The sequence below is a fragment of the Manis javanica genome, chromosome 10 (assembly GCF_040802235.1).
Source record: "Manis javanica isolate MJ-LG chromosome 10, MJ_LKY, whole genome shotgun sequence".
In the NCBI taxonomy this organism is placed as follows: Eukaryota; Metazoa; Chordata; class Mammalia; order Pholidota; family Manidae; genus Manis; species Manis javanica.
In genome coordinates this window covers 46,356,745-46,428,833 of record NC_133165.1, presented here as the reverse complement: position 1 = coordinate 46,428,833, position 72,089 = coordinate 46,356,745, and the positions used below count along the sequence as shown (strand labels likewise).

At 39.0% G+C, this 72,089-nt stretch overlaps 1 protein-coding gene across 2 annotated transcripts; it reads right to left on the bottom strand.

Annotated features, from left to right (window-relative positions):
• Positions 1-43,333: 43,333 nt before the first annotated feature.
• On the bottom strand, positions 43,334-64,351 carry LOC108408576 (eukaryotic translation initiation factor 3 subunit C). 2 transcript variants are annotated; one of them, XM_017678699.3, is made up of 20 exons: positions 64,042-64,351; positions 60,342-60,407; positions 60,041-60,230; positions 59,512-59,637; positions 59,272-59,326; positions 59,038-59,147; positions 58,524-58,651; positions 53,505-53,664; positions 53,267-53,370; positions 52,738-52,879; positions 52,446-52,571; positions 52,226-52,319; positions 51,267-51,457; positions 50,810-51,034; positions 46,215-46,578; positions 44,193-44,352; positions 44,035-44,100; positions 43,855-43,942; positions 43,587-43,749; positions 43,334-43,491 (listed from the first exon to the last, which is right to left on the bottom strand). In XM_017678699.3, exons 1-20 carry the CDS (start codon positions 64,140-64,142, stop codon positions 43,409-43,411), a joined length of 2,742 nt encoding a protein of 913 aa, XP_017534188.1. In that variant the 5' UTR covers positions 64,143-64,351; the 3' UTR covers positions 43,334-43,408. The 2 variants fall into 2 exon arrangements, with proteins under 2 accessions (XP_017534188.1, XP_017534189.1); XM_017678700.3 differs by having other exon boundaries at positions 53,267-53,367.
• Positions 64,352-72,089: the final 7,738 nt, after the last annotated feature.

The window sequence follows — 72,089 nt, the reverse complement described above, 5'->3', positions numbered from 1 at the left end:
TAAAACATCACCTGTCAGACCACAACCAAGAAAATCAAGACTTTAAATCAGAAAAGACAATGCCTGGAAGAATCCAATATTGGAATTATCTGATAAGATTCTAAAGCAACTGTGGTAAAAACAATTCCATAAGCACTTACAAATTCTCTTAAAACAAATTATTAATAGGAAATTCCAGCAAAGGAAAAAGTTGTCAATGTCCATATCCTGGCTGTGACATTTTATTATGATATTGCAATGTTGCCTCTGAATAACTGGGTAAAGGGTGCCCAGGACCTCTCTGTAGCATTTCTTACAACTGCTTGTTAATATACAATTATCCCAAAATGAAAGTCTGATTTTTTAAAATACTGGCCAAAGATCTGAAAACACTTCATAGAAAAAAGGATATTCAAATGGCCAATAATCATATAAAAAAACGCTCATCATAATTAGTCATCATGGAAATGCACACTGGAACCACAGTGAGGTATCACAACCCATTCACTTGAACGCTAAAATTAAGACTGACAATGCCACATGTTGGCAAGGGTGCAGAACAACTGAGCTCTCATACTTTGCCAGTGGAAAATCAAAATGATGCTGCCTCTTTGGAAAACAACTGGGCAGTTAAATACCCTTATATGATCTAGTAACTTCATGCCCAGGTATTTATATAAGACTAATGAAAACATACATCCATACAAAGACATGAACATTCATACCATCTTTATTCACAGTAAACAAAAACTGGAAGCAATCTGAGTATAAACAAGGGAATGAATGTAAAATACAGATAGCTAAACAAGAAAGACAACTACTACACAGGATGAATCTCAAAAATATTACTGAGTGAAGGAAGCCAGACAGAGTAACTAATGGACTAGAAGAGGTACATGAAGCTCTACAATGACTAATCTTAACTATAGTGCACGAGCAGATCGGTGAAGCTCTGGGTTGGGTCTGACTGGAGGGGGCTCAAGGGAACTTTTGGGATGATAAAAATGTTCTACTTTGTTGTGCCATTCACAGTGGTGTGCACATTTGTTTAAATTCATCAAATACTCTTAAAATGTATGCATTTTGCTGTAGTTAAAGTATACCTCAATAAAGTTGGTTTCTCAAAGGTACAAAAAAAATAAAAAAGGAAAGAAAAGAAAATGTTCCATGTGCACTTGAGAAGAATGTGTGTGTACCCTGTTGATTTTGGATGGAGTGCTCTGTAGATGTCTGTTAGGTCCATCTGTTCTAATACATTGTTCAGTGCCTCTGTCTCCTTACTTATTTTCTGTCTGGTTGATCTGTCCTTTGGAGTGAGTGATCTGTTGACATCTCCTAAAATGAATGTTCTGCATTCTATTTCCCCCTTTAATTCTTTTAGTATTTGTTTCACATATGTAGGTGATCCTGTGTTGGGTGCATAGATATTCACAATAGTTATATCCTCTTGTTGGACTGACCCCTTTAACATTACATAATGTTCTTCTTTGTCTCTTGTTACTTTCTCTGTTTTGAAGTCTATTTTGTGTGATACAAGTACTGCAACTCCTGCTTTTATCTCCCTTTTAGTTGCATGAAATATATTCTTCCATCCCTTTACTTTCATTCTGTGTATGTCTTTTGGTTTGAAGTGAGTCTCTTGTAGGCAGCATATAGATGGGTCTTGCTATTTTATCCATTCAGTGACTCTGTGTCTTTAGATTGGTGCATTCATACCACCTATATTTAGGGTGATTATCAATAGGTATGTACTTATTGCCATTGCAGGTTTTAGATTCGTGGTTACCAAAGGTTCAAGGGTAATCCCCTTACTATATAAAAATCTAATTTAACTCAGTATGCTGTTACAAACACAACCTAAAGGTTCTTTTTTTTCTCCTCCAATCTTTACATATTAGGTATCATATTCTGTACTCTTTGTGTACCCCTTGATTGACTTTGGTGGTACTTGTTCTGATTTTGCATCTGCTTAGTAATTAATTATTCTACTTTCTTTACTATGGTTTTATTGCCCCAGTGACAGCTACTTAGCCTTAGGAACACTTCCATCTATATCAACCCTCCACAATAGACTGTAGAGATACTTTGTGGGAGGTAGATTCTCTCAGCTTTTGCTTATCTGAAAATTGTTTAATCCCTCCTTCAAATTTCAATGATAATCCTCCTGGTTAGACTATTCATGGTTCAAGGCCCTTCTGCTTCATTGAATTAAACATATCATGCCACTACCTTCTGGCCTGTAAGGTTTCTGTTGAGAAGTCTGATAGCCTGATGGGTTTTCCTTGGTATGCGATCTTTTTTTTTATATCATTAATCTACAATTACATGAGCAACATTATTGTTACTAGACTCCCCCCAAAATCAAGTCCCCACCGCATACTCGACTACAGTCACTGTCCATCAGCAGAGTAAGATGATATAGAATCACTACTTGTCTTCTCTGTGTTGTACATTCTCCCCATGCCCACCCCCACATTATGTCTGCTAATAATAATGCCTCCTTTTCCCCCTTATACTTCCCTTCCCACGCATCCTCCCCAGCCCCTTTTCCTTTGGTAACTGTTAGTCCATTCTTGGGTTCTGTGAGTCTGCTGCTGTTTTGTTCCTTCAGTTTTTTTTCTCTGTTCTTATAAGCCACATATGAGTGAAATCATTTGATACTTGTCTTTCTCCACCTGGCTTATTTCACTGAGCATAATACCCTCTAGCTCCAACCATGTTGTTGCAAATGGGAGGATTTGTTTTCTTCTTATGGCTGAATAATATTCCATTGCATTTAGGTACCACATCTTCTTTATTCTTTCATCTACTGATGGACATTTAGGTTGCTTCCATTTCTTAGCTATTGTAAAGTGTGCTCAATAAACATAGGGGTGCATATGTCTTTTTCAAACTGGGTTGCTGCATTCTTAGGGTAAATTCCTAGGAGTGGAATTCCTGGGTCAAATGGTATTTCTATTTTGAGTTTTTGAGGAACCTCCATACTGCTTTCCACAATGGTTAAACTAATTTACATTCCTACCAGCAGTATAGGAGGGTTCCCCTTTCTCCACATTCTAACCAACATTTGTTGTTGTTTGTCTTTTGAATGGTAGCCATCCTTACTGGTGTGAGGTGATATCTCATTGTGGTTTTAATTTGCATTTCTCTGATGATTAGAGATGTGGAGCATCTTTTCATGTGCCTGCTGTCCATCTGAATTTCTTCTTGGGAGAAGTGTCTGTTCAGACCGTCTGACCATTTTTTAATGGATTACTTGCTTTTTGTTTGTTGAGGTGTGTGAGTTCTTTATGCATTTTGGATGACAACCCCTTATCAGATATTTCCTTTATGAATATATTCTCCCACACTGTAGGATGCATTTTTGTTCTATTGACGGTGTCCTTTGCTGTATAGAAGCTTTTCAGTTTCATATAGTCCCACTTGTTCCTTTTTGCTTTTGTTTCCCTTGCCGGGGGAGATATGTTCATGAAGAAGTTGCTCATGTTTATGTCCAAGAGATTTTGCCTATGTTTTTTTCTATGAGTTTTATACTTCCATGACTTACACTCAGGTCTTTGATCCATTTAGAATTTACTTCTGTGTATGGGGTTAGACAATGATCCTGTTTCATTCTCTTACATGTTCCTGCCCAGTTTTGCCAACACCAGTTGTTGAAGGGGCTGTCATTTCCCCATTGTATATCCATGGCTCCTTTATTGTATATTAATTGACCGCATATGCTTTAGGAATCTCTATTCTGTTCCACTGGTCTGTGGCTCTGTTCTTGTGCCAGTACCAAATTGTCTTGATTACTGTGTCTTTGTACTAGAGCTTGAAGTTGGGAAGCAAGATGCCCCCTGTTTTATTCTTCCTTCTCAGAATTGTTTTGACTATTTGGGGTCTTTGGTGGTTTCATATGAATTTTAGAACTATTTACTCTAGTTCATTGAAGAATGTTGTTGGTATTTTGATAAGGATTGCATTGAATCTGTAGATTGCTTTAGGCAGATGGCCATTTTGACAATATTAATTCTTCTAGCCAAGAGCATGGGATGAATTTCAATTTGTTAGTGTCCACTTTAATTGCTCTTAAGAGTGTCTTGTAGTTTTCAGGGTATAGGTCTTTCACTTCCTTGGTTAGGTTTATTCCTAGGTATTTTATTCTTTTTGATACAATTGTGAATGGGATTGTTCACCTGATTTCTTTCTGCTAGTTCCTTGTTAATGTAGGAAAGCAACGGATTTCTGTGTACTAATTTTATATCCTGCAACATTGCTGAATTCAGATATTAGTTCTAGTAGTTTTGGAATGGAGTCTTTAGGTTTTTTTATGTACAATATCATGTCATCTGCAAATAGTGACAGTTTGACTTCTTCTTTACCAATCTGGATGCCTTGTATTTCTTTGTTTTGTCTGATTTCCATGGCTAGGACCTCCAGTACTATGTTGAATAACAGTGGGGAGAGTGTGCATCCCTGTCTTGTTCTCAATCTTATGTGAAAAGCTTTCAGCTTCTCACTGTTAAATATGATGTTGTCTGTGGGTTTGTCATATATGGCCTTTATTTTGTTGAGGTACTTACCCTCTATACCCATTTTGTTGAGAGTTTTTATCATGAATGGTTGTTGAATTTTGTCGAATGCTTTTTCAGCATCTATGGAGATGATCATGTGGTTTTTGTCCTTCTTTTTGATGTGGTGGATGATGTTGATGGATTTTCAAATGTTATACCATCCTTCCATCCCTGAGATGAATCCCACTTGATCATGGTGTATGATCCTCTTGATGTATTTTTGAGTTCAGTTTGCTAATATTTTGTTGAGTGTTTTTGCATCTATGTTCATCAGGGGTATTGGTCTGTAATTTTCTTTTTTTGTGTGGAGTCTTTGCCTGGTTTTAGTATTAGAGTGATGCTGCCTTCATAGAATGCCCTCCTCTTTAACATTTTGGAAAACTTCAAGGAGAATGGGTATTATGTCTTCTCTATGCCTGATAAAATTCAGTGGTCAATCCATCTGACCCAGGGTTTTGTTCTTGGGTAGTTTTTGATCGCTGATTCAATTTCATTGCTGGTGATTGGTCTGTTTAGATTTTGTGTTTCTTCCTTGGTCGGTCTTGGAAGGTTGTATTTTTCTAGGAAGTCGTCCATTTCTTCTAGGTTATCCAGTTTGTTAGCATATAGGTTTTCATAGTATTTTCTAATAATTCTTTGTATTTCTGTGGTGTCCATCATGATTTTTCTTTTCTCATTTCTGATTCTGTTTATGTGTGTAGATTCTCTTTGTCTCTTAATAAATCTGGCCAGGGGTTTATCTGTTTTCTTTATTCTCTCAAAGAACCAGCTCTTGGTTTCATTGATTTTTTCTATTGTTTTACTCTTCTCAATTTTATTTCTTCTCTGATCTTTATTATGTCCCTCCTTCTTCTGACTTTGGACCTCATTTGTTCTTATTTTTCCAGTTTCCATAATTGTCACTTTATGCCATTCATTTGGGATTGTTCTTCTTTCTTTAAATAGGACTGGATTGCTATGTACTTTCCTCTTAGAACTGTCTTTGCTGTGTCCCACAGAAGTTGGGGATTTGTGCTGTTGTTGTCATTTGTGTCCATATATTGCTTGATCTCTGTTTTAATTTGGCCACTGATCCATTGACTGTTTAGGAGCATGGTGTTAAGCCTCCATGTGTTTGTGAGCCTTTTTGTTTTGTTTGTACAATTTATTTCTAGTTTTATACCTTTGTGGTCTGAAAAGTTGGTTCGTAGAATGTCGATCTTTTTAAATTTACTGAGGCTCTTTTGTTGCCTAGTATGTTGTCTATTCTGGAAAATGTTCCATGTGCACTTGAGAAGAATGTATATCCTGTTGCATTTGGATGTAGAGTTCTATAGATGTCTATAAGGTCTGTTATGTTGTGTTGTTTGGTGCCTCTGTGTCCTTACTTATTTTCTGTCTGGTGGATCTGTCCTTCGGAGTGAGTGGTATATTGAAGTCTCCTAAAATGAATGCATTGCATTCTATTTCCTCCTTTAATTCTTTTATTATTTGCTTCACATATTTCGGTGCTCCTGTGTTGGGTGCATAGAAATGAAATCTTTGTTTCATTTTGGAAGGATAATTTCATTGGAGACAGGATTTTCAGGTTCCCTCTCCTAGGCTTTCAGTGCTTTAAATATTTTACTCCACTCTCCTCTTGCTTGCATGTTTGGGGGGGGGGGGAAGTCTGATGCAATTCTTATCCTTGTTCCTCTATATGTAAGGTGTTTTATCTCCTCTGGCATTTGGAAGATTTTCCCTTTGTCTTTGATTTTCTGCAATTTGAATATGAAATGTACAAGCATAGAATTTTAAAATATTTATCCTAGTTTTTATTCCTGTAGCTTCCTAGATCTGTGGTTTTGTATCTGCCTCTAATTTTTTAAAATTCTCAGTCATTAATCCAATATTTCTTCTGCTCCTTTCTTTCTTCTCCTTCTGATACTCTCATTACATGTTTGTTACAGTTTCTGTGATTGGCCCACCATTCTTGGATACTCTCTTCCTTTTTTTTTTTCATTGTTTTTCTGTCACTTTTCTTTGGAAAGTTTCTATTAACACATCTTCAAGCGCAGTGATTCTTGCCTTGGTTATGTCCAGCTTACTGATGAGCCCATCAAAAGTATTCTTCATTTCTGTTAGTATTTTTTGTTTCTAATATAATTTTGTATTAGAGTTTCAATCTTTCTGCTTATATTACCCATCTATTCTGCTGTTGTCCACTTTTTCCATTGTATCCCTTAGCATATTAATCAGTTATTTTAAGTCCCTAGTCTGAACTGTTCTTGGCTTAGTTTGTCTTTTCAGACTGTTTTTTTCCCTTGCCTGTTAATGTGTATTGTAATTTTCTATAGTAATACAGACATATCTATTGGTTAACAAAACTGAAGTAAATGAGTAGACCTTTACTGTAAGGGATTTTGTTCATATGGTTAGGAGTTATGCTGTATTTACTGCTGCTGCAGCTGTAGGTGTCTGAGGATTGAGATTACCTTTAGTATCCTTGTGTTATCTCTCCTCTTGTGTTTGGGTTTCCCTAGAAACTCCTTTTTTAAAATTGGTTTGCTTTTTTAAATTAAGGTATCACTGATATACAATTTTAGGAAGGTTTCACATGAGCAATATTGTGGTTGCTACATTCATCGTATTATCAAGCCCCCCCCCCAACTCCATTGCAGTCAGTGTAGTAAGATGCTACAGTCACTACTTGTCTTCTCCATGCTATACTGCCTTTCCCTTGCCCCCTGTATGTTATGTGATAATAATAATACTCCTTAATCCCCTTCTTACTCCCTCCCCACCCATCCTCCTCAGTCCCTTTCCCTGTGGTAACCACTAGTCCCTTCTTGGAGTCTGTGAGTATGTTGCTATTTTGTTCCTTCAGTTTTGTTTTGTTGTTATAATCCAGAAATGAGTGAAATCATTGGTACTTGTCTTTCTCTGCTTGGCTTATTTCACTGAGCATAATACCGTCCAGCTCCATCCATGTTGTTGCAAATGGTAGGATGTTTTTTTCTTATGGCTGAATAATATTCCATTGCATATATGTACCACATTTTCTTTATCCATTCATTTATTGATGGATGCTTAGGTTTCTCCTAGAAACTCCTTCTTAAACAGAGTCTGAGCCTTACAGTCCTTTCAGCTGTAATCCTCTGTTATTATATGGGAGGTCTTTTGATGTGGAGGTAAGGCATGGGGAAAAGGGAGCATTTTCTAATCCTATGACTGGTTCTCAGTATTTTAGTGGGTCTGTGGGTTTAGGCTCTGGTAAAGTAGTTTCCATTGAGGGCAAACAGAGAACAGAATGCTTCGGGCATATTTCAAAATGGTTACTTTTTCTCTGCCCCTGCTGGAAGTATGAGGGAATTTTTCTCCAATCTTCACCATGAGAACTTGGTGGGCCCCTGGAACTAAAATGCAGAAAGTATGGGAGCCCCCTACTAAGACGGAGCCTCCAGGAGTTCTTAACTCTCAAGCTAGTCTACACTCAGCTTCTAGCAGTTCATAGATCATAGTTTAAGCTTCCCACAAGATCTTGGTTCCACTTGCTTCTGCACTTGGTAAACTGATTTGTCGGACTTTTCAGAGTATTGGTTTATCCTGTGACCTCTATTTCTTTGACAGCTCTAAGAAGAGTTCTTGATTTTGGTTTGTTCAGCATTTTTTTCATTGTGAAGATGAAAGTGATGACTTCCAAGCTCTTTTTCTTACATGTCAGAGTGGAATATAATCTATTTTTTTATTCTGCTGGGTTCTGTTTGCTAATGTTCTTTAAAGATTTTTGCATCTATATTAATAAGGGATACTGGTCTGCAGTTTTATTTTCTTGTGTATCTTTGTCTAGTTTTGGTATCAGGGTAATACTTGTCCCATAGCATAAGTTAGAAAGTGTTCCCTCTTTCTTTTTAGCCATATTAACCATTTTTAATTGTATAGAACAGTGATATTAAGTACATTCATCTTCTTGTGGAATTGTCATCACCACCCATCTCTAGAACTCTTCATACTGCAAATCTGAAACTCTGTACCCATGTGGGGGAAAGATAAAACCAACTCCAACCCCACCTAGTCTTCCTGTCACATCTAAGAGAGGACAAAATGCTGAGAAGCACTTGTAAATATCACAGCCCATGGGCACAGACCCACTAAAATACTGAGAACTAGTCATAGGATTAGAAAATGCTCCCTGTTCTCTCCTCCCTGCAGCCCCTGGCAATCACCATTCTACTTTCTGTCTCTGAGACAGCAACCATGGGCTTAGACAGAGTAGGGTGAGGGCCTCTGGAAAAAACAAAGCGATGTAATCTATTGTGAGATTTGCTTTAGCCTGCTGGGGGACCAAGCTTCTTTTTCTGACTTTACCCAGGTGCTGCTTTTCTTCCTCCAGCCCTAAACAAATGATTTGTAACCTGGGCAATGTAGCAAGTAAGTCCAAAGCAATGTACTAAAAACAGGAAAGATTTCATCTTAAAAATAAGATTGCATCTTAAAACCTATTAGTTAAAAGTTTCTTAACAAACAGGTAATAACAAAGCAGGCAGTCTTGAGCGATATGTTCCCAGACCAGGAAGCTGCTACCCTGGGAAGAAGAGCATTATATTTCTTGTAAATAACCAGGAAGACTAATAAGAAACTTAATGTTTCTTCAAAGATAAACAATTTGGGACCACTTAGCAGGTGTACATCCCTAGCCCTTTGTCTCTCAACTGCCTATAAAACCCCTAGACAACACACCACCCCCTGGGCACTCTTGACCCCTCATGGCTTGAGCCAGAAGAACTGTCTGTCCTCTCACTTTCTCTCTAAATAAAAGCCTCTGCCTTGCTCTCCTACCATAAGTGTTTGTGAAGTTCATTCTTCAGCTCCACGAACAAGAACCCTGGCATCATCTCTATGATTTTGAGTGTCATAGGTATTTCACATAAGTGGAATAATATATTTGTCTTTTTATGACTTGCTTCTTTCACTTAGCATAATGTCAAGATTCATCCATGTTGAAGAACATATCAGAATTGCATTCATTTTACTAGCTGAATAATATTGTATTGTATGGATATATCAATTTTGTTAATCCACTCATCCACTTATGGACACTTGGGTTGTTTCTACATTTTGACTACTGTGAATAATGTTGCTATGAACATGGATGTAAAAATATCTCTTTGAAATCCTGCTTTCAATTTTTGGAGTATATACCTAGAAATGGACTGGATCATATGTAATTCTGTTTAAATTTTTGAGGAACTGCCATACTGTTTTCCATAGTGGCCGCACCATTTTATATTCCCAGCAGCAATGCATTAGTATTTCAATGTTTCCACATCCTTGCCAACACTTGTATTTTTTTGTATTTTGTTTTGTTTTTGTTTTTAAATAACAGTGACCCTAATTGGTGTGAAGTGGTATCTCACTGCAGTTTTTATTTGCATTTCCTTAATGATTAGTGATGTTGAGCAACTTTTTGCTTATAGACCAAGATTGGCACATCTTTTGCAGAGAAAAGTTTATTCAAGTTCTTTGCCCATTTTTAATTGGGTTGCTTGGTTTTTATTGTTGAGTTTTATGAGTTCCCTATATATTCTGCATATTAATCCCTTATCAAATATATTATTTTCAAATTTTTCTCCTATTCTGTCATTTGCCTTTTCACTTTGTTGATACTGACCTTTGATGCACAAAGTTTTAAAGTTTGGTGAATTCCAGTCTACCTATTTTATCTTTTATTGCCTGTGGTTTGGTGTCATATCTAAGAAAGCATTGCCAAAACCAGTATCATGAATATTTTCCCCTATATTTTCTTCTAAGAGTTTTATAGTTACAGCTTTTACATTTAAGTTCTTTGAATCATTTTGAGTTAACTTTTGTATATAGTGTGAGTTAAGTGTCTAATATATCATTTTGCATGTGCCTATACAGTTTTCCCAGCACAATTTGTTATAAAGATTGCCTTTCCCACATTCAACAGTCTTGAAACACTTGTCAAAATCTCTTGATCTTCTGGGATTTCTATTGTGTGTTTATGCTAATACTACATTTTTTGATTGACATAACTTTATAGGAAGTTTGAAATCAAGAAGTGTACCTGGCTTATTTCACTGAGCATAATACCCTCTAGCTCCATCCATGTTGTTGCAAATGGTAAGATCTGTTTTCTTCTTATGGCTGAATAATACTCCATTGTGTATATGTACCACATATTCTTTATCCATTGATCTACTGATGGACATTGAGGTTGCTACCATTTCTTGGCTATTGTAAATAGTGCTGTGATAAACATAGGGGTGCATATGTCTTTTTCAAACTGGGCTCCTGCATTCTTAGGTTAAATTCCTAGGTGTGGAATTCCTGGGTCAAATTGTATTTCTATTTTGAGTTTTTTGAGGAACCATCATACTGCTTTCCACAATGGTTGAACTAGTTTACATTCACACCAGCAGTGCAGGAAGGTTCCCCTTTCTCCACATCCTTGCATTTCTTGTTCCTAGTCTTTTCTATGTTGGCCATCCTAACTGGCGTAGGTGATATCTCATTGTGGTTTTTATTTGCATTTCCCTGATGATAAGCAATGCAGAGCATCTTTTCATGTGCCTGTTGGCCATCTGAATTTCTTCTTTGGAGAATTGTCTGTTCATATCTTCTGCCCATTTTTTAATTGGATTATTTGCTTTTTGGGTGTTGAGGCATATGAATTCTTTATATATTTTGGGTGTTAAACCCTTGTCAGATGTGTCATTTACAAATATGTTCTCCCATACTGTAGGATGCCTTTTGGTTCTGCTGATAGTGTCCTCTGCTGTACAGAAACTTTTTAGTATGATGTATATCTGATTCTTTAATGCTCAGTGCCCAAAAGAAAAGAGAAAAATGAAAGGGAATAAAAGATACACATCCTTGAAATCACCTGGAAGTTGCTTCAGCCAGAGGGAGAGGGGCTTGTAACAATGGTGTCTATCTGCTGTGTGTGTGCATGTGTGCAACAATGGCTGCTCTGTGTGTGTACCTTTGTGATTAGCGGCAGCAATCAGTGATGAGAACACAGAGATGCACCGTATTTGAAAGACAGGGTCCTTGTTGTCCATCCTGGCTCCTGCAAGCAAATTGCTACAGAAACATGTACATTGCTGCCTGCCATTGAGCTGGGACGTGGGAGTGGATGCATAGCCACTGCTGAGCTAACAGCAGAAACTGACTGAAATTTACCATTCAAACCGTCCCCTGGAAGCTTCAAGGTTTCAATAGACTCCAGAGTTCCAAAATAGTTACATCAAATTCTTCCAGAAAAAATTGCTAAGTGGGGAGATAGATTCCTATTCTGCCATCTTCCCCTCTCTTTTGGAAGACCGTTGTGAAGGATTCATTAATTCTTTAAATGTTTCAAAGAATTCATAGTGAAGTCATTTGCCCTGGTATTTTACTAGTGGGAAGGTTTTTAAATTACTAATTCAGTGTCTTTAGTTGTTATAAATGTATTCAGATATTATATTTCTTCTTGAGTTAGTTTTGATAGTTTGTGTTCTTCTAGAATTTGTCCACTTAATGTGGACCATCCAGTTTGTTGGCATAGAAATGATCATATTCTCTTATAATTGTTTTCTATTCTGTTGGCAGTAATGTCTCTTCTTTTGTTTCTGTTTTTAATTCAAGTCATCTCTTTTTCCTTGGTCAATCCATCTAAAGATTTGCTGATTTTGTGGCTTTTTGAAAGAATCAACACTGTTTCATTGATTTTCTCTAGTGTTTTTCTATTGTTTCATTTATTTCCACTCTATTATTTTCTTCCTCTTGCTAATTTGCTCTTCTTTTTATCGTTTCTTAAGGTGTAAGTTTAGATTATGATTTAAGATCTTTCTTATTCCTTTATATAGGTGCTTATAGCTATAAATTTCCCTCTGAGTATTGCTTTAGATGATTTCCCTGACTTTTGTTTTCTGTAATTTTTTTTCATTCACCTCAAAGTAGTTTTCTCTGTAATTTCTTCGATGCATTGATTATTTAGGAGCATGTTATTTAATTTCCATGTCGTTGTGTATTTCCCAAATGTCCTTCTGTTCTGGATCTCTGATTTATTCAATTATGGGTGAGAACATGCTTTGTGTGATTCTAACCTTTTTAAATTTATGGAGGTTTAGTCATGGCTTAATATGTTTTATCATGGAGAATCTTCTAAGTGTACTTGAGAAGAATGTTTATTCTTTTGTTGGGTGGAGTGTTTTATAGATGTCTGTTAGGTCTAGTTGGTTTATAGTGTTGTCCAAGTCTGGTATTTCCATGTTGATCTTCTGCCTATTGTAGGCAATATTGAATTTGGGGTAGTGAAGTCTCCAACTATTACTGCTGAACTGATTCTCTCTTCAATTCTGTCAGTTTTTGCATCATGCATTTTGGGGCTTTAGCATTAGGTAATTCTATGCTTATGATTTTTACTTTTTCGTAATGGATTGACAATTTTATTATTATAAAATGTCCTTTGTTGTCTCTAGTATCAGTTTTTTTCTTAAGGTCTACTTAGTCTGACATTTATATAGACACTTCAGCTTTGTGTTCCATGGTACATCTCCCATCCTTTTACTTCCAACCTATTTGTGTCTTTGAATCTAAGAATGTCTCTGATAAACAGCATACAGTTGGACCATTAGTATTTTTTTACAACTTCCCAAAGGAATCTGTTTTCAGAGTGTTGAGAATACGAAGTCCTGCTGGTGGGGAAGGCTGAGAAGAGTTGTGAGAGTATAAGAGATTCGTTAAAAAGCAGAAGCTGCTATCATGGCCTTTTGCTGCTTCTGTAGGAAGTGGGCCCTGGGCTGTGCTTTGCGAGGGAGTAGCACCCCCTAGGGAAAAATAAAGGTAGCCTGGAGAATGAAGACAGACCCTAGGTCAAGGATATTAGAGGGAGGACTGAAAGGCAGCAAAATATGCCCTTCTACCCTCAAACTTGAGGATATATAAGGCCTGGTGGTTGGATTTGAGGGCATCCTAGGTTCTGAAGAGGAGACCAAGGTTCACTTTGTGACAACTGTCTGGACTGTCTTGACAATGCCTTCCTCATCTCTCTTCAGATCTGTTCACCAGAAGAAAGGTAGCACTTTCTTCTCCTGGTCTCTTGAGGGTAAGGCCTTTTTCATATGTGTCCATAGGGACCATATGAGGGGCTAGCACAGAAAATGTGTGCTACATACACATTCATTAATGTGCACAATAATATTCACTGACTCTCTCCCCTGTGCTTTCTACAGAGGCCTACATGAAGGCCTTGAGAAATCACACTTGAATGCTTAATTGACATTTAGTAAGTATGATAAGAGCAGAATTCACAGAGCCCCTGAGGCCAAATTAGCCAGTGAATGTTTTGTATGTCTTATAAAATAATGATCAGTAAAGTGTTTTATAAAAAATCCAACATACTAAGATCAGGAAATCTCACAATAAAGTCAAGATTTGTGCATCTCTTCTAAAATCACGTCTGGCAACACTGGGCCCAATGAAGAGCTGCCTCCTGAGATAGGGCAAAAGGTCTCCAGTTTGTCACGTTCTTCACTATTCCCTATTGCCTCTTAGTTGAACCTCTATTGCCCTTCTTCATTGATCTTGTTCTGTTGCATTATTTACTCATGATTGGTCCCTGTAGGCAGAGTGGTGACCTTAGACTAGGACAAAGGAGTGTCTCTTCCTTCACCCTCAATAAGATACTAGCTGGGAAGTAAAACATTAGTCCCAAAGGTGGTTACCCTGGTTTCCAGGAAACAAGGTTTGCTGTTAAAAAGAATGTAGCCAGCTTGGAAATTCCCCTGGAGAAATCCAGTGGTTGCTCCCAGAGGTCAAAAAACACAATCGTGTGCACCAAGCCCTGCCTACTGACCCACCTCACCTGCTGACTGGGTCCCTAGCCCTCTTGACTTAGCAAACCTGGAGGGAGGGGTTTTCTCTCTCTCCTTCAAAGGAGGTCTTCCACACACCCCAGGAAACCTCTGGTAAGCTGGCTCTCATCATCCAGGCCACATTCATCAGAGTTTGTAAAAAAAATCATACCTTACCATGACATAATGAAGTGGGGAGGCTCCTTCTCCAGGTCCCTGGGGAATCCCAGGCAAGTCATTTGACCTATTTGACCTTGTTTTCCCCCCTTGTTAAAAAGGGTTTCAGTGAGGATCAGAAATAATGGATAAAATGAAATAAGGTAGAAACATCCCACATGCCATTAAGAATAAATGAATAAAATTCTGGTTTATACATATAATGGAATATTAATCAGCTGTAAAAAGGAATTAAGTTCCAACCCATGGGATGAACTTCCAAATCATGCTAAGTGAAGGACACCAGAGACAAAAGGATATAAAATATCCAGAATAGATAAATAGATAAAAAGACAGAATACAGATTGGTAGTTACCAGGAATAGGGGATAAAGAAAATTGATAGAAACTGCTTAATGGTAACACGTTTTACTATGGAATGGTGATAATGTTTTAAAAGTAGAGGCAGGTCCTGTGACAAAGAAAAGCGAGTGCTTTTTGAAAGTCTTAAAGGGACTGGGATGCAAGAGCTGGATGGAAACAACACAGGTCACAGTCCAGTAGCTGGAAATTACAGGGAAAACCAGGCACACTAACCACCTGGGTAACAGCTCTGAGACCCCTCATGGAGGTAAACAGCCAAACAGCCCCCCATCCATTACCCGACCGGGGCGAGGTGAAAGCAGAGAAGCAGCCTAAGGCTGGCCACGCCCTCAGAAAGGGAGCTTCCTCCATACCCGCCGGGCAAGACACAAAGACCCAGTCTACACGCAATTACCCAACACAAGCCACTAGGGGACGCAGTTGTCCCAGTAAAGAAAGGCCAGTAGCAAGTGGAAAGATTGGCCCACCCAGCTGACAGTCAAAAGCACCTATCAACATGAAAAGGCAAAAAAATATGACCCAAACAAGACTAACCCAGACAACTTCAATATCTGCTACATCTTCCCCTGAGAAGGAACCAGTGGAGATAGATTTAACCAGTCTTCCTGAAAAAGAATTCAAAACAAAAGTCATAACCATCCTGATGGACTTGCAGAGAAATATGCAAGAACTAAGGAAGGAGAATACAGAAATAAAACAAGCTCTGGAAGGACTTCAAAACAGAATGGACGAGATGCAGGAGACCATTAATGGACTAGCAAACAGAGAACAGGAATGTAGAGAAGCTGATGCAGAGAGAGATAAAAGGATCTACAGGAAAGAAAGAATTCTAAGAGAGCTGAGCGACCAATCGAAATGTAACAATATCCGCATTATAGGGGTACCAGAAGAAGAAGAGAGAGAAAAAGGGATAGAAAGTGTCTTTGAAGAAATAATTGCTGAAAACTTCCCCAAACTAGGGGAGGAAATGGCCTCTCAGACCACAGAGGTACACAGTACTCCCATGACAAGGGATCCAAGGAGGGCAACACCAAGACACATAATAATTAAAATGGCAAAGATAAAAGACAAGGACAAAGTATTAAAGGCAGCCAGAGAGAAAAAAAGGTTACCTACAAAGGAAAACCCATCAGGCTATCAGCAGACTTCTCAAGAGAAACCCTACAGGCCAGAAGAGAATGGCATGATATACTTTATGAAATGAAACAGAAGGGCCTCGAACCAAGAGTAGTGAAGGAGGGATTAAACAATTCCCAGACAAGCAAAAGTTGAGGGAATTTGCCTCCCACAAACCACCTCTAAAGGGCATCTTACAGGGACTGCTCTAGGTGGGAGCACTCCTAAAAAGAGCACAGAATAAAACACCCAACATATAAAGAAGGGAGGAAGAGGAATAATAAGGGAGAGAAATAAAGAATCATCAGACCATGTTTATAACAGCTCAATAAGGGAGTTAAGTTAGATAGTAAGATAGTAAAGAAGCTAACCTTGAACCTTTGGTAACCACAAACTTAAAGCCTGCAATGGCAATAAGTACATACCTTTCAATAATTACCCTAAATGTAAATGGACTGAATGCACCAATCAAAAGACACAGAGTAATAGAATGGATAAAAAAGCAAGATCCATCCATATACTGCCTACAAGAGACTCACCTTAAACCCAAAGACATGCACAGACATAAAGTCAAGGGATGGAAAAAGATATTTAATGCAAACAACAGAGAGAAAAAAGCAGGTGTTGCAATTCTAGTATCAGACAAAACAGACTTCAAAATAAAGAAAGTAACAAAAGATAAAGAAGGACATTATATAATGATAAAGGGCTCAGTCCAACAAGAGGATATAACCATTATAAATATATATGTACCCAATACAGGAGCACCAACATATCTGAAACAAAAATACTTACAGAACTAAAGGAGGAAATAGAATGCAATGCATTCATTCTGGGAGACTTCAACACACCACTCATTCCAAAGAGCAGATCCACCAGACAGAAAATAAGTAAGGACACAGAGGGACTGAACAACACACTAGAACAGATGGACCTAAAAGACATCTACAGAACTCTACATCCAAAAGCAACAGGATACACATTCTTCTCAAGTGCACATAGACCGCATACTAGGCCACAAAAGGAGCCTCAGTAAATTCCAAAAGATTGAAATCCTACCAACCAACTTTTCAGACCACAAAGGCATAAAACTAGAAATAAACTGTACAAAGAAAGCAAAAAGGCTCACAAACACATGGAAGCTTAACAACACACTCCTAAATAATCAATGGATCAATGAACAAATCAAAATGGAGATCCATCAATATATAGAAACAAACGACAACAACAACACTAAGCCCCAACTTCTGTGGGACACAGCAAAAGCAGTCTTAAGAGGAAAGTATATAGCAATCCAGGCATAATGAAAGAAGGAAGAACAATCCCAAATGAATGGTCTAATGTCACAATTACTGAAATTGGAAAAAGAAGAACAAATGAGGCCTAAGGTGAGCAGACAGAGGGACATAATAAAGATCGGAGAAGAAGTAAATAAAATTGAGGAGAATAAAACAATAGCAAAAATCAATGAAACCAAGAGCTGGTTCTTTGAGAAAATAAGAGGAAAAGAGAGTCAACACAAATCAACAGAATCAGAAACGAGAAAGGAAAAATCATGACAGACCCCACAGAAATACAAAGAATTATTAGAGAGTACTATGAAAACCTATATGCTAACAAGCTGGGAAACCTAGGAAAAATGGACAACTTCCTAGAAAAATACAACCTTCCAAGACTGACCCAGAAAGAAACAGAAAATCTAAACAGACCAATTACCAGCAATGAAATTGAAGAAGTAATAAAAAAACTAACAAAGAACAAAACCCCCGGGCCACATGAATTCACCTTGGAATTTTATCAGACATACAGGGAAGACATAATACCCATTCTCCTTAAGGAGGAGGGAATACTCCCAAACTCATTCTATGAAGCCAACATCACCCTAATACCAAAACCAGGCAAAGACCCCACCAAAAAAGAAAACTACAGACCAATATCCCTGATGAATGTAGATGCAAAAATACTCAATAAAATATTAGCAAACAGAATTCAACAGTATATCAAAAGGATCATACACCATGAGCAACTGGGATTCATCCCAGGGATGCAAGGATGGTACAACATTCGAAAATCCATCAACATCATCCACCACATCAACAAAAAGGAAGACAAAAACCACATGATCATCTCCATAGATGCTGAAAAAGCATTTGACAAAATTCAACATCCATTCATGATAAAAACTCTCAGCAAAAAGGGAATAGAGGGCAAGTACCTCAACATAATAAAGGCCATTTATGATAAACCCACAGCCAACATTACACTGAACAGCGAGAAGCTGAAAGCTTTTCCTCTAAGAACGGGAACTAGACAGGGATACCCATTCTCCCCAGTGTTATTCAACATAGTACTGGAGGTCCTAGCCACGGCAATCAGACAAAACAAAGAAATAGAAGGAATCCAGAATGGTAAAGAAGAAGTTAAACTGTCACTATTTGCAGATGACATGATATTGTACATAAAAAACCCTAAAGACTCCACCCCAAAACTACTAGAACTGATAATGGAATACAGCAAAGTTGCAGGATACAAAATTAACACACAGAAATTTGTGGCTTTCCTATACACTAACAATGAACCAACAGAAAGAGAAATCAGGAAAACAACTCCATTCACAATTGCATCAAAAAGAATAAAATACCTAGGAATAGACCTAACGAAAGAAGTGAAAGACACTCTGAAAACTACAAGTCACTCTTAAGAGAAATTAAAGGGGACACTAACAAATGAAACTCATCCCATGCTCGTGGCTAGGAAGAATTAATATCATCAAAATGGCCATCCTGCCCAAAGCAATATACAGATTTGATGCAATCCCTATGAAACTACCAGCAACATTCTTCAATGAACTGGAACAAATAATTCAAAAATTCATATGGAAACACCAAAGACCCCAAATAGCCAAAGCAATACTGAAAAAGAAGAATAAAGTAGGGGGGATCTCACTCCCCAACTTCAAGCTCTACTATAAAGCCATAGTAATCAAGACAATTTGGTACTGGCACAAGAACAGAGCCACAGACCAGTGGAACAGACTAGAGACTCCAGACATTAACCCAGACATATATGGTCAATTAATATTTGATAAAGGAGCCATTGACATACAATGGGGAAATGACAGTCTCTTCAACAGATGGTGCTGGCAAAACTGGACAGCTACATGTAGGGGAATGAAACTGGACAATTGTCTAACCCCATATACAAAAGTAAACTCAAAATGGATCAAAGACCTGAATGTAAGTCATGAAACCATTAAACTCTTGGAAAAAGACATAGGCAAAAACCTCTTAGACTTAAACATGAGTGACCTCTTCTTGAACATATCTCCCCGGGCAAGGAAAACAACAGCAAAAAAGAACAAGTGGGACTATATCAAGCTGAAAAGCTTCTGTATAGCAAAAGACACCATCAATAGAACCAAAAGGGACCCTACAGTGTGGGAGAATATATTTGAAAATGACAGATCCGATAAAGGCTTGACGTCCAAAATATATAAAGAGCTCACATGCTTCAACAAACAAAAAACAAATAACCCAATTAAAAAATGGGCAGAGGAACTGAACAGACAGTTCTCCAAAAAAGAAATTCAGATGGCCAACAGACACATGAAAAGATGCTCCACATCGCTAATTGTCAGAGAAATACAAATTAAAACTACAATGAGGTATCACCTCACACCAGTAAGGATGGCTGCCATCCAAAGGACAAATAACAACAAATGTTGGCGAGGCTGTGGAGAAAGAAGAACCCTCCTACACTGCTGGTGGGAATGTAAATTAGTTCAACCATTGTGGAAAGCAGTATGGAGGTTCATCAAAATGCTCAAAACAGACTTACCATTTGACCCCGAAATTTCACTCTTAGGAATTTACCCTAAGAATGCAGCAATCAAGTTTGAGGAAGACAGATGCACACCTATGTTTATCGCAGCACTATTACAATACCCAAGAATTGGAAGCAACCAAAATGTCTATCAATAAATGAATGGATAAAGAAGATGTGGTACATATACACAATGGAATACTACTCAGCCACAAGAGGGCAAATCCTACCATTTGCAGCAACATGGATGGAGCTGGAGGGTATTATGCTCAGTGAAATAAGCCAAGCAGAGAAAGAGAAATTCCAAATGATTTCACTCATCTTTGGAGTATAAGAACAAAGGAAAAACTGAAGGAACAAAACAGCAGTGGAATCACAGAACCCAAAAATGGACTAACAGGTACGAAAGGGAAAGGGACTGGGGAGGATGGGTGGGTAGGGAGGGATAAGAGGGGGGGAAGAAGAAGGGGGTATTAGGATTAGCATGCATAAAGGGGGGGTGGGAGAAAGAGGAGGGCTGTACAACACAGAGAAGACAAGTAGTGATTCTACAACATTTTGCTATGCTGATGGACAGTGACTGTAAAGGGGTTTATAGGGGGGACCTGGTATAGGGGAGAGCCTAGTAAACATAATATTCTTCATTTAACTGTAGATTAATGATAACATAAAAAAAGAAAGGAGGATTACTCCCTGATAGGATAAAACTACCTGTAAATCACCGATTAATGCATGCTTTAAATATCCTTAATTTTGATCACTTAAAGGGTGTCAGATGATTGGCTGTGGAGGTACATTTTTCTGATAATATTCCTTTCTGTTAAAAAAAAAAAGCAGTTCCTGTGTGGTGACCTCCAATGAGTTCTACACAATGGTATAAAGGGCATATCAAAGTGTGGGCAAAGAGTCTGTTTGTGTTTATACAGAGGATCAAAGCCTAATTTGGCTACCCAGAAAATGAACTAAGATACGATATGAAGAAGAACTTCCAACATCAGCACTCTCTGGAAGACTCATACCAGAAGATGATCATCAAAAAACCTCAACAAAGATCCAGGCGCTGCTACAGCTGTAGCTGCATTCATCCCACCGGTTCCTGGACTTGCCATGGGAATGAAGAAGGAGATATCTAAGCTGGCCTGTGGATACAGTAAAACAACAAATTTGACTGGATCTATACTGTTGGAACTCAACCAAGAATTAGGAGAAGTGCAAGTTGTAGCGCTCCAAAATCTTACAACTACAGACTATCTACTGTTAAAAGAACATATGGGATGTGAACAGTTCCCAGGAATGGGTTGTTTTAATTTGTCTGATTTCTCTCAGACTATTCAAGTACAGTTGGACAATATCCATCATATCACAGATAAATTTTCACAAATGCCTAGGATGCCTAACTGGTTTTCTTCGTTTCACTGGCGATGGCTGGTAATTATAGATCTGCTTTGGTTATGTAACTGTATTCCTATTATGTTAATGTGTGTGTGCAATTTAATTAGTAGCTTAAAACCTATACATGCTTAAGTTACTCTACAAGAAGGTATGTCAAAGAAATAATCAATCTTCCCATGTTTTCTTCTGCCTGCTACTTCTATAGCTTTTCTTCTTCCTTCCTATGTACAACCCTTAAATAGAATTCGTGCCTCATATCGAATTTACCAAGTATCATAATTCCTCCAAGTGGTAAAGATACCTCAAGACAAATGCTGGGCATAGAAGCCACAGGGCATAAATATGCAAAGAAATAAAAAGCTAACTTTTTCAAACAATATTGCTTCTCTCTCACTTACTAACTTTACATTTCCCTGTATGGCCCCAGAAGATGAGTGGTTAGCCAGAGATGGGTAAGATTCCTCAAGGAAGGAACAACCTAAGACAGGCACAGTTGCAGGGGTGGCCATCAGGTGAGAAACTGGGGATCAACAGAGGTGAGGCTTAGAACCTCACTCCCCCTGTTTTGAGAGAAATCTTCTGCATCCGTGGATGTTTTATTGCCCTTGTCTAGCTTGGATTAACACATAGTCTACAGGCACACACCTGATCATCTACATTTGCTCTTACAACACTAAACTATGTTTTGTACCTTTATCTTGCATCTACCTACCACCTCAGCATTTTATTAAAAATAATAATAAAGGGAGAAATGTGGGATCAACATATAAATCAAGTATAAAAATCAAATGAATATTCATATTTGACCTGATTGTTTATAGTTCATAATGCGTGATCAAAACCGAAAGTTTCTGTGGTGACTTCCCTTGTACTGTTCACCATGTAAGAACTTATTCACTATGTAAGAATTTGTTCACCATGTAAGAACTTGTTCGTTATGCTTCAGAAGATTGGAGACTGATGAAAATTAGGCTTGGGGTGGATTAATGATTGTGCATTGAGCATTGACTCCCCTATACAGAATTTTATTGTTGTTAACAACCATTTGATCAATAAATTTGAGAGATGCCCTCTCAAAAAAAATAAAATAAAAGTAGAGGCAGGTGTTGCACAACATTGTGAGTGTACTAAATGCCACTGGATTTTTCATTTTTAAATGGTTATTTCTCTTCAGAAATTTATTTTTAAAGTCCATAATGTATTTAAATTCCTTACTTTTCTCCTAATGTCTTTAAATTAAGGTATCACTGATATACACTCTTATGAAGGTTTCACAAGAAAAACAATGTGGTTATTACATTCACCCTTCTTATCCAGTCCCTCCCATACCCCACTGCACTCACTGTCCATAAGTGTAGCAAGATGCCACAGAGTCCCTATTTGTCTTCTTTGTGCTACGTTGTCTTCCCTGTGACCCTACACACACCATGTTCACCAATCATGATACCTCTCAATCCCCTTCTCCCTCCCCACCCACCCGCCCTCCCCAACTCCTTCCCTTTTGTAACCACTAGTCCCTTCTTGGAGTTGGTGAGGCTAGTATTTTGTTCCTTCACTTTTGCTTCATTGTTATACACCAGAAATGAGGGAAATCATTTGGTATTTCTCTTTCTCTGCCTGATTTATTTCACTGAGCATAGTACCCTATAGCTCCATCCATGTTGTTGCAAATGGTAGGATTTGTTTCTTTTTATGGTTGAATGATACTCCATTGTGTATAGGTACCACCTCTTCATTATCCATTTATCCACTGATGAAGACTTAGGTTGCTTCCATATCTTGGCTATTGTAAATAGTGCTGTGGTAAACATAGTGGTGTATATGCCTTTTTGAATCTGATAAGTTGTTTTCTTTGGGTAAATTCCTAGGAGTGGAATTCCTGTGACAAATGGTATTTCTGTTTTTAGTTTTAGAGGAACCTCCATATTGCTTACCACAATGGGTGAACTAGTTTACATTCCCACCAGCAATGTAGTAGAGTTCCCGTTTCTCTGCATCCTCACCAGCATTTGCTGTTCCTAGTTTTTTCTATGTTGACCATCCTAGCTGGTGTGAGGTGATAACTCATTGTGGTTTTAATTTGCATTTCCCTGATAATTAGCAATGTGGAGCATCTTTCCATGTGCCTGTTGGCCATCTGAATTTCTTATTTGGAGAAGCGTCTGTTCATATCCTCCACCCGTTTTTTAATAGGGTTATTTGCATTTTGGATGTTGAGGCATGAGTTCTTTATATATTTTACATGTTAACCCCTTGTTGGATACGTCTTTTACAAATATATTCTCCCATACTGTGGCATGTCCTTTTGTTCTGCTGATGGTGTCCTTTGATGTACAGAAGCTTTTTAGTATGACGTGGTCCCATTTGTTCATTTTTGCTTTTGTTTCTCTTGCCTGAGGAGATGCATTCAGGAAAAAATTACTCATGCTTATATTCGAGATTTTTGCCTATGTTTTCTTCTAAGAGTTTTATGGCTTCATGAGTTACTTTCAGTTTTTCGATCCATTTTGAGTTTACTTTTGTGCATGAGGTTCGACAATAATCCAGTTGCATTCTCTTACATGTTGCTGTCCAGTTTTGCCAACACCAGTTGTTGAAGAGGCTTTCATTTCCGCCTTGTATATCCATGGCTCCTTTATCAAATGTAAATTGACCATATATGCTTGGGTTTATATTTGGGCTCTCTAGTCTGTTCCATTGGTTAAATGGTCTGTTATTGTGCCAGTACCAAATTGTCTTGATTACCATTCCTTTGCAGTAGAGCTTGAAGTCGGGGAGCGTAATCCCTCCCACTTTATTCTTTTTTTTGTATCATTAATATACACTTAGATGAACAATATTGTGGTTGCTATATTGCCTTCCCCATGCACCCCCCCCTGCATTATGTGTGGTAATAATAATGCCCCTTGTCCCCCTTATCCCTCCTTTTCCACCCTTCCTCCTCAGTCCCTTTCCCTTTGGTAACTGTTAGTCCAATCTTGGGTTCTGAGAGTCTGCTGCTGTTCTGTTCCTCCCATTTTTGCTTTGTTCTTATACTCCACAGATTAGTGAAATAATTTGATACTTGTCTTTCTCCACCTGGCTTATTTCACTGAGCATAATACCCTTGAGCTCCATCCATGTTGTTGCAAATGGTAGGATTTGTTTTCTTCTTATGGCTGAATAATATTCCATTGTGTATATGTACCACATCTTCTTTATCCATTCACCTACTGGGTGGACACTTAGGCTGCTTCCATTTTTTAGCTATTGTAAATAGTGCTGCAATAAACAGGGAAGCATATGTCTTCTTCACACTGGGCTGCTGCATTCGTAGGATAAATTCCTAGGAGTGGATTTCCTGGATTAAATGGTATTTCTATCTTTAGTTTTTTGAGGAACCTCTATACTGCTTTCCACAATGGTTGAACTAATTCACATTCCCACCAGCAGTGTAGGAGGGTTCACCTTTCTCCACATCCTCACCAACATTCGTTGTTGTTTGTCTTTTGGATGGCAGCCATCCTTTCTGGCATGAGGTGATACCTCATTGTGGTTTTAATTTGCATATCTCTCATGATTAGTGATGTGGAGCATCTTTTCATGTGCCTGTTGGCCATTGGAATTTCTTCTTTGGAGAAGTGTCCGTTCAGCTCCTCCACCCATTGTTTAATTTGGTTATTTGCATTTTGTTTGTTGAGCTGCATGAGCTCTTGGTATACTTTGGATGTCAACCCCTTATCAGATATGTCATTTATGAATATATTCTCCCATACTGTAGGATGTCTTTTTGTTCTGCTGATGGTGTCCTTTGCTGTATAGAACCTTTTTAGTTTGATATAGTCCCACTTGTTCATTTTTGCTTTTGTTTCCATTGCCCATGGAGATATGTTCATTAAGAAGTTTTCACATTTATATTCAGGAGAGTTTTGCCTATGTTTTCTTCTAAGAGTTTTATGGTTTCATGACATACATTCAAGTCTTTGATCCATTTCGAGCTTACTTTGTGTATGAAGTTAGACAGTAATCCAGTTTCATTCTCTTACATGTAGCTATACAGTTTTGCCAACACGAGTTGTTGAAGAAGCTGTCATTTCCTGATTGTATATCCATGGCTCCTTTATCATATATTAATTGACCATATATGCTTGGCTTAATATCTGGAGTCTCTATTCTGTTCCACTGGTCTATGGGTGTGTTATTCTGCCAGTACCTAATTGTTTTGATTACTGTGACTTTGTAGTAGAGTTTGAAGTTGGGAAGCAAGATCCCCCCTGCTTTACTCATCCTTCTCAGGATTGCTTTGGCTATTCGGGGTCTTTCGTGGTTCCATACGAATTTTAGAACTATTTGTTCCAGTTCATTGAATAATGCTGTCTGTATTTTGTAAGGACTGCATTGAATCTGTAGATTGCTTTAGGCAGTATGGCCATTTTAACAGTATTAATTCTTCCTAGCTAAGACCATGGGATGAATTTCCATTTATTAGTATCCTCCTTAATTTCTCTTAGGAGTGTCTTGTAGTGTTCAGGGTATAGGTCTTTCACTTCCTTGGTTAGGTTTATTCCTAGGTATTTTATTCTTTTTGATGCTATTGTGAATGGAATTGTTTTCCTGATTTCTCTTTCTGCTAGTTCATCATTAGTGTATAGGAATGCAACAGATTTTTGTGTATTAATTTTGTATCCTGCAACTTTGCTGAATTCCGATATTAGTTCTAGTAGTTTTGGAGTGGATTCTTTAGGGGTTTTTATGTACAATATCATGTCATCTGCAAACAGGGACAGTTTAACTTCTTCCTTTAATATACTTCCCTCTTAGCCAATCTGGACGCCTTTTATTTCTTTGTGTTGTCTGATTGCCATGGTTGGGACCTCCAGAACTATGTTGAATAAAAGTGAGGAGAGTGGACATCATTGTTTCATTTCTGATCTTAAAGGAAAAGCTTTCAGCTTCTTGCTGTTAATTATGATGTTGGCTCTATGTTTGTCATATATGGCCTTTATCATGTTGAGGTATTTGCCCTCTATACCGATTTTATTGAGTTTTTATCATCAATGGATGTTGAATTTTTCAAATGCTTTTTTAGCATCTATGGAGATGATCATGTGGGTTTTGTCCTTTTTGTTGATGTGGTGCATGATGTTGGATTTTCTAATGTTGTACCATCCTTGCATCACTGAGATGAATCCTACTTGACCATGATGATCTTTTTGATGTAGTTTTGAATTCGATTTGCTAATATTTTGTTGAGTATTTTTGCATTTGTGTTCACCAGGGTTATTGGTCTGTAATTTTCCTTTTTTGTGGTGCCTTTGGCTGGTTTTGGTATTAGAGTAATACTGGCTTCATTGAATGAGTTTGGAAGTATTCCCTGCTCTTCTACTTCTTGGAAAACTTCAAGGAGGATGGGTATTAGGTCTTCTTTAAATGTTTGAGAAAATTCTGTAGAGAAACCCTCTGGTCTAGGAGTTTTGTTCTTCGGTAGTTTTTCAAATTACCAATTCAATTTTGTAGCTGGTAATTGGTCTATTCAGATTTTCTGTTTCTTCCTAGGTCTGCCTTGGAAGGTGGAATTTTTCTAGAAAGTTGTCCATTTCCTCTAGGTTATCCAGTTTGTTAGCTTGTGATTTTTCATAGTATTCTCTCATAATTCTTTGTATTTTTGTGGTGTCCATAGTGGTTTTTCCTTCATTTCTGATTCTGTTTATGTGTGTAGACTCTCTTTTTTCCTTGATAAGTCTGGCTATGGGTGTATCTATTTTGTTTATTTTCTTGAAGAATCAGCTCTTGCTTTCATTGCTTCTTTCTATTGTGTTATTCTTCTCCATTTTATTTATTTCTGCTCTAAACTTTATTATGTCCCTCCTTCTACTGACTTTGGGCCTCATTTGTTTTTCTTTTTCTAGTTTTGTTAATTGTGAGTTTAGGCTGTTCATATGGAATTGTTCTTCTTTCCCGCGGTAGGCCTGCATTACAATATACTTCCCTCTTAGCAGTCCATTTGCTGCGTCCCACAGATTTTGTTGTTGAATTATTTTTTTCATTCATCTCCATATATTGCTTGATCTCTGTTTTTATTTGGTCATTGATCCATTGATTATTTAGGAGCATGTTTTTAAGCCTCCATGTGTTTGTGGGCTTTCTCGTTTTCTTTGTGTAATTTATTTCTAGTTTCATACCTTTGTGGTCTGCAAAGCTGGTTGGTATAATTTCTATTTTTTTAAATTTGTGGTGTATTTCCCCCTTTAATTCTGTTCATATTCGTTTCACGTATATATATGTGATCCTGTTGAGTGCATAAATATTTGTTATATCCCCTTGTTGTACTGACCCCTTTATCATTATGTAATGTCCTTCTTTGTCTTTTGTTATTTACTTTGTTTTGAAGTCTATTTTGTGGGATACAAGTACTGCAACTCTTGTTTTTTTCTCCTTTTTATTTGCATGAAATATTTTTTTCCATCCTTTTACTTTGTCTGTGTACATCTGGGTTTGAAGTGAGTCTCTTGTAGGCAGCATATAGACGGGGTCTTATTTTTTTATCCATTCAGTGACTCCATGTCTTTTTATTGGTGCATTCAGAACATTTACATTTAGGGTGATTATCGATTGGTATGTACTTATTGCCATTGTAGCCTTTAGATTTGTGGATACCAAAGGTTCAAGGGTCCCTATGTAACAGTCCAATTAAACTCACTTAGTATGCTATTACAAACACAACCTAAAGGTTTTTTTTTTCCTCCTTATTCTTCCTCCTCCATTCTTTATATATTAGGTATCATATTCTGTACTTTGTGTATACCTTAATTTTGCATCTGCTTAGTAATTAATTGTTCTTTCTTTTGTTGTTTAATTGCCCCCAGTGACAGCTATTCAGCCTTACAAACACTTCCATCAATAGCAGCCCCTCTAAAATACACTGTAGAGATGGTTTGTGGGAAGCAAATTATCTCAGCTTTTGCTTATCTGAAAATTGTTTAATTCCTCCTTCAAATTTAAATGATCTTTTGTGGTATAGTATTCTTGGTTTGAGGCCCTTCTGCTTCATTGCATCAAAGATATCATGCCACTCCCTTCTGGCTTGTAAGGTTTCTGTTAAGAAGTCTGATGATAGCCTGATGGTTTTCCTTTGTATATGATCTTTTTTCTCTCTCTAGCTGCTTTTAAGTCTGTCCTTATCCTTCTTATTTGCCATTTTGTTATGTCTTGGTGTGGTCTTCCTTGGGTCCCTTGCATTGGGAGATCTGTGCACCTCCATGCCCTGAGAGACTATTTCTTTCCCCACATTGGGGGAGTTTTCAGCAATTACCTCCTCAAAGACACTTTCTATCCCTTTTTCTCTGTTCTTCTTCTGGTACATCTATAATGTGAACATTTTTCCGTTTGGATTGGTAACAGCTCTCTCAATATTCTTTCATTCCTAGAGATCCTTTTTTCTCTGTGCCTCAGCTTCTTTGTATTCCTCTTCTCTAATTTCTGTCCCATTTATCGTCTCTTCTACTACATCTAATCTGCTTTTAAATCCCTCAATTGTATGTTTCATTTCAGATATGGAATTTCTTAATGATTGAATCTGTCCTAAATCAGTCCCTGAGTTGTTGAATAATTTTCTGTACCTCCATGAGCATGTTTATGATTTTTATTTTGAACTCTTTCAGGAAGATTGATGAGTTCAGTTTCAGTTGGCCCCTATTCTGGTGTTTTTAGGATTTTGGTTTAAACCAGGTTCCTTTGATGTTTCATTTTTGTATGTGACACCCTCTAGTGCCCAGAAGCTCTAGTCTCGGAGCTGCTCAGTCCCTGGAGTGATGTCAGGAGTCACAGGGGAGCAGCACTGATGCCTGGGGGGTGGAGGAAAGAGCTGTTTCCTGCTTCCCGGCTGCACTGCCTGTCTCCACTGTCAGAACCAGTGGGTCGTGCACACAGGTGTAAGCTTCTGTGCTTCGCATTTGTAGCTGCCATAGGCAGGGTCCCTTCAGTAATGTTTTAAGTAAAAAAATAAGGCAATTTCAACAGGACATATTGGTCACTCAAAGGTTTTTGTTCCCATCCTTTGAAAACTATCCTCTTCAGTTGAGAGATGAGGAAAGTGAGGTCTGAGAAAGGAACTGACTCCCAGAGCAGGTTAATGGTAGAAAGCCTCAAAGTGCAGGCTAGTTCCTGCCCATGATACTGTCTCTGCCTTCTCACTCTTAGGCTGTGAACACCTGGTGGCACAGACCAACCTGGTCATCATTGGGTTATACCACACAACCTCTGGTCCAGGGCCCAGCAGGATTTACAAGTGTTTATGGATGTGTTATGATCACTGTGTAATCACCTCCGTCCCATGAGGGCCTCCATCTTGATAGATGTGATTAAATACAATTGCTAACACCAACCCTTCACTATACCATGGACTGGACTCATGCAAAGCATGCTATTTCATTTATATTACACAGTGACCCCAACAGATAGGACTGCCTCCCTTACACAAGCAGCATCTGAGCTTAGAGAAGGAATTTCCTCCAGGGCAACAGCTTGTAAGGGAAGAAGCTGGAATTTAAACCCAGATATTTTGACTGAAGCCCTGTCCTTTGGCCACTATACCCTCCCACTTTCTGACCAAGAAGATAAGCTAGAATTTAGAAAAACAGCAGTTATGACAAGGGAGGAAAAAAATCAAGTGATTTATATATATAATAACCCCAATATGGTGATAAATTAATATACACAAAACCAGAAAAAAGAAAAGGTACAAAAACCTTAATGTTTATTTCCTCTGGGTAGTGGAATGTTTGTTTAAAAATTACAGGTAACTTTGTCTTTACCCTTAGTTTTTCCAAATTTCCTACAATAAGCGTGTCTCTTTAGTCAGAAAGTTTTTTCTTTGAATTTATCACTTGGGTTGCATCTATGAATTATTGATAGGTCTGCCACACTTCTGGACTGCATGCCCCTTCCTACCACGTTCTGTAACCCCTGAGTCTGGCCTGAACCCAAATGGGGGACTTGACATTTATTAGCCAAACTCTTAGCTTTTAACTGGGAACAGTCTCTCTGCCTGACTTATATATATATATATACTATTTGGGCTTTAGAATAAAACGTTTGAGCTGTATAGCCACCCACTAATACAAACAAGAATACCATTTGTTTTCAGGCACCAGAATTCGTTTCTTAGGCTGATATGTGTCAAGATGAGGGTTACAAAATATTGTCCTGTTTTGTTCCTGGGAAATGCCAGCCTATGTCCAGGAATTGTGGCAGAACCTGCAGGAGAGGTACCTGTAACTTGTAACAGCAAGATTAACATCTTTGGGCTGAGTTTCTTTCCTAGAGGGGAAAAGTCATGGAGTGAGCATTGGTGGGAGTCAGGTTGGGAGGCAAAAGACCTTGGGAAAATAACTTCTTTGGCCTGCATTTTAACTTACTCATCTGGCAAATGTGATAAGCTCACTACAATACCCTATAGTAGTAGCATAGATCTACTATTATATGCATCTTTTATAGTTATTAGCTGGGTGACCTCAAGCGATTAACTTCCTGATGTTCATGACAACATAACACATTCAATGCTTATGCTTTTTATAAGTCATATTATCACATACCTTGTTAAATATGACAGTGTGTCAGTAAAGTATGTAGCCATGGTCCTGAACAAAATGCCCAGAGAGGTTGAAATCTACCCCAGATCACACATGAACAGAAGTGTAAGAGGAACCAAACCAGCATGTCCCATGTCATTTTGTCAGGGTTGCTACCAGCAAAGGAAAAGCAAACAAGGAATGGAGATTATTACATTTGTCATCAATGCTCTTAACCTCTTGAGACTTCTGTAATATCGTAGCTATATGTTTAAGAAAATACTCAACTGTTTTCCAGAGTGGTTGCACTGAGAGTGAGAGTTCCAGTCCCCATGTATCCTCACCACAAACTTATGGTGAAGATTCTAATTTTAGACATTCTAATAGGTGTGTAGTGCTATCTCATGGTTTTAATTTTCACATCTCTAATAAACAGTTGATATCAACCCTCCTTCTAATGTGCTTACTGGCCATTCATATATATTCTTTGAAGTGTCTGTTCAAATCTTTTACTCATTTTAAAATCAGGTTTTCTTATTCAGAGGTCTTTATGTATTCTGGATACAATTCCTTAATCAGATATGTGATTTGCAAATTTTTCCCAATCTGTAGCTTGTCGTTTCTTTTTTTTCTTTGAAACTTGAATGTGTTTTATTTCTTTCTTTCTTTTTATTAAGGTATGATTGGTATACACTCTTATGAAGGTTTCACATGAAAAAACAATGTGGTTACTACATTTACCCATATTATCAAGTGCCCACCCACACCCCAATGCAGTCACTGTCCATCAGGGCAGCAAGTTGCCAGAGATCCACTATGTCCCTTCTATGTGATACACTGTTCTCCCAGTGATCCCCGACACCATGTGTACTAAACATAATACCCCTCAGTCCCCTTCTCCCTCACTCTCCACCCATCCCTCCCCTTTGGTAAACACTAGTTCATTTTAGGAGTCTCTGAGTGCTGCCATTTTGTTCCTTCAGTTTTGCCTTACTGTTATACTCCACAAATGAGGGAAATCATTTGGCATTTGTCTTTCTCTGCCTGGCTTATTTCACTGAGCATAACATCCTCCAGCTCCATCCATGTTGTTGCAAATGGTAGGATTTGTTTCTTTCTAATGGCTGAATAGTATTCTATTGTATATATGTACCACATCTTCTTTATCCATTCACCTACAGATGGACACTCAGGTTGCTTCCATATCTTGGCTATTGTAAAAAGTGCTGTGATAAACATTGGGGTGCATATGTCTTTTTGAATCTGAGAAGTTGTATTCTTTGGCTATATTCCAAGGAGTGGGATTCCAGGGTCAAATGGTATTTCTATTTTTAGTTTTTTGAGGAACCTCCATATTGCTTCCCACAATGGTTGAACTAGTTTACATTTCCACCAGCAGTGTAGAAGGGTTCCCCTTTCTCTGCATCCTTGCCAACATTTGTTCTTAGTCTTTTCAATGCTGGCCATCCTTACTGCTGTTGAGGTGATATCTCATTGTGGTTTTAATTTGCATTTCCCTGATGATTAGTGATGTGGAGCATCTTTTCATGTGTCTGTTTGCCATCTGAATTTCTTCTTTGGAGAACCGTCTCTTCATATCTCTGCCCATTTGTTAATCAAGTTATTTGCTTTTTGGGTGCTGAGGTATGTAAGTTCTTTATATATTTCGGATGTTAACCCCTTGTCGGATATGTCATTTACAAATATATTCTCCCATACTGTAGGATGCCTTTTTGTTTTATTGATGATGTCCTTTGCCGTACAAAAACTTTTTAGTTTGATGTAGTCCCATGAGTTCATTTTTGCTTTTGTTTCCCTTTCTCGGGGAGATGGGTTCAGGAAGAAGTTGCGCATGCTTATATTCAGGAGATATTTACCTATGTTGTCTTCTAAGAGTTTTATGGTTTCATAACTTACATCCAAGTCTTTAATGCATTTCCAGTTTACTTTTGTGTATGGGGTTAAACAATAATCGTTTCATTCTATTGCATGTACCTGTCCAGTTTTGCCAACACCAGCTGTTGAAGAGGCTGTCATTTCCCCATTGTATGTCCATGGCTTCTTTATCACATATTAATTGACCATATATGGTTGGATTTATATCAGGGCTCTCTAGTCTGTTCCATTGGTCTATAGGTCTGTTCTTGTGCCAGTACCAAATTGTTGATTATTGTGGCTTTGTAGTAGAGCTTGAAGTTGGGGAGCATAATTCCCCCTGCTTTATTCTTCCTTCTCAGGATTGCTTTGGCTATTCGAGGTCTTTTATGGTTCCATATGAATTTTAGGACGATTTTCTCTAGTTCATTGAAGAATGCTGTTGGTATTTTGATAGGAATTGCACCGAATCTATAGATTGCTTTAGGCAGGATGGCCATTTTGATAATATTAATTCTTCTTATCGAAGAGCATGGGATGTGTTTCCATTTATTGGTATCTTCTTTAATTGCTCTCATGAGTGTCTTGTAGTTTTCAGGGTATAGGTCTTTCACTTCCTTGGTTAGGTTATTCCTAGGCATTTTATTCGTTTTGATGCTATTGTGAATGGAATTGTTTTCCTTATTTCTCTCTCTGCTAGTTCATTGTTAGTGTACAGGAATGCAACAGATTTCTGTGTATTAATTTTGTATCTGGCAACTTTGCTGAATTCAGATGTTACATCTAGTAGTTTGGGAGTGGATTCTTTAGGGTTTTTTTAGATACAGTATCATGTCATCTGCAAACAGGGACAGTTTAACTTCTCCCTTGCCAATCTGGATACCTTTTATTTCTTTATGTTGTCTGATTGCCGTGGCTAGGACCTCCAGTACTATGTTGAATAGAAGTGGGGAGAGTGGGCATCCTTGTCTTGTTCCTGGTCTTAAAGGAAAAGCTTTCAGCTTCTCACTGTTAAGTATAACGTTGACTGTGGGTTTCTTATATATGGCCTTTATCATGTTGAGGTACTTGCCCTCTATACCCATTTTGTTCAGAGTTTTTATCATGAATGGATGTTGAAATTTGTCAAATGCTTTTTCAGCATCTATGGAGATGATTATGTGGTTTTTGCCCTTCATTTTGTTGATGTGGTGGATGATGTTGATGGATTTTTTAATGTTGTACCACCCTTGCATCCCTGGCATAAATCCAACTTGATCATGGTGTATGATCCTTTTGACGTATTTTTGGATTCAATTTGCTAATATTTTGTTGAGTATTTCTGCATCTATGTTCATCAGGGACATTGGTCTCTAATTTTCTTTTTTTGTGGTGTCTTTGCCTGTTTTTGGTATTAGAGTGATACTGGCCTCATAGATTGAGTTTGGAAGTATTCCCTCCTCTTCTATTTTTTGGAAAACTTCAAGGAGAATGGGTATTAGGTCTTCACTAAATGTTCGATAAAATTCAGTGGTGAAACCATCTGGTCCAGGAGTTTTGTTCTTAGGTAGGGTTTTGATTATCAGTTCAATTTCGTTGCTGGTAATTGGTCTGTTCAGATTTTCTGTTTCTTCCTTGGTCAGTCTTGGAAGGTTGTATTTTCTAGAAAGTTGTCCACTTCTTCTAGGTTATCCAGTTTGTTAGCATATTTTTCATATTATTCTCTAATAATTCTTTGTATTTCTGTGGTGTCCACAGTGATTTTTCCTTTCTGATTTCTGATTCTGTTTATGTGTGTAGACTCTCTTTTTTTCTTGATAAGTCTGGCTAGGGTTTTATCTATTTTGTTTATTTTCTCAAAGAACTAGCTCTTGTTTTCGTTGATTCTATTCTTTTATTCTTCTCAATTTTATTTATTTCTGCTTTAATCTTTATTATATCCCTCCTTCTACTGACTTTGGGCCTCATTTGTTGTTCTTTCTCTAGTTTCATTAATTGTGAGTTTAGACTGCTTATATGGGATTGCTGTTCTTTCTTGAAGTAGGCCTGTATTGCAATATACTTTCCTCTTAGCACAGCCTTGGCTGTGTCCCAGATTTTGCGGTGTTCAATTACTGTTGTCATTTGTCTCCATATATTGCTTGATCTCTGTTTTTATTTGGTCATTGATCCACTGGTTATTTAGGAGCATGTTGTGAAGCCTCCATGTGTTTGTGGGCTTTTTCATTTTCTTTGGGTAATTTATTTCTAGTTTTATAGCTTTGTGATTTGAGAAACTTGTTGGTACAATTTCAATATTCTTGAATTTACCGAGGCTCTTTTTGTGGCCTAGTATATAATGTATTCTTGAAAATGTTCCATGTGCACTTGAGAAGAATGTGTATTCTGTTGCTTTTGGGTGTAGAGTTCTGTAGATGTCTGTTAGGTTCACCTGTTCTATTGTGTTGTTCAGTGCCTCTGTCTCCTTACTTATCTTCTGTCTGGTTGATCTGTCCTTCAGAGTGAGTGGAGTGTTGAAGTCTCCTAGAATGAATGCATTGCATTCTATTTCCCCTTTGAATTCTCTTAGTATTTGTTTCACATATGTGGGTGCTCCTGTGTTGGGTGCATAGATATTTATAATGGTTATATCTCCTCCTGGATTTACCCCTTTATCATTATGTAATGTCCTTCTTTGTCTCGTTACTTTCTGTGTTTTGAAGTCTATTTTGTCTGATATAAGTACTTCAACTCCTGCTTTTTTCTCTCTGTTAGCTGCGTGAAATATCTTTCCCAATCCCTTCACTTTTAGTCTGTGTATGTCTTTGGGTTTAAAGTGGGTCTCTTGTAGGGAGCATATAGATGGGTCTTGCTTTTTCATCCATTCAGTGACTCTATGTCTTTTGATTGGTGCATTCAGTCCATTTACCTTTAAGGTGATTATCAATAGGTGTGTACTTATTGCCATTGCAGGCTTTAGATTCATGGTTACAAAAGGTTCAAGGTTAATTTCCTTACTATCTAAGAGTCTAACTTAATTCACTTAAGATGCTGTCATAAACACAATCTAAAGGTTCTTTTTTCTTTTTCTTCCTCCTCCATTCTTTATATATTAGGTATCATAATCTGTATTCTTTGTCTATCCCTTGAATGACTTTGGGGATAGTTAATTTAATTTTGCATTTGCTTAGTAATCAGCTGTTCTACTTTCTTTACTGTGGTTTTATCACCTCTGCTGACAGCTATTCAACCTTAGGAACACTTCCATCTATAGCAGTCCCTCCAAAATACACTGTGGAGATGGTTTGTGGGAGGTAAATTCTCTCAGCTTTTGCTTATCTGGAAATTGTTTAATCCCTCCTTCAAATTTATATGATAATCTTGCCAGACAAAGTAATCTTGGTTCCAGGCCCTTCTGCTTCATTGCATTAAACACATCATGCCACTCCCTTCTGGCCTGTAAGGTTTCTGCTGAGAAGTCTGATGTTAGCCTGATGGGCTTTCCTTTGTATGTCATCTTATTTCTCTCTCTGGCTGCTTTTAATAGTCTGTCCTTATCCTTGATCTTTGCCAATTTTATTACTATATGTCTTGGTGTTGTCTTCCTTGGGTCCCTTGTTTTGGGAGATTTGTGGATCTCTGCAGCCTGAGAGACTATCTCCTTCCTCAGACTGGGGAAGTTTTCAGCAACTATCTCCTCAAAGACACTTTCTTTCCCTTTTTCTCTCTTCTTCTAGTATCCCTATAATGCAAATATTGTTCCGTTTGGATTGGTCACACAGTTCTCTCAATATTCTTTCATTCTTAGATATCCTTTTTTTCTCTCTGTGCTTCAGCTTCTTTGTATTCCTCTTCTCATTTCTATTTCATTTATCATCTCCTCCACTGTATCCAACCTGCTTTTAATACCCCCCATTGTGCTCTTCAGTGATTGGATCTCCCATCTGAATTCATTCCTGAGTTCTTGGATATCTTTCTGTAGCTTCATTAGCATGTTGATGATTTTTATTTTGAACTCCCTTTCAGGAAGTCGTAAGTTGTATATCATTGAAATCTTTCACCGGATTTATATTAATTTTACTCTGGACTAGGTTCTTTTGGCGTTTCATATTTGTATATGGTGTCCTCTAGTGTCCAGAAGCTCTACTCTGGAGCTGCTCAGCCCCTGAATCAATGTCAGGGGTCGCAGTGGAGTGGTATTGGTGCCTGGGGGGAGGAAAGAGGTGTTCCCTGCTTCCCGGCTGCTGTGCCCGTCTCCACTGCCTTAACCAGTGGGCCAAACACATAGGTATAAGATTTTGTCCCAGAGCAGCCAGATATGGATCCCTGCTTTCCACAAGCAGCTGGAATCAGTCTCTCCAGGAATTCTGCCTGTATTAGCTTTCCAACCCAGTAATGATGCAAGTATCATGAAAGCACCATGAAATGTAGGTTTGTTCTCCCAGAACAGATCTCTGGAGCTAGGTATTCAGCAGTCCCAGGCCTTCCACTCCCTCCCTGCTCCATTTCTCTTCCTCCTGTCAGTGAGCTGAGGTTGGGGAAGGACTTGGGTCCCACCTGGCCACAGCTTTGGTATGTTACCCTGTTCCCTGAGGTCTGCTCTTCTCTCCAGGTGTATACAGTCTGGCGCTGTCGTTTTTCCTGTTGCTCTCTCAGGATTAGTTGTGCCAACTGTATTTTCTAATTATACAGTTTTAGGAGGAAGCCTCTGTCTCTCTTCTCACACTGTCTTTAATCCCTAATCTGTAGCTTGTCTTTCACAATCTCTTAACAGTCACTCTTGCAGAACAGTTCTCAATTTATCCTTTTTTTTTTATGGATCATGCTTTTCATATTGTACCTAATAGATCCTTAACTCATAGTCACAAAGATTTCCTCCAATGTTTTAAGACTTTTACCATTTTAAGTTTTAAATTTAGGTGTTTGAACCATTTTTATTTTGTTGTGGTAAAATACACACCATATGAAAAAATTTTTAAATACACTTTATGTTTTAGGGCAGTTTTAGGTTTATAGCAAAATTATGCAGAAGGTAGTGAGACTTCCCATATCCCCCATCAGAATGGAACATTTGTTACAACTGATGAACCTATTCATTGATACATCATTATTACCTGAAGTCCTTACTTTATTTACATTGTTCACTCTTAGTGTTATACATTCTGTTTGGACAAATGTTTCATGACACGTATCTACCATTATGCTTTACAGAGTAGTTTCACTGCCCTAAAAATCCTGTGCCCCACCTGTTTATCCTTTCCTCCGTCCTAATCCCTACAGCTACTGCTTTTTACTCTCTCCATACTTTTGCCTTTTACACAATGTCCTCTAGTTGGAATCATACAGTATGTAACCGTTTCAGATTGGCTCCTTTCACTTATGAATAATGCAATTAGGTTTCCTCCAGGTCTTTTCATGTTTGATAGCTTTCTTTTTAATGCTGAATAATACTCCACTGTCTGGATGCACAATTTAACTGTTCACCTACGGACATCTTGGTTGTTTCCAAGTTCTGGCAATTATGAATAAAACTGCTATAAACACCATGGGCAGGTTTTTGCATAGGGATGTTTTCAGTTCCTTTGAGTAAATCTCAAGGAGCATGACTGCTGGATGACACAGTAAGAGTATGTTTAATTTCTAAGAAACTGCCAAACTGTCTTCCAAAGTGGCTGTATTATTTTGCATTGCCATCAGCAATGAATAAGATTTCCTGCTCCTCCACATCCTTGCCGGCATTTGGTGCAGTCACTGTTCTGGATTTGGGTCATTTTAATAGGTACATAATCGTAATTTTAAACCATTTTTTAAGCACACAATTCAGTGTCGTTAAGTCCATTCCTAACTTTGTATAACCATCACTACAATTTATAACTTTTTCTTTCATCACCTCAAACAAAACCTCTGTAACCATTAACAATAATTCCATTTCCCCGTTCCAGCCCTTGGTAACCTCTGTTTTCTGCCTCTATGAATTTGCCCATCATGTAAGTGGAATCATTCAAATATTTGTCCTTCGTATCTGGCTTATTTCACTTAATGTTTTCAAGGTTCATTCATATTGTAGCATGCATCAGAACTTTATTCCTTTTTAAGGCTAATATCCCATTTCACATATACACCACTTTATCTAGTTCTGCTGATGAATACTTGGATTGTTTCCATCTTTTGACTTGTGAATAATGTTGCAACGAACACTGGTATATAGATATCAATTGAAAAAGTCCCTTTTTTTTCAATTGTTTTGTATATATACCTAGGTGTAGATTGGAGGAATCCCCAAACTCTTCCACAGCAACCACACTATTTTACATTCCTACTAGCAATGCACAAGGGTTTGAATTTCCCCACACCCTCACCAACACTTTCTATTTGATAGTAGCCATCCTAATGGGTGTCAAGTGCTATCTAATTGTGGTTTTGATTTGCATTTCCCTAATCAATAATGTTGAGCATCTTTTCAAGGGAGTATTGGCCATTTGTAAATCTTCTTTAGAGAAATGTGTTCTCAAGTCCTTTGCCCGTTTTTGAATCAGGTCTTTTTGTTTTAGTTTATACATTCTGGATACTAACTTATCAAATACAATTTACAAGTATTTCCTCCCACTTCATGGGTTGCCTTCTTTCACTCTGTTGATGAATCCTTTGATGCAGACACAACAGATTTTGTTAATCCTGTACCCTGTAAATTTGCTGAAATTCATTTGTTCTAGTAGCTTTCTTGTGGATTCTTTTTGTCTAATTACTTTGGTTCACACTTCTAGTAGTGTTGAACAGCAGTGGTAAAAGTGGGCATCTTTTTCCTGATTTTGGTGGAAAAGCTTGCAGTCTTTCACTACTGAGATATGTTGTTTTTAATAAATGCCCTTTATCATGTTGAGAAAGTTCCCTTCTATTGTTTTAGTGTTTTATCATGAAAGGGCACTGGATTTTGCCAAATGCCTTTTATCCATCCAATGAGCTGATTATATAGGCTTTCCCTTTGTTCTGTCAGTGTGTATATTGCATTGGTTTTCTTACATTGAAGCATGCTTACATTTCTGAGGTAAACCTATTTGGTCATGGTGTATAACCCTTTTAATATGCTTTTAGTTCATATGTTTGCACTTTGTTGAGGATCTGTTAAAAACTTCTTTCTATTCATTTAAAGTATGTTACAATAGCTGCTTTTAGGGTTTAGGTTTTTATATGGGTTGGCTTCTGTCAATGGACTTATCCCTTGAGAAGAGGCCACATGGTAATTCTGGATTGTATCCCAGACATTTTGAGTATTATGTTGTGAGACTATAGATTCTGTTTAAATTCCCTCATGAATATTTTTGTTTCAGTGCAAGAAAGACAGGATTCTTTAAAAGCTTTAGCTGCCTGTTTCACCACTTACAGCAGTAACTCTATGATGGGGCCAACCTTGAGCCAAAACAGGTAGACAAAAAAAAAAATGGTGATTCCTTCTTTAGACCCAGTTTTTTTGGTTTCTCTACCCAGAAGACAAGAGTTTCAGCTGCCAGGGCCAAACAACTGCAGTCTTGCAACTTTTACGTGCCATTGTGGGAAGGCCAGATGGGAGGAAAAAGGGAAAAAAAAGGAAATTATCATGTCCAGCACACAGGGGGCATTTTCCTGGTCCTCTGGCCAGAGCTAAGATGGGTTCTTTTGGGGACTTGCAGCCTGACCTGAGGTAAAAGTCATGAGAAATGAAAAACACTGGGAAACTCAACCCCAGTATGGACTGCTTAAATTTTGACTCCCTAATCTGCCTTTTATTTCTGTATTTGAAGAATCTTCAAGTAACCCTGCATTTTTTTCCAGTTTTTATTTGTAACCAGTGGGAGATAGGCTGTAGTGGGCTTACATCTTGACCAGAACCAGAGGTTGGGATGCAACTTTTGAGAACTCAGGAAATCTGCTTTCACATAATTTCATAAGAGCCAATATAGTTGTTTTCCATCTAAATTTGCTCAAACTGATGCTGGGAGGTTTTGAGAATCATCTGTGAATTGGAGCTTGCTTTACAAAAAAACTTTCTCAACTACATTTGTTCAAATTCATGGTAGGAAGTTAGTTTTGAGAATTTATGAACTTGAACTTAATTTTCACAAAAACAGCTTCACCTTATTTTATCCAGATTTGCCTGATATTATTTTTGAGATGACTTTTTGGAAACTGTTTCTTATCCTCTAGATTTGCTCACCAAACTCCTGCCAGGAAGTTAGTTTTGAAAACTCTTGAATCTGATCTTGTTTTCATTAAGATTTGTTTCAGCTAGATTTGTACAGTTTTCACTCTTTTGAAAAGTTAATTTTGTGAACTATTCAATCTGAGTTCACTTGTAATTAATGGGGTTCAAGCTAGATATTCTCATACTCATGTTGGGAAATTAATTTCAGTATTTGTTTCCAAAACACTACCTTTTTCATCTAAATTTGCTTAAACATGGTTGGAAAGATTCTTTTAAGAATTTGTACGAGTTTGTCTTTACAAAAAATTCTATGTTTCATTAAGGTGTTCAAAATCACAGTTTGAAGTTTCTCTTGAAAATTATTTCTCCACTTGAGGTTGTTTACAAAAGCTAGTTTCCTTTTTTTTAAGCACTTTGCACTTTTTGAGAAAAATTTGTCAATTTGAGCTTTCCACAAAATCTGAAAGGCCTGGTACATTGGGAAAAAGTCATCTTTTGTCTCCCAGAGCTGAAGCAAAACCATTTTCCAACATATTCTAAACCTCTGCCAGTAATGCTGTTACCATTCAACTCAAAGTACCAATCACTTTGTATCTAAGGCAGGGATCGGAACACAATGGACTGTGGATTGTTTTTGTACAGTTAGTTAGCCAAGAATGGAGTTTACTATTTTAAAGAATTGTTAAAGAGAAGGTGTATGTTACAGATGATCCTATGTGGTCACAAAGCTTGAAATATTTACTATCTAGCCCTGGACAGAAAACACTTTGATAATACTGTTCCACAGTTACCATTCATAGACTGGAAAATGAAAGGTACCCCTTGGAATTAGTTAACTCAATGGCTCTGCCTTCTGCAAAATGCTAAAACAGCCAAGTTTAGTAAAAGGCAGCCAGGCACAGAGATGTGTAGGCTCTGAATTCAGCCTTTTTATCACCTCTCCCCCTAGTCTTGCTACCTCTCCGGCTTCACTTTCACCCACCACTCAATCTATACCAGTGTGAGCTCTCCCCTTCTTTTAATAGTGGAATTCCCCATGTTGACATGAACACACAACCATCCAGTTAGAGGCATTTCAGTCTTCCCCACACTATGGTGGGGTAGTAAGAATATGAGACTAAGGAACCTCTACATCTCTCCCTTCTTATGGCACTTGAACAAGGATGTGGGCTGGTGGGCCAGCTTTAACTATTCAGGTAAGAGCAACCACCTAGGGGATGAGGGCACAATAAGACAGTGGGACCCTTGGTCCCTAGATGGTCATGTGGAACAGCTGCTTAACCCCAGCTTGAACCACTCACCTACTTCTGGACTGTCACATGAGAAGCAAGCTATTTTGCTTGAATCACTGTTTCGGGAATCCCTTTGTTCTACCAGCTTAGTCTACAGTCTACCTAACATCCATCCCATTATTAATTTCCAACTACCTCATGTCTTATATCCTCAATGCACCTAAAACTAAAAATTTGTAAAAGCCAACGTCATTATCAGCCCACCCCACATACCTGCTGTTCTTGTATTCCTGAACACAGAACTACTGCAACTTTTCTCTTGGTAACAGCCCTATTATCTACACATCCCCAGAGGAGACTGTACTTGACTCCTACTACTCCTCCCAGGTTCAACTGGTCACAAAAGCCCCACAGCTTGTTATATACTCTCCTCTTTGATCCCTCCCTCACCTCTGATCCTAACCACCCTGGCGTTAGATACTATTTACTTTATGGTTGGCTGTCTTTAATTCCGTATTTTACAATACTGCTCCCTATTTTTCCTAAAACTGGATCCACTCAGGTATTCCATTCCCGAAAAGTCCAAAGCATTTCAAATGTTCATGAGATGGGCCCAGATTAAGTCTCTAGTCTATCTCCTGCACATACTCCACACACACCTAATTATACCAACCACACCACTCTTTCACTACTACTATCATTTGCACTTGCTTTTTTCCCTTTGCTAAAGGAATGTTTCTCAAATGGAGAAGACAATCATTTAAAAAAAATTACAATTTACTGTGTATCAATATTTTGAAGACAATACATGCAAATTATAAAAATCAGGGAAGTGATCATATACTTAGATGCCACACCAATGGCAAGGTTTCTCAGTGATTACTCTTAACTATGGTGCCTATTTCATCATGGACAGATTAACTGTGGATCCACAATGGTCCAACGACCACACTTTACATAGGTCCAGACTAACTGTCCCTTTCCTTTTGTCCCTGTTTGGTGAACTACCACCCATCAATCTGCAAAGTCCAACCATCACTACTGCTTCCATTATGCTTTCCTGATATTTATGCCCCATCACATCACATCCTGCTCAATATATCCATTACCTTTTTTCACACACCTGTTAATGTTTATCATGTAATTACAATTTTCTGTCAAATATCAAAGAGCAACAAGCTCTTTAAAGTCAGGGATATGAAAAAGTCATTGCTGAATCCCGAGCCTTGTGCCTGTCATGGATGGAAGCTCAGAAATGTAAATAGCAAATGTGTCCAATACACCTCTGTGGCAACATGCAGACAAGCAGGAACTGTAAGAACTCTAAACAGACCTTTAATGATTGGGTTGTGGTTTAGGACATGAATGGTCTAAGCCATGAAGAACAGAAGTGATCAGTAGGCCGTCTGAGACTGCTGCTGACGGTACCCACCCCGGCGCATGTAGCCCTCATTTTTGCGGTAGCCATCCTTCTGGTCTGCAGGAGAGATGGAAAGGGGAGCGGGTGAATGCCAGGGAGGAGGCAGCTAAGGTGTGAGGACCCTGGTAAGCAGAGGGAATGGAGCCACTCACCTCGGAAGTAGCCACCATAGGTACCCTGCTTGTGGTCAAATACCCGCTCATTATTTTCCACCAAGCTGCCCAGCTTCTCAGCCAGCTGCAGAGCCAGGTTCTGCTGGGCAGTGGGCTCAGTGCGGTGCATCACCACTGTCTGTGTTGGCTGGTCCAGGGAAGCCTGATGGGAGTGAGGCAGAGGAAGCAAAGAGATATAGATCAGACCTCTCCACACCAAACTCTCCATGACTCCAGCTCTCCAATTTCCGTAGCTGATGGCCCTTACCATCAACTCCTCGTTAATGATCATCTTACTGATGATGGAGTGCACAGTGGGCAGATCCAGCTCAAACATGTCAGACAGCGTCTCCATGCTGGGAAGAAAGAAGGCAGAGAGCAGGGAGTAGTTAGGACCCTCGATCACAAAGCTGGACCCCTGTGCCTCCCTCCACAGGGCCTGTGTGACCTGATGGAGTCGTAGACACTGCTGTAGGTGAAGAGGTAGGTCCGTAGTGATTCTTCCTGGATCTTCCTGTGGGAAGAAAGCAAAAGGGGAGATCTTCAGGGAAGGAGACACCAACCAGTCTTTTCTTCCCCACCTACCATGCCTCCCTCTCTGCTCACCTAACCAGCATGGTTCGGACTTTGTCAGCCTCAGGGAAAAGGTCCCACACTTTGCCATTCATCTTTTCATTAATGATAAAACTGTGGCAGGTCTTCCAATCACCCATCTTCATGGCTTTGGAAGCAGCGACCACATGTTCTCTCATTGACTCAGGGGGACCTGAAAGGTTGGAAATAAGGCAGGGCTTAGGTAAAGTACCTATGGAGCAACTCAGGCCTGGAGTGTAAATAATCACTGAGACTCTCTCAGCATTCCACTAAATAGCCATTTGACTGTACAAGTCACTTAATATCACAGTAAGTTTATTTACACTAGATTAAAATCGGTTCCTGATGTGTTTCTGGGGATTGGTGAACCCCTTGAAAAATGCTGACAAACTGCTATGGGTATCCTGTGTACATTTCCCAGGAAAGGGTCCACTGCTTTCATCAGATTCTTCTAAGATGGCTTGACCTAATAAAAGTCTACCATCTTACCCAGAACAGTGTTTACTGAACTTCACTCCTCCTTTTACCACCCTCATGATTTTTGCCTTACCTATATATCACACTGTTATCGGCTTATTTTTCTTTAGGAAAAGTGGCTCACTCCTTTTTCTAAAAAATTTAGCCTCATTTAAATCATCTCTGTGAAATCACAAGGTGATTATGGACTCAGGCTCCCTAATATCATCTTGAGAGACAAGCCAGAGAAGACATGACAAACAAGAGTAACTGGAATTCAGAGTAGACAATAAAGTACAGATGCTCTAAGACTGGAAGTGGATAGCAAAGAGGGAACATGAGCATGGCAGACCCTAGAACAGGGAGTAAGCTCAAATGCATATACAGATCAGGCCCCAAAAGAAGTGTATGAATAGGGCTGAGTATAAGAAAAAACACACAGCCCTTTTGGATCAGCTTCTATCATTTGTGAAAGAGGTAGAATTAAAAATTCAAAGAACAATTCTCTACGAGCTAAACAGAAGGACAGAACTGAAGACAAAACTGGCTTTTGTCTCCACTGCAGGCAGTGACACAGGGATGTGGAGTCTGTAGTGAACCAGAGAACTCTAACAGATTCTGGAAATACAGATTTTCCACTAGAAATTTTCCAAATGAAACAATGAAAACGAAAGTTATCACTAGATAAGCCAAACAAAATTTGCCTAAGGACAAAAATGTACACACATCCAGGAGAGGACAAATCTGTAAAGGGATGTTGCTATGGACAGTAAGCTTGGCTCAGTCCCCAAGTCCCTCCATGCACTAACCTCACAGGAAAGGCCAATTTAAATTCCTTTCCCAGTGAAATCACAACTCAGCCTCTGGACTGATCAAAGAGATCTTTCAGAAGTGATCAAAGAAGCTAACGTTAGATTCTTGAATGCAAAGGGTCTGACTGGCTGAAATATAATATGCACAAAGGGGGAAAATAGGAAAAATGGTTAGAGAGACACATATCAGTTGTGTTAAACCTGGGTGAGTCACTTAACTTCTGTGTCTCAGCTTCTCAATCAGGAAAAAAGGGGTAATAACAGTACCTGTATCACAGGGTTATTACTAAGGAAGATTATAAAGGAATTATTATTTATAAAATACATAAAATAGTGCCAGGCAGAAAAAAAGTACTGTGTACAAGTTTTTATTAAGTGAAAAATATTGTCAGAGTCAGGTCATACAAAGTTTAACTTAGTGATTAAGGACATTGGACTTAATAGGCAAAGAAGAACTTCAGAAGGTGTATACTGGGAGTATATTAACAAATTTAGTAGAAGGATAATATTGACAAATACAGACTGGAGGAGAGGATGACAGGAAGCAAGGAGCTTAACTTGTGGGCTAAGAATGTATCTTATGGTAAGAGACTACAGAGACTGTTGAGTAAAAAGGGGGCTTGTAGGTTGTACATGGCGATGTCACTAAATCAAATGGGAATCACCTTCTGGGAAAGTATTCCCTTTAGCTTCTCTTAATTCTCTGATTAAAAGTAATCAATGAAAAGCAGGCAAAGATTGCTTCATTACAGAGCCCCTCACTCACCCAGCAAGGGCTGTCGCTCTCCCACCCGTAGCTGGTGATGAAACTGCTTGCTAATCATGCGTCGGCGGGCATCACTCTCATGGGCTGCCATGTAGGGGATCTCCAGGAGCATGGCAGACACCAGATAAACACACTCAAGCAGCTCCAGGTTGATATGCAAGTGGAAGGGCACCTGCCGGCGCCGCTCCACCTTCTCCTGCTCCTGGTTGCGCTCCTGCAGGCTGCGAAGCAGCAGACCCTGGCCCAGAAGCTCCTTGGCCCGACCACTTGACTGGATGTCCAGCAGGGCATTGTGAGCATCCTTTGTCAGGCCTTGCCGGAATGCACAGATGCCCAGCTGCACCATGGTGCGGTTGTACAGGATCTAGAAACAGAGCAATACACTCAGAGGTGACAGGCACAAGGAAAGATGTTCATCCATTTAACAAAACATACACTGAGCACCTACTGTGTGCTGAGCACTACTAGGCTGTGGGCTGGGGCACAGAACAAAACAGACAAATCCCTGCCCTTCCACGGAGCTTAAATTCTAGGGATTGGGGAGCGGAGGACAAAATAACTACAATGTACAGATGGTGACTCATGTTCAGGGAGAAAGAAAAAGCAGAGGAGGGAATGAAGGAGGAAGGGAGTTTGTGCAGTGGTGATGGTAGTGGTAGGAACTCAGAACTAAGGAAAGTCTCATTTTGAAGGGAATATTTAAATAAAGATCTAATAGAAAAAGGGGGAGCAAGCTAAAGGGAAATAAGGGCAGGAACAGAGAGAAACCAGGAAGATGAAGGTGGCTCAGACCAAAGGGTAACACTGGAAGTGATAAGTGGTCAGACACGGGTTTTGAACAGAAATGGCTGGGAATGTATTATGTGAGAGAAAAACAAAAATAAAGAATAACTCCAAGGTTTGTGGCCTAGGCAACTGAAAAGATGGACTTACCACTAATGAAGATAAGGAAGATGTATGTAGTACAGATTTTGCAGGGTAGGGGGAAAGCTAAGTCTTTACAGACTAAAAAAATAGATAGAAATCAGTATTAATCTTGAACATAGATACAAAGAACTTAAAAAAATCTATTAGCAAACAGAATCCAGCAATATGTAGGAGAGAGAATATATCAAGACCAAGTAGGCTATATATCCCAGGAGTGAAAAGCTGGTATAAAAATCTAAATCACAGTTATTCCCCAAATGAACAGAATAAAGGAAAGGAGAACTGCATCATTTCAATACATACACAAAAAGCTTGACAAAATTCAACATCTTAGGATAAAAATTCTTTGCCAACGAAGATCTGAAAAGACTTTCTTTACCTGAGCAAGCATATCTACAAAAATACTACGCTAACATTGTACTAATGGTGAAATGCTGCTTCCCTGCTAAGACTGGGAACAAGACAAGATAGTCTGTTCTCACTGCTTTTATTCACCTCTAAGTATTGGAGAACTGAGTCACTGCAACATGGTTAGAAAGAAAGAAGAAAGAAAATTCTTAAAACTTTGTATAGTTTAAAATTATATATACAGATAACATAATTACTTCACAGTAGAAAATCTTAAGAAATCTATAAAATATTATACCTAATAAGTGAATTTAGCAAAATGGCAGGATACAAGGTCAATATGCAAAAATTATACTTTTATACCAGTAGTTACCAAATGGAAAATGAAAAAAAAAATTATGTTTAAAATAGCATCAAAAAGGAACTTTTTCCTGAATGCATCTCCTCAAGCAAGGGAAACAAAAGCAAAAATGAACCATGGGACTACATCAAACTAAAAAGCTTCTGTACAGCAAAAGACACCATCAACAGAACCAAAAGGCATCCTACAGTAAGGGAGAATATATTTGTAAATGACCTATCTGACAAGGGGTAAACATCCAAAATATATAAAGAACCCACACACCTCAACACCCAAAAAGCAAATAACCCGATTAAAAAATGGGTGGAGGATATGAACACACACTTCTCCAAAGAAGAAATTCAGATGGCCAACAGACACATGAAAAGATGTTCCACATTGCTAATTATCAGGGAAATGAAAATTAAAACCACAATGAGATACCACCTCACACCAGTTAGGATGGTCAGTATCGAAAAGACTAAGAACAACAAATGCTGGCAAGGATGTGGAGAAAGGGGAACCCTCCTACACTGCTGGTGGGAATGTAAACTAGTTCAACCATTACGGAAAGCAATATGGAGGTTCCTCAAAAAACTAAAAATAGAAATACCATTTGACCCAGGAATTCCACTCCTAGGAATTTACCCAAAGAAAGCAAGATCTCAGATTCAAAAAGACATATACACCCCTATGTTTACTGCAGCGCTATTTACAATAGCCAAAATATGGAAGCAACCTAAGTGTCCATCAGCAGATGAATGGATAAAGAAGATGTGGTGTATATACACAATGGAATACCATTCAGCCATTAGAAAGAAACAAATCCTACCATTTGCAACAACATAGATGGAGCTGGAGGATATTATGCTCAGGGAAATAAGCCAGGCAGAAAAAGACAAGTACCAAATGATTTCCCTCATTTGTGGTGTATAACAACAAAGCAAAACTGAAGGAACAAAACAGCAGCAGACTCACAGACTCCAAGAAGCGACTAGTGGTTAACAAAGGGGAGGGTTAGGGAGAAGGGGATTGAGGGGTATTATGATCGGCACACATGGTGTGGGGGGCATCATGGGGAAGACAGCGTAGCACAGAGAGGACAAATAGTGACTCTGTAGCATCTTACTACACTGATGGACAGTAACTGCAATGGGGTATGGGGGGGGAACATGATATGGGTGAATGTGGTAAGTACATTGTTTTTCCATGTGAAACCTTCATAAGAGTGTATATCAATAATACCTTATATAAAAAAATAGCATCAAAAGCTGTATAACATTCAGTAATATTTTGAAAGATGTGTAATACCTCCACAGTGAAAACTATAAACACTGCAGATATAAAGTGAATGAAATGAAGAGATAATGTATAGAATTCAAAGGTTCGGTGCTGCTAGAATGTCAATTCTCCCAAAAGTAATTTATAGATTCAATATAATTGCAGGCATTCTTGTAGAAATTGATAAATTGATTCTAAATTTAATGTAGAAATGCAAAGGTCACAGAATATCTGAAGCACACTTTAAAAAGAGTAAAATTGTAAGACTCATACTACCTCACTTCAAGACTTACTCTAAAGGCACACCAAGACAGTGTGGGACTAACATAAGGGCAGACAAAAAGACAAATGAATGCAACAGAATAGAGAGCCCAGAAATACACTCATACTCACTGGGTCATTGGTTTTATCATGTGGTTTTCCAGAAAGGCACTAAAGCAATTCACTGGGGCAAAGAACATCTTTGACCCTGACTTCACACCATACAAAAATCACAAATCCAAATGCGAAAGCTAAAACCCAAAGAAGTTTCAAAATAGTAAAAATTTAAAAAAGAATTATCTTCATGAACTGGAAACAGGCAAAATTTTCTTTGGCTAGAACCCAGAAATAATCATAAAAGAACTGGTAAAGTGGATTATACCAGAAGACATGGTTAAGAAAATGAACAGAAAAACCACAGACTGAAAGAAACTATTTTGAAAACATTTATAATAAAAAATGAACAATCCCATCTTTTAAAGAAGGGCAAAAGTTGACCAGAGCTTTCATGACAGAAAGGGCCAATGAATGTAAAAGAGTTGTCAATTCCAATAGTTATTAGGGAAATACAAACTAACACCACAGTGAGATACCATCACACAACCACCAATATGGCTAAAATTCAGACTGCCAACACCAAATACTGTCAAGAAACGCAATCATTATTGGTAGGAATGTAGAGTTATAACCATTTTTTAATTTCTTGTAAAACTAGACATACACCCTTATGGTACAATAATTCCACTTTCAAGTATTCACCCAAGAGAAAATACATCCAAAGACTAATGCACAAATGTTCACAGAAGTTTCATTTATATTCCAACCTAAAACTAGAAACAGACCAAGTATCTATTAGAGGAAAACAACACAAGAACTTGTGATAAATTCATATTATGGAATTAAAAAAAATAAGAGTGCTATTGAAAAACCATCACCAGATAGGTTCACCAAATGTCATACACATATTTAATTGTTTTAAATATTTACAGGATCTATACTTTGACAAAACTTGAATGATCCGCCTATATGAAAATGTCCTCATTATACAGCTACACGCAAAATTAGTTTTTCTACTGTTATGTCCCATCACACTGTACTTGGGTCCATGTCTTTCCCATTAGTTTAACAACTTAAGCTTTTTTATCTTTTAAACAAAAAGATCTCCTAATGTTCTGAACTACACACAGAGGAGATATAATAAATATTAGCTGAACCCAAATCTCTTATCCCAGAAAACTCTAATGCAGCTGGAACATACAAATATATTAACATGGAGGATGATCAAAGAATGCTGGCATTTGGGAAGGACCAAGTGCCTTTATCTGCACTAGCCAGACATGAGGCTAATGTGGTTGAGTCACTTTGCCCCAGTAGAGGACAGGGCCTGGCCTGGTCTTCCCTTTGCCACCAAGGCCAGAGCACCTCCTTCCCATCCTACCTGTACTGGTGGGTCCGCATGCTGAATGTTGTCTTGTAGGTGGCTCATGAGCATGAGGTCACGGGCCTGATACCAGCGGGAGTGCAGAGCATGATGGTAGATATGGCAGAGGATGGCACACGTGCGGATACGGTCTGTGCGGTCCTTGGCATAGATGTATTTGCACAGTCTCTCCATCAGCACAGCTGAGTCCTCACCCTCATTTTCTGCCTGGTCTTGCTCAGACTTGGAGTGGGGATTGAGGGGATGTTGGAAGGGGAGACGCAACAAAGACAATGACTCAGGCCTCAGCAACCAAAGGTGAGATTGCATCCAGCCTTATTCTAGTCTCGCCAAGTTTCCCTCCCTGCTCAACCTCAGAGGGTCCCCAGGGAACAGATTTGCCAGTAAGTCCTGACAAACATGTAGGACAGACTGACACATCCCTCTCCTCTCTCACATGGCTGCTACCACTCACCTTTGAGGAGCCCTCAGGGGGAGTTAGCTGCCGCTGATGAGCCTTGTAATCAAATTTGTAGTAGGTATGGAGAATGCGCCTCAAATAGATGCAACAAATCTCTTCTGTGGTGCCCTTCTCCTCCAGGTAGCACTGCACACGCTCAATGATGGCGCAGACCTGAGCCTCATCCTTCAGGTGCTCTACATACTCTGGCAGGGAGAGTGCCTCAGTTCAGCCAGGCATTCCCAATCACCTGTCACCCAGTCAATCCACTATGTTTTCTGCACCCAAAAGTCTACCCACTGTGCCTGAAATCACCATCCTCTCCTGGGACAAGCCAACTTCACTTTCCCTTTCCTCCTGTCAGTCGCTCTTCTGCTAATTCCTCCCCTAATTAACTTCTCACCTCAAATGGCCCTGAACTAATAATGATGCTTTCTTCAACCATTATCTGAAGCAGCCACCCCGCCAGTCACTATCACAGGTCCCTATTTGCATTTAAAATTCACACTACAACAAATACCTCATGTATTATTTGTTGAAGTGACTTTCTCTGACACCTAAATGAAAGCTCCGTGAGCATGAAAGCCTCTGGCTGCCTTGTTCATCACTATAACCTTGACTTGGTGGGCACATACAGTCATTCACACTTTACTGAGTAAATGTCCGTATTTTCACCATCCCAATACCTCTGATCCAAGCTAAACAAGCCGAACGAACAGAGGCCATAGCCCAACAGTTCTCAAAGAGTAGCTCCACCACCTGGGAACATGTCAGAAATGCAAAATTTGGATTTTTTTCACACAGACTTACTGCATCAGAAGCTTATGGGAGTGCAGTCCAGTATCCTAGCAGGCACTCCAAAGTGAATGCTGGGATAAGAAGGGCTGGTTTTCCAACACTCTCATTCAGTACCATCCTTGGTTTTACTCCCTGCACATTTCCTCTCACTGATGCCCACACTTTCTCAGGCTCACCTTGGGAATGAGGATCAGTATTTTGCATTATTTTGGTAAACTCTTCATCCATTCGCTCCACCAGAGTTAGAATACAGCCACGGACACGTAGTGGCTGAAGAGGAGTAAATGAATAAATTAGCACAGATCTCAGTCCCAGACTTCCAACACTTTTGTCTCCACTCAGCCTTCCCAAAGCAGACAACATATATCTCCAATTAGCCTGCCAATTTCTCTTTACCTGGTCAACATTATGCAGGTTCTCACTCTCTTCCAGAATGTTCTCTCCGACAAAGATGTTGGGGTTTGCAAATAGGATGTCCATCAGCTCATTGATGCAGTCCAGACACTTCTGCCACATCTCAGGCTGCCAAGAGAGGAAATGGTCAGTCAGAGGTGTGAAGGTGGAATAAGCATATGCCTTCAACTACCAAGACTGTTTCCACAGCTCCCGAGTTTGAGGACACTAAGCACCTTCCCCTAACCCAGCCATCCCAGCTCAGCCCTGGGATGCTACCCTTCACTGCCCTCACCTTCATATATGTGGCCAGGTTGGGATTGTAGTCATACAAAGAGGTGATGATATTGAACTTGATCTTGACGATAACACCCTCCCCCAGGTTGTTCTCAGAAGCAATCTGAACCAGTAGCTGGAGCAGCTCAATCTGCGCTGCACTGGAGTGGTACAGAACTGGGTAAGTCACTGGAGACAAATTAAAAAGCCTCATCCTATCATAGAGCATACTCTCTTCAGACAGCAATAAATACCCCATCCTCACGACCTGTACATTTACTTCTTTCTCCTTTACAAATTCCAGACAGACACAGCAGTAATGCTAATAACCTATCATCTTAAATCACTGAGTAACTAAAGAAGGTGAGTACTGCCATTTTACAGATGTGAAAATAGTCACAAAAGGTAACTGGTTTAAAGTCAAAGACAGAAAAAATAGCAGAAAATCTGCCCCAAATAGCATTATTTCCCCATGAACCTCCTCCCTGTGCCTTAGAGAAAAAGAGCTTTCACCCTATAATCCTGCATCCTTGGCCCACAAATCTTACCGATCAGTTCCCTTCTTGCCTCGGGCCTGAAGGATCTCATTCAGTTTCTTGATGACAACAGCATGGGTGATCTCAGTTCCCTTGGCAAACATTTTTGGCTTCTCCTAGGCAATACACATCTTATGTGCAGGATGACAGGAACCCATTTTGCCTTAACGTTGCTCCCAACTAAACCACAAAGGCACCTGCACAGTTTCCCAAACTGTTTCCCAATTCACTTTAATCCTAAAATCCTCACCTTAACGAGGGGTACTCCACCCCGGACCCTTTCCCATTCTCCGCCTTCATTGTCCTCCTCTTCCTCATCCAAGCGCTTAGATTTCCTATCATGCTTCTTCTTGGCTTTATCCTCCCGTTTCTTCTCAGCCGCCTTCTTGTCCTCCTCTGTGGTGGGCGCCCTGCCAGGAGACACAGAGGATGAAAGGCCAGCCCCCTTCCATCTCTAATGTTTCTTCTTCCCACGAAATTACTCTTCTCTTCCAGAGTCCTAGGTTTAAGTTATGTACAAGAATGACCAAGAGTTAACCATAACCAAAGCAAAGACAACTAAGTATTTGAATTTGCCAGACTATTAACCAAGATCTGTCCCCACTAAGAAATTCTTATAAAGAGAATGATATGGCCTAGTCTATTAAGGTAGAGGTGCCAACCAGGCCACTGTAGACACAGACACATCCTGTCATGTTGCTCCACAACTAACTCCAAGATTTTCCAGAGACTCCATAAGCAACACTGCTGTTCTTTGATACTACTTGCTCTGTCCAAACTGATCCTCTTACCAGCTACCAACTCATCAGTTTAAAATCAATGTTTTAAACAAAAAATTCTGTTTCAGCCTGCCTATTTTTCTTCCTTTTTCTCTATGATAACTGATTAATCTAAATTCTGAATTAAAAAAAACAATTGCTCAATACATTAAAATGTCCCCACAAAAGAGAAAAAGATCACTGGCTATCTCAAAGTAGTCTTAGGCCACTTGGTGCCTGAAACCATCTTCAGAGCTTAATGCTTATACAATGAAATATAAACCAACTGACAAACTGTTTTAAACTTTGTATTAATACTGATAAAAAAAACCCTTCCAGAGTCAAAAAGATATTTGAATTACCTATAATTATCATTAAGTGCATTTTAAACATTCATGAATAAATTTCATTTTAATAGCTTAAAAGGTTGTTTTAGATATGTTTTAGTAATAGCTTATGAATTTCCAACTGGATTAAAAATCTATCCTTGCCAAAAGATTTATGCTGTAACTCTTAATAAAAGACTATGGGTTTTTCTCCCCATACCACTGCAATACTCTCCAATGATAAAAAAAATCACTTTATAGGTAAAATCCTTTGCAAGTATACAAAATATGTTCATTAAACTCAAACTTCTTGGTCCAAATCATCCCCAAAGCTCAGAGAAAATAAAAGGACCTAATGCTGTTTTAAAATCAATTTTGTTTAAACTTGAAAAGAACTCAACTCTTCCTCTGCCTAAAGTTTTAGTCCCTAGCCATAAGGATACTGTGATTCACACACCTCAGAAACACAATAAACCTCACTCTATGAAATGCTAAGTGAAAGACCTACAACTTGGCTTGACCTCTCCTTTATGATAAAGTATACCTTGGTATATTCACATCTTGTTAGAAATTATCAGGAAACTATTACCTGTCTTCCCAGTTATAGATCCAACAGACGGAAGCTGTTTTCCGAAAAGAACATCACCAGATATATTTCTACTTAAAACAGACAGCTAGGAAACAGAAGATATTAAGAGACACTAACAGAAGTTAGCCGTAAAATTACATTCAAAAGGATCATTCTGTGCCCTCTTAACAACTCTTAACAACTTCTCATCTGGAGCCCCTGCACATACACTCGTAAGACCCTAATAAACTTGAATATTCAGTCTCACCAGATTTATCCTGAGATTCACTTTAAAAAAGGCTGCCAGAAACAAGTAACTCTTAGAAGTAGAGAGCATCTTTGCCAGACTCCACAGCCAATCATATTATCAGATGTAACAATTTCCTCCAAACATCTTCAGATCAAGATTCATAATTAAGACATTTTATTATGCGTCTTCCTCCCTTTTTACTTCTTTTGAGATACTTTTTGCTTTTTTTTTTCACTGCTAATATTTCAACATTTAATATCACCTAAATTTCAAAAAAAATCTTGGCTCTCACTAGAGGATGTGTGGCTGCTGACTGACCTGTGAGTCGGACCTGGGCAATTGGAGGCTCCTTACCTTCTCTTCTCCCTTGTCTTTGGAATGTTAAGTTCTGCCTACCACTCCCACCTTGGGAACCATTTCAAGGACACAGTCTTTAGAGAATAATGTGTTGTTGAGACCATCTGGTCTAAATATGTGATTAAACCCTATTAAGGCCCATATATAAACTTAAGATTCTGGCAGATATAGAGCTCTACGGCCACCCAAGACAAGCAGTATAGGCAAGATCTTATTAAACCTGCCACCTACCAATCTGGAGTGGTCTGCCTCTTTCGTAAGTCTTTCCCTGCCCTGCACAATATAGAGGCCAGTTTCAGATTTTACCCAAGGAATTCCTGAGGTTGTGAAAAGACTCACATTTGATTAAGAGTCGAAGGGGTCCAAGACACTAGATTTCATCAGTTTGTACTTAAGAATTTCTATTCCAAATACAAATTCATTAACATGAATGTGCTATCTATAACTTACCTGTAATGTGACCCATATAACAAGTTGAGTAATTTAAATGTTTTAGCCCCCAACTAACATAAATTCCTTAGCTAAGAATTAACCCTAAATAAAACTGATCTCCAACCCTGGTTAGTGAAGATTAATAAAGATGTGCAATGAGTCACATCTTTTTGTACCTGGACAAATAAACGCTTTGGAAAAGCCAATTAATTAAAGAAAAAGCCACTTAATTAAATAGAAAGCTCACTATACAGTTTCTTAAACACATTCTCCTAAATAGGCTTATCCTTATTAGAAAATTAAATAGAATATAGGCTCTAAATGTTTCTTGTATCTGTGATTGTCCCCATATTTTCTGCCTAAACCCAGTATCTAATATCCAGGTACTTTAATATTGCTAGATAGCCTTATCCGACATCAATAAGACCATTCTTTCATGTGCTTGTTTTAACCAAAATATGAAAACTGTGAAATTCTGTTGAAAACAATGGTATAAACTGGCTTAACATGCAGCTGCTGAAAAAAGATACTGACAGGTATTATAGAGACAGCCTATCATGCTTTTAGAAAATCCATTAACTGAAACCACACAGCTAATTAGTTTACATACAGCAAAAACACATAAAATTCACTATTGCCACACTGTGGTTTCTCCCTTTCTCCTTGTTCCTCTTTCTCCTACACAGATCCTGCTCCTGTCTTGATTAGAAATCAATGTCAAAAACTGGTCTGCCTTGTTTTACAAGTAAAATAATGTCTTTGAATTATTCTTCAACATGACAAGCCACAAACTCTTAATGTCAAACAACCTTTGAGGATCTCAGTTAACCCAACCTCGGACATATGAAATTTTAACTAAATCAAACTTTAGATTTCTTTTTGATTAGGTATATAAAGTAAATTCTCACAGATTAAAAAAACTCATCAAGGGTCATCTCTATTACACTAGCAGCATGTAACTCCCAAATTAGTAGAGAAAATCAAATTAAGAGTCAAAAAAGAATAATCAAGAAATGGAGAAAAAAAGAGAACGATATAATAGAAGATAGGGTTAATCTAAAAACAATTATTCTAAGTAAAAGAAACCAAATCCCTTCCAATCAAATTATACTCAATTCCATTTATATAAAATTCTAGAAAATGCTAACTTATCTAGTGATAAAAAGCAAATCAGTGGTTGCCCAGGGAAAGAACAAAGGTAGGAGGGAAGGTTTACAAAGGGGCATGAAGAAATTTTTAGGGGTAATGATTTTATTTATTTTGATTGTAGTGATGATTTCATGGGTGCAAACATGTCACAACTTATCAGACTGCTAACATTAAATATGTGCAGTTATTATAAGTCTATTATACCTCAATAAAGCTATTAAGAATTTAAAAATAGAATAGAAAGCAAATAATAATATGGTAAGAATGAGTCCAAATACATGTTAACAATTACAAAAAATGTAAATGAGCAAACTTGCATAGATTAAAAAGCAGACATAATGTTCTGGAGGTAGAGGTAATGGTTGCACAATATGAATGTACTAAATGCCACTGGATTGTATAATTCAAAATGATTAAAATGGTAAATTTAGTTATGTGTAGCTCAGTTAAAAAGGAAAAAAAAGCAACAAGATTAAAAAGAAAAAACCTAGCTGTTTATAAGACACACCCCTAAATATAAAAACAGGAAAAGATATATGAGTTTTTTCATAGATAAAACACTTTATCAGATGAAGTAAGCCCCTTATATTCCTACTTTATTAAGGTTTTTTATCATGAAGAAGTATTAAGATCTTTTTCAAATGCTTTTTCTCTGTCTACTCAGATGACTATTAGGTTTTTGTCCTTTTCCTACTGACAGTGCATTCCACTGACTTTTGTATGTTACGCTAACTTGCATTACTGGGATAAATTCCATTTGGTCACGATGTATAATCCTTTCCAAATGCTGCTGGATGGGTTTTTTTTTTGGTATTTTGTTCATGATTTTTCAGTCTAAATTCATAAAAGATAGTGGTCTGTAGTTTTCTTGCGAGGTCCTTAAGTTTTAGTCTCCACTTGTTCTCTCAGACAGAAGCCTTTGTATAATACACATGTACATGCACGCTGCACATGCCGGACCAACACAAGGGACTTCAATTCACAATTATTGAAAGACAAAAACATAAGATACACAAAAGATCTGAACCAAAACTAAGGTTGATGGTTCCACAGGATGTCAACAAACTTAAAAACTGAGTTTCATAGACAAACTTAAGAGATGCTTAATAAAACAAAGTCAAGCAGATCTGCCTTGGTGGAACTTCTCAGACACAGTACTAACATTATGGTTGTAAACCCAGAAGGAGCTGTAATGCTGCAATACGTATTTCGTCTTTGTCCTCACACAACTAAACTGGTGCCAAAGAGAGATTTACACCCACTCCACATACAGTGAGTAATGTCATGGTTAAATATTAAATCCTTGGACTCTGGAGCCTTCAAATTCCATCTTTGGACACATGACCTTTGTGACTTCAGCCAACTCTACAACCTACAAAGACTCCACAAAGAAGCAACAATCTTTAAGCCTTCCCACTACTTTTCTTACTTTTTAAGGAATCTTGAGGCCAGCACGGTCTGTTTCCCTTCTTCCTCTTCTGAGTCTGAATCTGAAGATGTGGAACCAGTGTCCCAGTCTTCATCATCTTCTGAATCTTCTGAGTCCTCATCTTCATCCTTAGAGGAAAAAAGAACACAGCAGGAATAAGATGTGGAGACTAACTGGTTCCCCTGCTGACACATGTTCCAGAGGTTTGCAGGAGCAGAACAGGAGTAGTTACTCATGAATCAGAATATTAAAGAGCTGTCTTGGACCACCAGGACCCAGAAAAAAGTGATGACTTACGCGAGGGACACAGCTCCCTAGGGGCAGAGCTGGGCCTAGAATCTAGTTCTCTAGATTCTAGGTTGTTCAGTGCTCTAATCCAAGAGGATGACTGTTGTCAAACCAGAATCCGCTAAGCCTTTCCTAACTAAAGGTTCTATGAGTCTTTTCTTCTCCCAGGGACCCCAAAATGGTCCATGGCAGGCAAATCACTCCTCAGTCTAACCCTGGCTCTTACCTCCATCTTTTTGAGGAACTTGCGACTCTCCCCAGAAGGAGTTTCTGATTTCTTTTTCAGGAAAGCTGCTGCACTGACGCCATCATCATCCTCATCCTCATCTGAAGAGCCTGGAGGGAAAGACAAGAGAAAAGAGCTAGAACCTTGAGAAGCAAGACTGAAGGGCAACCAGCAAATCAGGAAACCCTAACTCTGGACTTCCTAACTATTTGCAATCAGGGCTTCCTCTCTTACCTTCTGAATCTTCCTCATTCTTTTCAGCATCTTCATCAGCTGACTGTTCCGGGTTCTTGACAAATGGAAATGAGACAATAATTAAGGATGCCTGTCAATCACCACTTCATCTTACCCCTCTACCCGAGTTTTGTGATGATTCCTTCTCTAGTCACACCTTCCATTTGAAAATGCTTCTCTGTCTCAGTCATGGAGGTCATTGTCCCCACACTTCAGAAAGTCTGCCTCTAGCATTCCCACCTGCTTGTAATTTGTAATATGGGATTCAAAATCTCGGTTGTATTTTCGGATCTTCTGGCGCAACGTGCTTAGGGCCTTGGCATTGTTCTTGTTCATCTTCTTCTTCCCTTCCTTATCTTCCCATAGCTAAAGGAAAGAGAGGAGAAAGGGAAAGGGAGAACAGGATGAGATTAAGTCATGTTTCCTAAACTTCAGGCTTCACCACAATTTTTATGAGTCTTGTTATCTGTACACCATCTATACCACTTACTACCTATATCCACCAACTCATCTTTTTAAACATACTTTATGGATCACAGCTAACAGTACAAAACCACAAATAAGAGGTAATATAAAAATAAATATACAATTAAAATTATTGGTCAAAAAAGGTTCTTCTCCCTTGTTTTATCCCCCTTTTCTTATATTCTGGAAAACACAGTATATACAGAAAACAACCCAAAGGAGATGAGATCCCTGAAAGTGGGTTAGGAGCAGGCCCTAGGTCCACAATCCCCTTTGGATCCCCCATCACCCACAGGAATCATACCTCATTAAGATAGTCTTCCAGATCAGCCAGGATGCGAATATAGAACCGAGGAACACCTTCCTTGTCCACGATGCTCTTAGCCTTCCCATATGCTTTTCCTAGGAGCTCAAACTCTTCCAGGCACTTGGTGACATCCCGAATCTTCATGGCATTACGGATAGTCCGGATAAGGTTGGTCAGCTCCTCAAACCTGGTTGGGAACCCAACACCACATTGGACATGCCCACCATCACCAGAAAACCTACCACTGCTTTAGACTTTAGAGACTCCCAATCACCCAGCCTCCCCATGGCCTCCTCACCTCTTGTCCTTGGCACTTCGGACAACTCTCTTGGTATCCTCTTCATCCTCACTCAGCAGCAATGGCCTGTTCAGAAGGAACAAAGACCATTAACCTCCCTTCCTAGTACCAGTCTTTCCAAGTGATCTCTACATTTCTTCTCAGATGGGGCAAGAACTGAGTAACTCGGACCATTAACAAACTCATCCTGTTTGACTCTTCCTCTCTGTAGCCTCTATTCAACCTTTTTTTTCCATTTTTTTTTATTTTGGTATCATCAATCTATAATTACATGAAGAACAGTATGTATACTAGGCTCCCCCCTTCACCAAGTCCCCCCCACATACCCCTTCACAGTCACTGTTCATCAGCGTACTAAGATGCTGTATATCAGTACTTGTCTTCTGTGTTGCACAGCCCTCCCCGTGCCACCCCCACACTATACATACTAATCATAATAGCCCCTTTCTTTTTCACCACCCTTGTCCCTTCCTTCCCACCCATCCTCCCCAGTCCCTTTTCCTTTGGTAACTGTTAGTCCATTCTTGTGTTCTGTGATTCTGCTGCTGTTTTGTTCCTTCAGTTTTCCTTTGTTCTTATACTCCACATATGAGTGAAATCATTTGGTACTTGTCTTTCTCTGCCTGGCTTATTTCACTGAGCATAATACCCTCTAGCTCCATCCATGTTGCTGCAAATGGTAGGATCTGTTTTCTTCTTATGGCTGAGTAATATTCCATTGTGTATATTTACCACCCCCTCTTTATCCATTCATCTACTGATGGACATTGAGGTTGCTTCCATATCTTGGCTATTGTAAATAGTACAGCGATAAACATAGGGGTACACCTGTCTTTTTCAAACTGGAGTGCTGCATTCTTAGGGTAAATTCCTAGAAGCGGAATTCCCAGGTCAAATGGTATTTCTATTTTGAGCATTCTGAGGAACCTCCAATAGTGCTTTACACAATGGTTGAACTAACTTACATTCCCACCAGCAGTGTAGGAGGGTTCCCCTTTCTCCACAACCTCGCCAACATTTGTTGTTGTTTGACTTTTCGATGTTGGCGATCCTTACTGGTGTGAGGTGATATCTCATTGTGGTCTTAATTTGCATTTCTCTGATGACAAGAGATGTGGAGCATCTTTTCATGTGTCTGTTGGCCATCTGAATTTCTTCTTTAGAGAACTGTATTTTCAGCTCTTCTGCCCATTTTTTGTTTGGATTATTTGCTTTCTGTTTGTTGAGGTGCGTGAGCTCTTTATACATTTTGGATGTCAGCCCTTTATTGGATCTGTCATTTATGAATATATTCTCCCATACTGTAGGATACCTTTTTGTTCTATTGATGGTGTCCTTTGCTGGACAGAAGCTTTTTAGCTTGATATAGTCCCACTTGTTCATTTTTGCTTTTGTTTCCCTTGCCTGGGGAGATATGTTCATGAAGGAGTCACTCATGTTTATGTCCATGAGATTTTTGCCTATTTTTTTTCTAAGTTTCATGGTTTCATGACTTACATTCAGGTCTTTGATCCATTTCAAATTTACTTTTGTGTATGGGGTTAGACAGTGATCCAGTTTCATTCTCTTACATGTAGCTGTCCAGTTTTGCCAGCACCATCTGTTGAAGAGACTGTCATTTCCCCATTGTATGTCCATGACTCCTTTGTTGTATATTAATGACCACATATGTTTGGGTTAATGTTTGGAGTCTCTATTCTGTTCCACTGGTCTGTGGCTGTTCTTATGCCAATACCAGATTGTCTTGATTACTGTGGCTTTGTAGTAGAGCTTGAAGTTGGGGAGTGACATCCCCCCCACTTTATTCTTCCTTCTCAGGATAGCTTTGGCTATTCAGGATCTTTGGTGGTTCCATATGAATTTTTGAACTATTTGTTCCAGCTCATTGAAGAATGCTGTTGGTAGTTTGATAGGGATTGCATCGAATCTGTATATTGCTTTGGTCAGGATGGCCATTTTGACGATATTAATTCTTCCTAGCCAGGAGCATGGGATGAATTTCCATTTGTTAGTGTCCTCTTTAATTTCTCTTAAGAGTGTCTTATAGTTTTCAGGGTATAGGTCTTTCACTTTCTTGTTTAGGTTTATTCCTAGGTATTTTTTTTTGATGCTATTGTGAATGGAATTGTTTTCCTGATTTCTCTTTCTATTAGTTCACTGTTGGTGTATAGGAAAGCCACAGATTTCTGTGTGTTAATTTTGTATCCTGCAACTTTGCTGAATTCCAATATTAGTTCTAGTAGTTTTGGAGGGGAGTCTTTAGGGTTCTTTATGTACAATATCATGTATTCTGCAAATAGTGATAGTTTGACTTCCTCTTTACCAATCTGAATTCCTTGTATTTCTTTGTTTTGTCTAATTGCCATGGCTAGGACCTCCAGTACTATGTTGAATAACAATGGAGAGAGTGGGCATCCCTATCTTGTTCCCGATCTCAGAGGAAAAGCTTTCAGCCTCTTGCTGTTCAATATGATGTTAGCTGTGGGTTTATCATATATGGCCTTTATTATATTGAGGTACTTGCCCTCTATGCCCATTTTGTTGAGAGTTTTTATCATGTATGGATGTTGAATTTTGTTGAATGCTTTTTCAGCATCTATGGAGATGATCACTCTACTGAACCTTTTAAGCCTATTTCAAGTATAGCCATTTGTCAAATGTACTGCATACAGAGATGACCTCTCCATCCTCTCAAAAACCAACAAAGGTGCTTATTTACAGTGTTAGACAGCTAACTATGCAGAGACACAAGTCACGAAGTACTGAAAGTAGTTGAAACAAAGGGGAACTTCACCTAGATTTAATAAAAAAGGTAATACCTGAAATAGGTCCCAGAAAGCAATGTTTCTCAGAGTGAGAGGCCGAGGGAAAGGAGAAGTCTCAATGGCCTTAACACCTCCACTGTTAATATTTTTAATAATGAAAAACCAGACCACAGACAGCATTCAGCTGGCAATAATATCTCTACTCTTTTCATTTCATTGAGTTTTCCAATTATTCTCTATTTTACACCAAGTGATACTGGCTTTTTACTTGTGGAATTCATATGGGTACATGTCTATGTCATACATATTTTCTTAAAAAGTTACAAAAACATATAATAAAAAATGGTTAAAGTGGCAAGTGCAAGAAAAAAGTTTGTGAAACATTTCACTGTTTCAAGGGTGAAAAAATTTTTACTTGCAGAGGTGGAGGAAGAGTATTTAAGTGGAGATACAACAAGAAGATAACAAATGTTTAAGAATAAAACTACAGGCCAGTTGGCTGGGTTTCTTAGACACACCACGAAGCTCTCAAATACCAACTGTGCTTTTTTTTTTTTAATGAGGATATTTTGGTGATAAGAATAACTATGCCTTTTGGAGTCCAATGAGGAACGCAGGAGTGATACAGGAACTGACGTGGAAGCCAATTAGAAAGCTGATGCAACAGACCCAGTCACAGTGAAAATTCTGCTCTATGATTCTATCCCTTGTACCCGGTGGATGGACTCCCACAATTAACAGCACTCTAAGCGAGATTATCCCTCCAACACCCATCCAGTTCCTTAAACTCAAAATCCTCAGAACCCGCTGTCGCTGCCTCCTTAAGGCCCTCAACACCGCCCCATCTCCATTTCCCTCCCACAGATACAGCCTTCCACAAACCACTGAACCCCGCACTCCGAGTGCTCATCACGGCCTAAAAGCCCTCTACTCACTGTTTGCCGTAGTTACCCCCGACAGGTTTGGTGACGAGCTCCTCTCCGGATAGGGACGACTCGGACTCGCTGTCCGAGCCGGTGGTGAAAAACCGCGACATGGTGACGGCGTGAGGGGCTGTGGCGGGCGCGGCCGGACCAGCGGGAGAGCCGGAGTCACAAGCTACTAGAAGAGGCTCAGACCCCCACCTCCCCACCTCCACCCCTCACAGACCCCGCACGTCCGCCGACCGAGATCCCCTCCTCCAAACACGCGGCTCAAGAAACACGCACCACCAGAGCTCGGGAGTCACACCGCGTAGCCCAAACAGCGGAAACGCAGAGCTGGAAGAAGGCGGGGTCCTTGCGTCAGTTCCGGCAAGCGCTGACGCTCTATACCGAGCGACTGCAACTCTCAGTGGCCTTCGCGCCACACAGGGGGCGGGGACAGACCTGACGTAACATTGGCTGGTTCTAACCCGAGATTCCCAGCTCCGACCGCACTTTGTCTTCAAGTTTTGTTTCTTACAGATACCCGGCCTTACCCGTCGCCTGCGGAATCTCAACGCCGGGAGTTTCTTAGACACAGTTTAAGAAAGTTTCTGGACTTTCTTAAAGCGCCTACGTGGTGCTGATGAGGCTCGGTTTTGGAACCAGCCTTAGAACAAACTTCAAGTCAGACTTTGGATTTAAATCCCATCTCCACACTGAATTCAGGCGAATTTCCTAACCTCTCCCTGCTTCAGTCTCCCCATTCTGTAAAATGAAAATAAGCACCTACTTCGTAGGGTGTTTAGGGAATTGAACCACTTAGTATGTGTGTGAACCATTTAGGACTGTGCCTTGGACAAAATAAGCATATAATAATTAGCTAGTATTCACTCATCATTCCACAAATGCTTACTGAGCATTTAGCAGTATCCTAGGTACTGGATGAAGCGGTGAACAAAAGGTCCCTAATTTCACAAAGAACTCATATTCTTGTGGAGTGGCATAAATTAACATAATTTCAGACAGCACCATAAAGATAACTAAAGTGACTGGTTAGACTGGAAGATTATTTTCAGTAGGAACATCAGGGCCTCTCCGAAGAGATGACATTTGAGCTGAGATCCAAGTGACAGGAAGGAGCGATCCACGCAGAAGGTCATCTAGGGAAAAACATTCCCAACTCTTCTAGGGAAAGGAAGCAGTAAGCACAAAGGCCCGGAGGCAGAAATGAACTTGGTCAGGTTCTAGGAATAGAGAGAAGGCCATTGTGCTGTCAGCAAAATGAGCAAGTTATTAATTGTAGTAGACAATACTAGATCATGCAGGTCCTTGTAGACCTATGGATTTAAATCCAGTGGGTTTTAGCATCACAGGGACCATTTTATATTTTTAAAGGTGGTTTCATTCATTCAGCATTTGCTGCCTATCTGGGCTTGTGTTTAGCATTGGAGGCACAATGCTCCACTGAAAGAAAAGTGGGAATTAGAATATTGCGAGGAAATAAGGCCACTCTAGGAAGAGAAAACAGAATAAACAAAATCCTGGAGACAGAAAAGCTCAGGACACATTCAGTGGTTGGTATAATGGGTTTGGAATGTGGCAGGGGTCTCCACACATCTTGGCCTATCACCCCTATTTTCCTTCCTCCTTCCCCCTCTGTCCCTCTTTCCCATTTCCTCCATCCTTCCCTCTGTCCCCACAGATCCATTTGACTCTGAAATCTAACATTCTGAAAACAACCTATTCACCTCCCCAAACAGAATTGGAATGCACTGAAATTGCCAAGGGAGCCTCAGGTAAAGGGTAAAGGAGGTTGAGTGAGATAAAGATCAATGTCACTGAAGATGAAGAAATGCAAATTCACACTAAGGTGAAGCTACTGATTTTAGAGTGGTTTCCTGTTACCCCAAGGCCCTGATAATTTGCAAAGGAAAGATCACATCAATCTATTTTTTACCAATCCTTTACTAAGTCATTATGAAAATTTTCAGTTTAATAGGGAGAGGGGCTTTTTTACTAAACTTTTTATTGAAATATATCAGATTCAGTGAGTGACAGATGATAAGTGTACTACTTTGTGAGTGTTCACAAAGCAAGCCCACTTGTATAACCAGCTCTCACATTGTTAGGGGAGTGTTGTGTTACTTTGCTCGGTTCTTAGCCCCGCCACAACAAAGAATTGAAGGGCAGAGAGAGACACAGTAGTGAAACAGAGTAAAAGCTTCATTTAAAGTTACTTAAAGAGAGAAAAATGAGGGCGACTTGAGAGAGAGAGAGAGAGAGAGAGAGAGAGAGAGAGAGAGAGAGAGAGAGAGAAAGTGCCCTGAAAGGTTTAAGCGTTATTTAAAAAAGCAAGTGCACACTTGGAGAAAGGGGACTGTGAGCTACCTCATAGGAGAGGTGCACTGATAGGTTGAGATGAATTTTTAAGGCTACACTTAGAAAGTGTGGGCGACCTCAGAGAGAGGAGCGCACTGAAAGGTCTGGGGTTTTTATAGGCGGTTGAGGATTTTCAGGAGAGTGACAAAGGGTCAGGTACAGACCGGCCAAATTGTCCCAGAATGTTCGTTCACCTTTGATAAGACATTAAGTTTCTTTTTTTTTAAAACTTAACACAAGAAATATACTGCTTTGATTCCTTTCCAGGATATCAGCTTCTGTCTGGAAGCATATCAATCAAGACTGTCAAGCCTCCAACGTGGGCTAAGCCACTGTCCGTTTGATTAAAATGCAATGTTAGCTTTAAGATAGAATTCTTCCTAAATAAGCTGGGCGTTTGAGCAGGGTAAAGTAAATCTTACAATGTTATGTTCTAACTGACACAGTGCAAACACAGGCTATGCTGAGATACTTTTCTTTACCTGGGGAGTATTCAAACTTCAAGGCCAAGTTGCTCCTGGCTTTTGAGCTTTATATTTTTAACTGGTTAACTCTTTGAGTCCCTTCTAGTGGGCTTACTGTCCTTTTTCTCTTTCTACCCCACTCATATTTCTTTTCCTGCCTAACAATATCAAGAAATAGGATCCTCCAGCCCCCCCAGCCCAACTCTCTTCTCACATCACCTACCAGTCACTGCTCAACAGGCTTCTTCAATTGTATTTTAAATATTTCAAACAGAGACAAGAATAAAGACTATTCTAATGAACATCTACGTATCCACAATCCACCCAGCACTGTCACATTAGGCATGAAACTTAATGTGATACTGTTAGCATTGCATTGTTTATTTTCCTCAATTCTTGTCCCTGCCACAACAAAGAATAGAAGGGCAGAGACACAGTACAATAAGCTGGGAGAGATTCTCAAGATGGCAGCGAGTAGGGTGGCAGAAATCTCCTCCAAAAACCATATATATTTTGAAAATACAGCAAATACAACTATTTCTAAAAGAGTGACCAGAAGATACAGTACACCAGCCAGCCTACATCTACATCTGTGAGAACTCAACATCTCATGGAAAAGGGTAAGATACAAAGCTGGCAAAACTGTACAGCTACATGTAAGAGAGTGAAACTGGATTACTGTCTAACTTCATACACAAAAGTAAACTCGAAATGGCTCAAAGACCTGAATGTAAGTCATGAAACCATAAAACCTGTAGAAGAAAACATAGGCAAACTCTCTTGGACATAAACATGAGCAACTCTTCATGAACATATCTCACTGGGCAAGGGAAACAAAAGCAAAAATGGAACAAGTGGGACTATATCAAACTAAAAACCTCCTGTACAGCAAAGGACACCATCAGTAAAACAAAAAGGCATCCTGCAGTATGGGAGAATATATTCATAAATGACATATCCGATAAGGGCTTGACATCCAAAATGCATAAAGAGCAAATGCACCTCAACAAACAAAAACCAATAATCCAATTAAAAAATGGACAGAGAAGCTGAACACACAGTTCTCCAAAGAAATTCAGATGGCCAACAGACACATGAAAAGATGCTCCACATTGCTAGTCATCAGAGAAATGCAAATTAAAACCGCAATGAGATATCACCTCACACCAGTAAGGATTGCCACCATCCAAAAGATAAACAACAACAAATGTTGGCGAGGTTGTGGAGAAAGGGGAATCCTCCTACGCTGCTGGTGGGAATGTAAATTAGTTCAACCGTTGTGGAAAGCAATATGGAGGTACCTCACAAAGCTCAAAATAGAAATACTATTTGACCTGGGAATTCCACTTCTAGGAATTTACCCTAAGAATGCAGCACTCCAGTTTGAAAAAGACATCTTCACCCCTGTGTTTATCGCAGCACTATTTACAAGAGCCAAGAAATGGAAGCAACCTAAGTGCCCATCAGTAGATGAATGGATAAAGAAGACGTGGTACATATACACAATGGAATATTATTCACACATAAGAAGGAAACAAATCCTACCATTTGCAACACCATGGATGGAGCTAGGGGGTATTATGCTCAGTGAAATAAGCCAGGCAGAGAAAGACAAGTATCAAATGATTTCACTCATATGTGGAGTATAAGAACAAAGAAAAAATTTAAGGAACAAAACAGCAGCAGACTCACAGAAACCAAAAATGGACTAACAGTTACCGAAGGGATAGGGACTGGGGAGGATGGGTGGGAAGGGAGGGATAAGGGGGGAAAAGGGGCATTAAGATTAGCACACATAATGAAGGGGGAAGGGGAGCATGGGGAAGGCAGTATAACACAAAGAAGACAAGTAGTGATTCTATATCATCTTACTACGCTGATGGACAGTGACTATAATGGGGTATGTGGTGGGGACTGGATAATGGGGCGACTCTAGTAACCATAATGTTGCTCATGCAATTGTATATTAATGATACCAAAATAAAATTTAAAAAAAGAATAGCTGCAGGCAGCTAAGCTTAAAAGGCTGCAAGAAGAAGAGCTTCTGAGATCAGCCCGGAAGTGAGAACATTGTGGACTGCACACGGAAGTCAGCCTGTGTACATAAACTGTGCATAGAATTAAAACTGCGCCACTGGCCCGCCATCAGCAGTCCGTGTACAGACCCCCTGATCCCAACTTTGATCTTTGTGTTTTTCTTGCATCTCCCCCCTACCCCTCTCAGGTTCGGCGGGATTGCAGAGCTGGACTCTGCAAGAGACTTGCATAATCCAGGCAAGATGGTGGCTTTGAATGGTGCTAGTATTTGCCACATCAAAAAAAAAAAAAGGCATAAGGATTATTTCCATGAAAGACATTTAAAAACAGCAGGTGGGGACGCGGCATTAATACCAGTTGTAAGCACTACTGCCAACAAAAGAAAAATGACGAAGATGCTCATCGACGAATTACGCTTTTAGATCACCCAAACAAGGGAGGATCTCCTTCTATAGTGGCCAAAATCAGCAATGTTAAAGATTTACTAGAAGGTCAAGCTAAAAATATGAAATAAATGCATGAATTTTAAGTTACTAGTTTGTGTGTATGAGTACCAGCTTTTTATAATAAATGCGGCAAATCTACAAAAGAATACATATAATAATAAATGGAATGAAATTTAAAAAATTAAAAAAGACAAAAAGAATAAGCTGGGCTTTTAACAGGCCAAAGTAATTCTTACAATGCCATGATCTGACACGATGAAGACATGAGCTGTACTGCAATACTCTTCCTTATCTGAGGAATATTTGGACATTTCAAGTTACTCCTGGCCTTTGGCACTTCAATGGATTGACTTACTAACTCTGTGAGTCTTGTCTGGCTCTCTAGTTTTAACTGGTTAACTCTTTGAGTCCCTTTTAGTGAGCTTTACTGGCCCTAATTCTCTCTTCACCCCGCTCATATCTATTTTCCTGCCCAACAATACCACATACCACATTTGCTGTGGCTCCCCCCCATCCTCTTTTTTTTTTAATTTTGGTATAATTAATCTACAATTACATGAAGACCATTATGCTTACTAGGCTCCCCCTTTCACCAAGTCCCCCCCACATACCCCTTCACAGTCACTGTCCATCAGGGTAGTAAGATGCTGTAAAATCACTACCTGTCTTCTCTGTGTTCTAGAGCCTGTCCCATATCCCTCCCCCACATTATACATGCTAATTGTAACACCCCGTTTCTTTTTCCCCACCCTTATCTCCCCCCTTCCCACCCATCCTCCCCAGTCCCTTTCCCTTTGGTAACTGTTAGTCCATTCGTGGGTTCTGTGATTCTGCTGCTGTTTTATTCCTTCAGTTTTCCTTTGTTCTTATACTCCACATAAGACCAAAATCATTTGGTACTTGTCTTTCTCTGCCTGGCTTATTTCACTGAGCATAATACCCCCTAGCTCCATCCATGTTGTTGCAAATAGTAAGATTTGTTTTCTTCTTATGGCTGAATAATACTCCATTGTGTATATGTACCACATCTTCTTTATCCATTCATCTACTGATGGACATTTACATTGCTTCAATTTCTTGGCTCTTGTAAATAGTGCTGTGATAAACATAGGGGTGAAGATGTCCTTTTCAAACTGGGCTGCTGCATTCTTAGGGTAAATTCCTAGAAGTGGGATTCCTGGGTCAAATGGTATTTCTATTGTAAATGTTTTCAGGAACCTCCATATTGTTTTCCACAATCTTTGAACTAATTTACATGCCCACCACCACTGTAGAAGGGTTCCCCTTTCTCCACAAACTCACCAACATTTGTTATTGTTTGTCTTTTGGATGTTGTTCATCCTTACTGGTGTGAGGTGATATCTCATTGTGGTTTTAATTTGCATATCTCTCATGATTAACGATGTTGAGCATCTTTTCATGTGTCTGTTGGCCATCCGAATTTCTTCTTTAGAGATCTGTCTGTTCAGCTCCTCTGCCCATTTTTTTTTTCGCTTTCCTTTTTTTTTTTATTCTTGAGAGGGCATCTCTCATATTTATTGATCAAATGGTTGTTAACAACAACAAAATTCTGTATAGGGGACTCAATGCACAATCATTAATCAACCCCAAGCCCAACTCTCAACAGTCCCCAATCTTCTGAAGCATAATGAACGAGTTCTTACATGGTGAACAAATTCTTACATAGTGAATAAGTTCTTACATGGTGAACAGTGCAAGGGCAGTCATCACAGAAACTTTCAGTTTTGATCACGCATCATGAATTATAAACAATCAGGTCAAATATGAATGTTCGTTTGATTTTTATACTTGATTTATATGTGAATCCCACATTTCTCCCTTGTTATTATTATTATTTTAAATAAAATGCACAAGTGGTAGGTACATGCAAGATAAAGGTAGAAAACATAATTTAGTGCTATAAGAGGGCAACTGTAGATGATCAGGTGTGTGCCTATAGACTAAGTATTAATCCAAGCTAGACAAGGGCAATAAAACATCCACAGATGCAGAAGATATATCTCAAAACAGGGGGGGTGAGGTTCTGAGCCTCACCTCTGTTGATCCCCAATTTCTCACCTGATGGCCCCCCTGTGACTGTGCCTGTCTTAGGTTGTTCCTCCCTTGAGGAATCTTACCCATCTCTGGCTAACCAGTCATCTTCTGGGGCCATACAGGGAAATGTAAAGTTGGTAAGTGAGAGAGAAGTAATATTGTTTGAAAAGGTTAGTCTTTTACTTCTTTGCAGATTTATGCCCTGTGGCTTCTATGCCCAGCATTTGTCTTGAGGTATCTTTACCACTTGGAAGAATTATGATACTCGGTAATTTCGACATGAGGCATGAATTCTACTTAAGGGTTGTAATTAGGAAGGAAGAAGAAAAGCTATAAAAGTAGTAGATGGAAGAAAACATGGGAAGATTGATTATTTCTTTGACGTATCTTCTTGTAGAGTAACATAAGCATGTATAGGTTTTAAACTACTAATTAAATTGCATACACACATTAACATAATAGGAATACACCTACATAACCAAAGCAGACTACAATTACCAGTCATCTCTAGTGAAACGAAAAAAAACCAGTTAGGCACCCTACTCTGCCCATTTTTTAATTGAATTATTTGCTTTTTGTTTGTTGAGGCATGTGAGCTCTTTGTATATTTTGAATGTCAACCCTTTATTGGATATATAATTTATGAATATATTCTCCCATACTGTAAGATACCTTTTTGTTCTATTGATGGTGTCCT

What these genes read in the sequence shown, in the direction of transcription:
- LOC108408576 (XM_017678699.3), bottom strand. Translation starts at nt 64,142, where the DNA reads ATGTCGCGGTTTTTCACCACCGGCTCGGACAGCGAGTCCGAGTCGTCC. An exon ending in GTGGAGTACCCCTCGTTAAG is followed by an intron (nt 53,371 to 53,504) that starts GTGAGGATTTTA and finishes TGTATTGCCTAG; the next exon opens with GAGAAGCCAAAAATGTTTGC. An exon ending in ATGCGGACCCACCAGTACAG is followed by an intron (nt 46,579 to 50,809) that starts GTAGGATGGGAA and finishes CTCTGTTTCTAG; the next exon opens with ATCCTGTACAACCGCACCAT.